Source organism: Rhipicephalus microplus, chromosome 8, assembly GCF_043290135.1.
Source record: "Rhipicephalus microplus isolate Deutch F79 chromosome 8, USDA_Rmic, whole genome shotgun sequence".
Taxonomy (NCBI): Eukaryota; Metazoa; Arthropoda; class Arachnida; order Ixodida; family Ixodidae; genus Rhipicephalus; species Rhipicephalus microplus.
Genome location: NC_134707.1, coordinates 11,523,982 through 11,585,785, shown reverse-complemented (window position 1 = coordinate 11,585,785; position 61,804 = coordinate 11,523,982). Strand labels below are relative to the sequence as shown.

The 61,804-nt window shown below is 45.7% G+C and overlaps 2 protein-coding genes across 4 annotated transcripts; one reads left to right on the top strand and one right to left on the bottom strand.

The window, feature by feature from the left end:
• The first annotated feature begins 1,268 nt into the window (after positions 1–1,268).
• On the top strand, positions 1,269–48,008 carry Unc-76 (fasciculation and elongation protein Unc-76). 3 transcript variants are annotated; one of them, XM_037416242.2, is made up of 10 exons: positions 1,269–1,404; positions 7,298–7,359; positions 8,975–9,397; positions 32,105–32,213; positions 34,800–34,958; positions 36,089–36,194; positions 39,244–39,485; positions 41,843–41,918; positions 46,192–46,257; positions 47,513–48,008. In XM_037416242.2, the coding sequence occupies exons 3-10, from the start codon at positions 9,036–9,038 to the stop codon at positions 47,527–47,529; spliced, it is 1,137 nt and encodes a 378-aa protein (XP_037272139.2). In that variant the 5' UTR covers positions 1,269–1,404; positions 7,298–7,359; positions 8,975–9,035; the 3' UTR covers positions 47,530–48,008. The 3 variants fall into 3 exon arrangements, with proteins under 3 accessions (XP_037272139.2, XP_075727159.1, XP_075727158.1); XM_075871044.1 differs by lacking the exon at positions 1,269–1,404 and adding an exon at positions 6,761–6,904 and having other exon boundaries at positions 34,800–34,928; XM_075871043.1 differs by lacking the exon at positions 1,269–1,404 and adding an exon at positions 6,762–6,904.
• A 7,326-nt stretch (positions 48,009–55,334) lies between these two features.
• LOC142768386 (uncharacterized) lies at positions 55,335–56,125 on the bottom strand. The gene has a single exon (XM_075870356.1). The coding sequence runs from the start codon at positions 55,707–55,709 to the stop codon at positions 55,464–55,466; it is 246 nt and encodes an 81-aa protein (XP_075726471.1). The 5' UTR covers positions 55,710–56,125; the 3' UTR covers positions 55,335–55,463.
• Positions 56,126–61,804: the final 5,679 nt, after the last annotated feature.

Here is a 61,804-nt window from a genome sequence, read left to right as displayed (position 1 = left end):
ATGCGGGACATTGATGTTCAGATTAACGCAGAGGCACGATGCAGAATTATATAAACGCGCATATAGTTCGTAAATACATCATCGCTAACCAACTAAATGCGGCTACTTACGTAGGCTGGGTAACCCATTCTTGTTACAGCATGCTGTACCATGATGCGAATTTTCCATCTACGACATTATGGCGCTAACCGCGATCATCACAGATCTGCAGAGTTGTGATGATCGAGGTTAGCGCCATAATGCCGTAGATAGATAATTCTCAACATCACGAAAGAGGACGTGCTCAGTCACGGCCCAGGCATTCTACTAACCAGAGAAGCTGAAACGTGCCCATCAGCTTTGATCTAACTCCGCCTAATCCGGTTGGTCCGGTTGGGGCCCCCGCTATTCAGGGACTTCGCGAACAGGCCGATGAAGCCGTCTGCGCACTCTCTTCCCGGGCGATCGGCCTGTCTTTAGAAGCCTACTCCCAATCATACGATTTGGGCCTTTCATTCAAATAAATCACTGGTTACTACAAGGAAGAGCACCAGCGCTATTCAGACACTTTTAGGGGACTGGATCGCGCTGTTGAGCGCCTCCTTTTAAAACTATTTACCAACACTGTACTGTGCCTCGAAGTGCTCTGGCGTTCCAATTCATCATTGGACGGCACGTGCCAGTTCTGTGATGAGGTATCTTCCTGCGTGCCAATCAAACCCATCTACCCCATTCCCCCGCCCAACCCTACAAGAGAGGGCTCGGAGGCGGCCCTGCATGCTCTGCTCTCATGACATCAACGCCCAGAGGGTCCTGGTTCAACAGTCGCAGGCAGCGTTGCTTGTCACTGGAGCTCCACCTTATACGTATACTGTGACCGGAGGAGGCCAACAAGGACCCATCCCAATCACCTCTTTGCAACCATTTAACCGGTTAATAAATGTTTTGACTACCACCACCCACCCAGACAGGCTTGCCGCTGAGCTAGTTTTTTCTTCAATGATTTCGACCACTGCTGCCACCTATATAAGCGTTTGCAAGATTGGTGATGGTTGTCGATTAGCGACAAGATAAGCTTCCCCTGTCCCCTCATGATACGGAGTGAAAAGAATGCCTCAGAATATGCGGTCGTTCCCGCTGTGGTATAGCAGGCCTCCGTGACTCCCGACAGAGTGCGCCAGACGTGCTCCGGCACTGACTCCGCGGCGCGCTCGAATATCGATCGCTCTTCCGACGCTTCGATCAATGGCGCTGACTCGGTAACCCGGAGAACGAGGGTGCCGGCGCCGCAGCGGACCCGACAGTGCGGCGCCCGACGGGCTCCGACCGCGTTCGTCGGCGGAGTCAACGAGGAGGAGCCGGGGTTCAGACTCCGGGGAGGCAGCCAGGCCCCATCCGGACTCCCACGCCGGCAAAACATTCGAGGTAAGTGGAGGGAGGAACCGGGAGAACTTCACTAAAAGGGGAGACGTCCGGGATCCTCCGTTTTCGCATTAGAGACCACTCATCCGGCGTCAAAACGCGGCAGTGTCCACGCAGAGCATCGATGCGAACCGCGCTAGGACTGGGGTGTTCCGCGGGCCACCGTGTTAGGCCTAACGGATGTCTCATCTGCCTCCTCATAGCAGACGACGGCTATTCGACAGTGGCTCCCGATGAAGATGACCTTGAAAGTAAGCGACAGCTGCGACGCTCTGTCTAATACGCGAATTGCGTTGCTGACAACACAGCTGCGTATTTCGGATTTGCGCGGTTTTCTCGCGTCTATATAAGCAGCGTGTGCTGTTGTTATGCAAACACGCACAGAGACGCAGTTTAGTATTCAAACGACGTCCCTCTCTGCTAATGCTGCTTCTGAAAGAGTAATGACTCCGTGGGTGCGGTCAATTGTCTGCGCCTGCTGTCCGCAAGGGTAGTGTTGTTAGTGGCCACTCTATGGATACTTACGACAGTGTATACGTTCTAATTCACGAGGCATCCTGTAAGCATCGAATAGGCGTTTTTTTTTTTTACAAGTACATGGCTGATGCCGGAGTGAATCGGGGCATGTACTCGAACCCATTGCAGCTCAGCGATAAATGGACGACCAACCTTCTACCGGCATTATGGTGCTTTGAAAGTTTTTTTTTTATTTTTTTCATAAAACCATGCACTAGCTTTCACCGCTCAGCCTGAAAGGCATATGCATACCGCGAGGTTTTTCATTTTCATTTGAAATAAGTTTATTTGCACATTTTTTTATAAGCATGACGGTGTCACTTCATTTGGTTATGGTGACATTGGGCCAGTACTAGTTCCCGATGTGCTGGTTCGTGGTAACTGTTGAACTTGGAGAATATATCATGCATTGGCAAACGTTATCGTTTCTTTCCATGTCATAACTATATTTTGGAGTACTTACTTCTTTTTTTTGTTCTTGTTGTTATGCAATCGTACCGACAGACTATATCAACGCTTGCACATCTATCAGCGCATTGAAATGGACTAAAATAAATTTTATCACTGATGATAAAACTTTGTGCGCAGACAAACGCACAGGCTTTGTAACCAGCTGCACTTGCTCGCTTATGTAATGCTAACTATTAATCGCACATATGCCTAAGCGTGGACTCATGCCGGCAGACATGGTGCATACGCACTAAGTAAACACGTACAGACGTTTGTACAATAAATTGATATATACCCCATCGCACGAGCTAGCACAACGGAAAAGAAAGATGGCGGAAGATTTTGATGCAGTCTTTATGTACGAAGATTTGGTCAGAGTCATACAGCCGCACGAATGTACCACATTTCTGCATTAATTGCTAGAAATAGCAGATATCCAGTGATTAACCAGTAGCAATCACGTCAGCCTGTGTTCGCAAGTGCCTCTCAACACTAGTTATTCCTGCTAGTAAACGAATAAACACGGTAGGCTTCACACAGCGGTCTTCAGAGGAAGTTCTAGTGTACATTCTGTATCGATTATAGTTTAATATGCTATCCTAGTCTCACTTTTCAAAATTATTTCAAGTTCATAAAAGCTTGTTCATAATTAATGCCACCCCTGTAAACAAAGTACACTTAGATACAATGCCGTTAATACACCAGGGAGCCTCAAAGTTAGGGACAGTTAGGAGGATTGATATACGTGAATTGTTATAAGGAGGAAACTAAGTGAACAAATGGTTGCGGTAATGTCACCGAGAATTTGAAAACTAGAAGCAAGTAACAGGGGAAAAGACTAAAAGTAGAAAGCATTGTAGGAAAAGAAAGCGTAATAAAAAGTATAAACAGGCATTACAAAAACAAAAAGAATAAAAAGAACAGCTTAGTGAAAAGCCTTTCTTTCGAATTTTTTGCTCGATAATAGTACTTGTGTTTTTTTTTTTAATGTTGACTCCGAAAAGGCCGAAACTTATAAAATCCTTTGATGCTTCAGAACGGATGCATGTGGCAAGCGTCGTTGGTGATACATTGCGTACATAGTGAACCGGTTGTGAAAGAATTAACCCGGTAAAGATGATTTCGTGATAGCCGCTGAACCGATATCGCACACATCTATGGGCATCGGCAGGATTATGTCTTGGAGGGGTGCAAACCCGTGATATCGCTGCTGGGACAGTCAGGGCGGGGGGGGCTTTGGTGTAGCTTCCAGAGAAGAGGGAGGGCAAGCATGTGTAGGCAAGAAAAAGGAGAACTCGCTCATCAAATATACATTGTGCTTGGGACTCACACGGACTCAAACCCAATTTCAGTAGTTGGACTCACATTCACGGAAATTTTCTTGAACCAGACTCACTCGGGTTCAACATTTGGGTGAGCTTATATACTCACCAAAACATCACTCTTAGGCTCAGACTGATGGCTCGATCTGAGGCTGAGTGAGTCTATGTGAGTCGACTCAAGAACGCGTTCGCCGAGCTATGGGGGCAAGTGCTGGTGTGACTTGTGGGCGGCTAATGCCTCCCTTTTGCACCTCCTTGACGACGTTCATGCGCACATCATCTCAACTTCAGCAACCTCGTCAGCTATAGCTGACTCAGAGTACTCCGTGGTGACGTGCAAAGGCACGCGCAATTACCACGCGCTGCGCATTCACGCCAAGCAAACAACCAAGCGCATGGTGACGGTGCCTTGGAGGCCACAGATATCACGGCCGCAGGCATAGAACACGCGACGAACAAAGACTTGTTTTGTGCGGTTGGAAGGGAAGAGTTGAGCAGGCGCATATGGCTGAGAGCACATATCGTCATCTCGAGTATGACTGCACGTCGAGGTGTGGCGTATATCCTAAGCACGCGCGCGTGATTACGCGTTCTTAGAATCAGACAAAAGGTGCGAAAACGTGAGTGCTTACCCGGTCTCATAAACGAGACCCGCCCACCCGGCCGTGCTAGGAGACTTGTCGAAAGAATCTGACCGTAGCCTCACTGTTAAAAAGACGTCGAGTATGTGGCACCGATTCATTGGTGGGTATACTGCATTGGGGGGAGGCTGAAGGTTCTTCTGTTGGAGTAACTGTTTAAGAGCGCATCTTACTCGACTCCGCGTTTCATATCTCTAGAAAGGGACTTTGAGCGCAAGTACGTATAGTGTGGAAGTTTCTTTGATTGGGGGGTGTAAGCTACTCTTGTTGTATAGTAATCTTTATACGCATCTTATTTCTCTCCGATTTGCATCTCCGTTGAGTGCGTATATACTTTTACTGAGAACAAAACTACGCATACTGGAACAGTTTCTTGCACTAAGGCAGTGTGGCATACTTTTCTTCTTCTGGCACGAAACACTTGGGACATAAGCTACCCCAGGTGGTCGAAATTTCCGGAGCCCTCCACTACGGCGTCTCTCATAATCATATAGTGGTTTTGGGACGTTAAACCCCACATATCAATCAATCAATGGGACATAAGCTAGTAGTGGGTTGTCTGCTGAGAAAAAAAGAAGTAGTTGGAACAATGGCGGAGATGCATTAATAAACCGCGTTGTGTTTTCGGAGCGGCGTTTCAGAGTGCTATATTTATTGGTGACCCGGACGTGATTCGAACACGCAACCTTCTGATCTGGAGTCACGCGCGGTTTATTAATGCATCTCCGCCATTGTTTCAACTACTTCTTCTTTTTTTCTCAACAGACTACTAGCTTATGTCCCAAGTGTGTCGTGCCAGAAGAAGAAGAAAAGTATGCCACAGCACTATAACCTAGTCATGCTTGCGTACGTCTCATATTTTTCACCCAATTTTCTTATCTCCAATAAGAGAATACTTCTACTCCGAACGCAACAACGCACATCGCAGACGTTTACTCCATAAATGGAGTACAAGTACTCCCTCCCTCCAACAAGCATTCGCAAGTGCACATGCAGCCAACAATTCGCTGCTTTACGGCATCGCATTTACGGTTTACGAATATCACTAGACGTGAATTTGATGTTGCTCCACTTAATTCGTTCACTTCAGTGACGTAGCAAGATGCACCATAGAGAGCACTTCGGTTCTGGAGCATTGTAACTTCATGTGGGCGCACTGAAACCGTCTGCACTGCACACCGCAATAAACCATGCGCACCCAGCAGACATTCACGACGTCATTCGACGCACCCTGTTTCGATCATATCGCCTTCCGTGCGTTGCATACGCGTCGCAATATTGAAATAACTGGGTTAATTCCCGTATCAGCCACCACGCTAAGGCGCGAAATCGCGCATCCGTGTATGTGTGCAGCGCACCAGTTGCAAAACTGAGGGTGTTCTTTCATCGACCTGTCCATCATGATGAGCGCATGTGTGCACGCTTTTGATATGGCCAATATAAGAGTGCCGTTGTTCGCACTATAATATAGAGCGCACAGTCGACAAAACCAGTTCGAACGAGCGTCAGCGAACAAACAAACGTAGAAAACAACAAACTGCGCAGCGCATTGTGTCCGGCTCGCCAAAAGAAGCAACGTGCGTACAACGAGTAAACAAACAATAAATATCAGGATCTCTTCTTTTTTGATGTCACGACCAACAACCACCCCACCGCAGCGCACGATATCCGATTTGTCGCGCTTGACCTTGGCGGCTGACCTCTTGCGGCGAGCCCGGTAAACGTCTTCTTAAAAAGGTCACACCTGGGACTGAGAGATGCGTAGATCGGCACTGACCACGACAGAGAACGGACACATTTCTGCTAGCCACTCGCATACATGTGGTCGTCTTTGTGGTTGGAGCAAGCGTTCTTGACTTTGACTTCGGTTGGCCTTCTGCCCATCCAGCAATCTTCACCTAGACGGGACTGCTGCGTCACCCGTACAGAGGTATTCCGAAGGAGTTTGTTCAGCTTAAAGTGTGTTGTTTTCAAGTTTCTTCAAGTTTGGTCGGCTCACCACTCCTGAGGTAGATTAGACCTTTACATCACGCGGGGGCTCCGAAGAAAACTGCATGCTTTGTCTCAAGACACGGATGTCTAAAGTTTGATGGTTCCAAGTCGCCTTGACTTCGGTGGGCCTTCAGTCTATCCAGCTGTATCTGCGTCTACTGGACCACACCATCACGTCAGTTAAACAAGCCATCCGGAGGTTGCTGGTGTTTGAACTCTGTTGGTTCTAAGCTATTTTGTTTTCGATCGGCGATAGATGCATCGCTACAGCTGGACTGCACATCTACATCATTAGATCGTACGGGTCTTAATTCTGAAGTTGCTGTGTTTTAGGACTTTGAAGCCTGTTGCGTCCAAGTTGCTTGAAGTTCGGTTGTACTACCACTCCGGAAATCTGATATCGGCGTCCATCAGCTGCCGTGGCTGAAGTTGGCTTCAAGCGGCTATAGGATGTTTCTTCGCTATGGTCTGGGGACAGAGCTGAATTGTGACTCACTTTAAAGTTGGGAAGTGACACTACTTAGACCATATATGCTGTCACTCTAAAGGATCATCTGCAAACGCGCTGCAATGCCTGGGAGGGTGAGTAATTTTTCTGGTGTGTAAGTCATTCGCTGGCTGCGTCATGTGGTTGTTGGTTTCTTAAAAGAAATGTTATTACTTGTTTTCAAGTTGGGCCGGAGCAAGACATGCGGAACCAACACGCTCTTTGAGCGATACCGTGTTCCGATGTGACAACATAGTGATTGATAAAGAATCAACACAATCGTGATTATTCTCTGCATTTCTTGGCATCGACCTTTTCTGCCCTTCCTATCTCGGATAGCTTACTGTTGAAAAGGACATAATTGAAATGGGAATACAATTGTAATTCTTGAGGCAGGATCACATTTAACGCGATCTTAATTTATGAACAGTTACATAACAGTTGATCGATGCGCCTTCTTCCTTTCTTTTGAATTCCATTTACTTCAGGTAGACAAGTCCAGGCGCTGGTGCGAGGCCACGGCACTGTCAAGGAAAGGAACCGCTAAGAGGTGAGGTCACATGGTTTACCGGTTGTCTGGATCAAATCCACATTCGCTGTAACAAAGATTACAGTTCAATGAAAAAAAAAAGAGAAACGGAATTACTTCACTCAGCTGATGATGATGGCCTGTATGTGTGGATCACCCGCAATCTGGGGGATACACCAAGAAACAAAACGACCAAGAAATGAAAAATGTTTATGGAGTCTTTTCAGGCAATATTTAACGTGCAACAGCACTGACTGTTGGGCGAGTTTGTGTTGGTTCATAGTTATGAACGGCCCATAAAAAAACACGTGGAACACAGATCAAGAAAAACCACACAGACATTGAGTAACTGTAACGTAACATTGCGCAGTTTCAAATTATATTTGACCACCTCCCCGTAATTTGTTCAGCGGCATCGCTACGGCATAACTCGTAATTATATTTTAGTTTTGGTCTGTTTGGACATTGTAATATTATCTGCGAATCGCAAGGATGCCCCTCGGCACAGAGCAGTTTAAACGCAGTTGCATGCTTTGGGGCCTCATTCGTCCAGTAACGATACCGGACATCTATATGCGGTCGTACCGAACGGCATGCCTGCTTCAGAGTGACATCGCATATTCTTTACATGGCCAGGACCCAATTTTCAAGAATACAAACGCAAGCGAATCAGGCTACAGTTATTGTGACGAATACAAAAAAAACAACAACAACCGGAAGGGTGCGACAAGAGTAGAACGGTTGAACATTATACCACAGAACACTTTAAGTTGTTGGCGCATTGATTTGCTCGGCACATATTTATTTGGAACGGAGAAACGACGCCAAAACAAGACGAAGAGGAGACGACACAAACACGGCGCTGACTAACAGCCACATTGTAATTGCCAGGGCAAAATTTTTCAAGTCTTTTGAAGCTTTTCAAGTCTTTTTCAAGCCTTTCTTTGACGATTTCCTTCAGGTCAAGACTGTTTGCCACCGGGCAGCGCAGACGGTGATTTGGACACGCACTCACGGGTGTGCATAACAAAACTGTGAGCTAGCATTGTATACAGCGATGTCTTGTTCCCTTATTTCCATACTGATGGTGCTTTTCTTGTACATATTGTCGCGCAAACACAATATTATGTGCGGCGAGTAAGTGTGACCTTTGGTTTTGCGGCTCTGATTTTCGGCATCGAAAGTTCGACGGTTGAGTAATATTCATAATATTCATAACAATTGAGTGTTTATAAACGCATCTATTGTGGTTTCATTAGCACTCGGCGTTGCACAAACGTGCGTGTAAACAATCACCTTTTAATAACTTAATGAAAATATTAAAGTGGGGGGTCAGATATCGGGATGGATGGGTGCGTCAAAAATCTATTTTTAGACATCGATTGCAACGGTTGTCTCCTCTCGTCTTTGTGTTGTTTTAGTGCTGTTTCGTCGTTGTAAGTTATTAAATCAATGCACAAACGCACGATTATTAAGTAATGGAGCAACACAAAGACACGAAATAGGGACAATGAAAAAAAAAAAAACACACGACAACGGGTGCCGCAAAAACGCATTTACAATTGCTGTTTTGAAAGCGAAACTGAAACCACGGCGGGCATTTTACTTTTTCTCTCTTTTGTTTCTCTTTCCCCAGAGCGTCGTCTGCTGCCGCATCTCGCGAAGCTCCGTCGCGGCCGAGACGGGACGAGAGCACCATGAGAGATGTCAAGATGGCCGAACTGAAGGTGGAGGCTCCGCTGGCTCGGACCGAAGAGTGGTCCGACTTCAGCGACTTCCAGAGCTCCGAGGACGTGGAGAACTCGAACGCGACCTCAAACAAGTCGACGCCTTCCTCGATCACCGACGGCGGCACAAACAACGGCGTCAATCAGGCGTCCAACAACGACAATTCGTTCGCTGACTGCAACTTCAGCGAGACGTTCTCCAACTCGCTCGAAGATCTGGTGAACACGTTCGACGACAAGATCACAAAGTGCTTCTGCGACTACGACGAGAACGTGGAGAAGCTAGCGCCCGTGCAAATCCGAACGCAGGAGGAAATACTGAACGAGTGCCAGTAAGTAAACAGGCGACGGCCCATCTTTCGAAACTTCGTTTCTTTAAAACTTCTTTCAGTTTCCTCCAACTAAGCGTTTCGATCGAGACGTTGTGAAGTATTAGAACAACGGAATACCTAAAATGGGAAGCGTTAAGCGTTACATCCGGCGCTTTCGTGAGTTCCTGTCGCTTCTTTTGTGTGCGTGTTTTCACGCCTAAGTTTTTTTTTCACGTTACGGAGGATGTAGTGGGAGTACACTCCCACATCCCGACGCCCGGGATGCGCTTCCGAAGTCAGCTGTGTTTCGCGGACGACTGCAAGCGCTTGACGTCGGGGCGCTAAAAAAAAAAAAAAAGAAAGACGTTACCCTGAGTTCCAATTTCAAAGGCAATAAAATGTGCGCGATCAAGGCACAAAGGAAAAAAGAGTATGACAGACTTAGGCTGTGCCGTTGTTTTGCTTTCATTTCCCGTCCCACCACTTTTGAAGGGACTATGAGTGTTTCCAGGATGCCTGTAGTTTTTGATGTGCACGACGCGGCAAATAAGTGTGACCCGTGGTTCTGTGGCCCTACTTTTGGCATCGAAAGTTAGACGCATGGATAATATTGCTACTTGAGAAGATTCATAACCAATGAGTGGTTATAAATACATCTCTCGCCGTTTCATTATTACTCGGTGTTTCACGAACGGGCCTGTAAACAATCACACTTTAGTAACATAATACAAATATTATAGTAGCAGTCAGATATCGGGATGGAGAGGTGCGTCAAAAATCAATTTTGCGTTACACTGCTGATCTGAAACACAGGTGCTTTAATATCTTGTTTTGCGTAGTTGGCATCCGCATTTGCTGACGCGATAACGGCCGTTCTGTTCACCTGCGAAACGGAGTATACCTGTTATCCGAAAGTGTGATATCTTATCCGCTTTCTTCCTCCGGAGGCCCTTGTCTTTTTCTTTTATTTCGCGTCTATTTTCTGCTCGAGATTCCCTTTGACAAGGTAATGGGGCCTTTGCGGTCGCACTGATTGCATTTCGCGTAACGGCGGTTTCGTTTCGCCTGCTTTCAAGAAGGTCGCTACGCCGCAAGACCCCGGCGAAAATGTTATCTCCGTCGTGCACTTGGGTCAGCTCGCGCCAAGACGTTTACAAAACGTCCGCTAACGCCGCTTCTGCACAACACGACGTATACGGAACGCCACTGTGGCTACCAGGACGTCTCAGGGAGGTTTTCGCGAGCAGCTTCGTTATATTGCGCCACGACGTCTGCAAAACGTCTTGTCTGTGAGACGTTTCGTCAACACAACGTCTGCGTATAGCGTTTCGCTTGGTATTCCTTCTTCAAGTGTAACATCCCGATGTGTGTAGTGTGCAAAAGCTTAATTTTAGTCCGCTAGCGTCTGCGACGATACAGTGCAACGACATGCACAGTCGCGCCCAATATCGGTTGCATGTGGCACCCGACATTGAAAATAATCTGTGACGTAAACACCGTTTTTCGCATGCTGGTATTTCCAAAACGAATTTCACGTTAACCGACCAACCGGCTTGAGGCCGCCCTTCAGCCATGGCCATCGTGTTTCAACTCATATTGATCGCCGCTGTTCAGAACTTCTAGACGTCTTCCAGACGTCTGTGAGACGTCCTATTCAATTTTGTCCCCCGATTATTTCTGGACCTGTATGTTTAAGCGAATATTCTCGCATGTTTATGAGGTGTCAGGTTCGTGCAATCAGTGTAAGCTAGGCAGCAGGGGTTGAGTGGGTGAGAGTGGGGGAAGGGGGGGGGGTCAAAACGAGAGATCGCGCCGATGTGATTTCGTGCCTCACGTTCTGACTTCGTGCTCGGCTTGTCTTGAGGTCACTTGCTTGACTTTTTCGTGTATGCCTTAAATCTATAGCCGTTTTTTTTTCTTCTGTCTCTTAGTGTCTCTTTCACTCGATAACGGGGTGGGATGTGTGCATTTAGAGGGGGGTGGGGTATTATGTCGGGGTGTAGAATGTCGGGGCGGTACTATTTGCTACTACAAACCGTTTTCGCAAATCTAGGCCACGATGAGGTCGTATTTGAGAGAGCCCCCCACCGGGCAACGGGGTCTCGCTTAATATAGCACCTTCCAGCTGCTGCCGCTATCCGTCTCGTCGCTTCTCACGCTTTGTATAAGTGGAGGAGGGGGCATTTCCTCATTGAATCGTGTCGCCGCCGGTGTTATCGTCGCAAATCATCGGAGAGTGCACTTCAAACGAACCAGGACAGAAACACAAATTCCAGGCATTCCACGAGAACCAAACAATTAGGGGGTCTCCGAAAGCAGTTTGTGGGTCAGCATCTCATGGGTGCATTCGTATTTCCGCCGTGTAGGGGGTGGTCCCCCCATACATGTTTTCTCGTGCGTGCGTTTGTTTTCGTGAATATATACACATGAAAAATTCAACAAATTCGGGGGGTAAAGGGGCATTCACACGGGGAAGATGTCAAGCATGTGGTGGTTGCTTGCCACGTGACAGTGACGTCACCAGTTAGCGAGTGGGCGTGGCCCTTCGCGCCCACTCGCGGATTGGCGAGTCCGTTACGTCTTTGTCACGTGGTCCGTAATCTGTGTCCCCCCCCCCGAGGATTTCTTCGCCGTGTGAGTAAACCTATACGGAGATGGTTTCGACAGCCCGACCAGCTTCGTTAATGGTCAGCATAAAAAAATAGTAATGAATAATTAAAATAAAAAAAAACAACTGAGCTAAAGTCTGAGAGGAAATCTACAGCGGTATTAAGAACAGCTTACCAACAACTATATTAACTGTAATCTCAACAATATATGTATAAGAATATGAATTTGAAAAGAAGGGTATGACTTCTCGGTAGCCTGCCATATTGGTCCTCTTAATGCCAGGCTATCTGGTCTTACAACCATCTTTTAAAATAATACATATATAGTAATATGTGTCTACCTTATTCTATTTAATGCTTTTGATGCTGCAGTAGTAGCTATTAGTGTTATTCTGTGGAAATATTTTCCCCCCTTTCCCATTTTAGCAAATTTTCACACTTATTTGTAGCCTTGAAGATATATTCCATAGAAAATTGTTCCAGAAAGAATATTTAGTGGCACATTTCTAACATGTATCTAGCAAAATCCTACAAATCATAATTATTCGTCTAGCTATTGCAATAATGTGTACATTCAGCTGGCTTTGAAGGGTTGCATAATATAGTGTCATTGCGCTTAGTTCATGAGATATTGCTCGACAAAATTGGGCAGTGATATACATCCCAATGGCATGATTGTGCATAATTGATTACCTGCATGGCTAACAATAAGAAAAAATAAGATTGTAGAATTATACGCTGGGGATATCAAAGAGTTGATTTGCTAACTTACTGATTGTGCTCTGTTTCAATGCACACGTAGACTGTGAGGACTGTTTTGAACTTCTTGAGTTTGACTTGAGGTTATCTTTGTCATCCTAATTGAAAGCAAACATTACCTTATAAGTTATCTCACTTATCTTAATCAGCAAACAAGCCATGATTATTATCATATGCATTACAAAATCTTCATGTCGCACAATTCGAGAAAATGCTTGTTCAAGTGCTTGAATATTGTGCATGCTATCTTCAGCAAAAAAAAAAGATTATTCAGTTTGAAGTACGTAATTTTGTTCCTGCGATTAGCAGATAAGTACATATGAACCTTTGTTATTGTCTAGTTGTAAGGGTGTATTGATATTCCTCAACAAGGTTTCTAAGAATGGGTCGTGGCTTTTGCACCCTGATAACATGTCATTTCAGTTTTCACTTATAATGCACTACAACCTAGTAGCTTTTACATATTGTACTCCTAAAACCTGAAGACTAAAGGTGTGTGGTGAGATACGTAACAAAATTGTAGCAATTGCAGCTCTTTTATTCTGAGGCAGATTGTGAGAGTACAAGTTAATAAATTAATGTGCGAAACTTCCTATTTGCACAGTAGTATGTTGTAATCATGGTAGTTTCAATCTCTCAAGATTACTTTTTAAGTTTATCATTTATGTAGTCAGCAGCTACTAACTTTTAAAGAGATTGCTGATATATATATAAATATAACATTTATTTACTGTTATATGTAGTGTAGTGCAATGCAAGCCATGAATACCTACATGAAATGGCAATTATAGAAGACCACTGGATTAGGCACATTTCACCTAGATTATTTTGTTTACAGAAGCCTTGTGCACCTATCAAGTGTCATAGAATTGGTGCAGTCTTCAGAATCATTGTAGCCCCGCCGTGGTGGTCTAGTGGCTAAGGTACTCGGCTGCTGACCCGCAGGTCGCGGGTTCCGGCTGCGGCGGCTGCATTTCCGATGGAGGCGGAAATGTTGTAGGCCCGTGTGCTCAGATTTGGGTGCACGTTAAAGAACCCCAGGTGGTCAAAATTTCCGGAGTCCTCCACTACGGCGTCTCTCATAATCATATGGTGGTTTTGGGACGTTAAACCCCACATATCAATCATCAATCAATTCAGAATCATTGTATGATGCCAACACTGGCATACGCATAGTTCGCACACCATAAATAAATCAGTGTTATGACTGTCCCCTAAACAATGCCAATATTGAGGGCTCGGGAAAGTGACCGTCAATTGCATTGTGAAAATGGCAGTTACTTATCGTATGTGTACACACGACATGTTTGCATTTATTTTGTTGCACTTACGTTCCACCTAAAAGGTGTAGCCATCTTGTAAGCTTGGTTTGTAATGTGCAAGGAACACCCCGTACAGCAAAGATGCATGGAGTCCACTGTAGTGGAGGTGTTATGGCAGAGTAAGCATCAAATGAGCAGCGTGGGGATTGAATGTTCGAAATGAAGTTTTGGAGTGCACATTCATTTTTACCTGATGCTTCCTGCCTACTGATTATCGCATTTGCTTGTTATCGTATGTCGTTTTCTTCCAAAATATTCAGCCTTTTCAGTAGCTTCAACAAGCCAACAAGAATCTTCTGTGGCCATTTTGAGCTTGCTTTCGTGCCTTGATGCCTGTGGTGCTTGTCTTGAACCTATATGTGTTGTCTGTTTTGCAGTGATGGACTTGTCAGCTTTTCTCTATTCTCTTTTGTATCTTTTATTAATATTGTTTTCCCTTTGAATGTCTCCAATCTACATTCATCTGTTTGTTTTTGCTTCTTTGGCGGGGGCTTATTTGCCACTGAAATTTTTGTTGCTAATTTCCTGCCCTCAACTGCATGTACTCTTCATTTTGCATTTATGTTGAAAGCTAACAGTTATGCCACAAGGCTGATGACAATTTTATTAGTTTTTTTAAAAGACATATGCATCTGTATGGCATTGCAGTAAAATTTAATGCTTATAAGACACATTCTTAATGACAGTCTTTGGAAGCGTAGTGATGATAGCAGCAGGGAATTTCGAAAGCTTGTTGAATAGCCAGGATAATGCTGAAAACATAAACTTACAAAATATGCAACTAAACTCCTAGGCATAGGTAAATGTAGAACTTTGATGTACTTCAAAACATTTTTTGTGCTGAGGCATAGCTCCTGCCATCGCCATTCACTAAAAGTATTGAACAGCTTAATGAACTGCAAAGCACTCTACGCCACGCTGACATTGTCTAAATCTACAAACTGCATACATGTGACACCATGCAAATGCAATCAAACCATAATGCACTTCACATTTGTCATTTTATTTGCTGTGGTGTGGCACAGGTTTAAGAAATTTGGACATGTGCATGCATGCTTGCTTCGTGCATTTGCCACGTTTTCTTGGGCAAGTAATAGGTATTGTAATCTCCTTTTGTGTTGGCTTTCCAGCCTGCTTTTGTTTGTCTGCATTGAGTGAGACTGATGGTAGTAATAAAGTTGCATTTCATGGAGGCCTGCTTGCTTTTGGTTGTTGCATCTTTCTAGCATGCCACTCTCATCTTGAATGAGTTTCTTACCAACTCAAAACCCTTGTGTGTTGATAAAGTACAGTAAACCTTGTTTGTATACAAACAGGTTCTCTTACAAAAAGAGCACTTCATTCAAGCTTTCTTGCTATAATTACTGATTATTTGGCCATTTCATGAAGTATAACATTTGAAAGAAAGCAGCATCTGGCTCTGATGTCATCGTAAGGATGTTTAACAGTGCTAATACAAACTCGCACATCTCAATTGGAATGCACTTTGCTAGTTTACAGAAGCAGTACTGTCTCCTATGCATGTAAACTGCTTCATTTTTAGTTCCTTGAAGTTTCTGAGAAGAATTGTTGTTAAGTGTGTCCACTTGCATGTCGCGGGGAAGATTAGGAGGACAGCATTGTAGCTAGTACTTCATCCTGCTGCTGTTTAGCCTAGAGCAGTGCAAATGTTTGCTTTGTCCTGTTCTGGTTCCACAAAAAGAAAATCTGCCTGATGTTCATGATTCTTGGGTAACAAAATGTCTTTACCTAGCTGCTTATTATTAGCACATCACCTGCTGGTAAAATCGTACTTTGGTACGTTCTGGTTGAACTTTGGGTCTTAAGACGATGCCACCATTGCAGCTGTCTGTTCAAGTTCACATCTCTAGTATTATGGAAGTGCTACATATGTAGGAGCATGTCGAAAATTCGCATTGTTTCTTGATTGTTTCAATAATGCAGGTTGATATTCAATAAATGATTTAAGCATGGTGTTCTCATGCTCATGATCGGAGAACAATGATGATATTTTTGTAAATTGACTAGTGGAATGTTGCGTAGCATAGCTGTGCACGCACGCTTTTTATGCTGGATTGTTGTGCCCCATGTGTAGTTTATAAATTTATACCATCTAATTCGTCTTTAAGATAGTCTTTTGTCTCTTTTGGTCATTGAGAGCAGCCATAAGAAACGTCCACAAGTTTAAAAGTGGAATTGGAGACTGCTGCAGCTGCGCAGTCGAGACCTGATCGAGGTTCCAGCTGTTTAACGCCAACTGGGCGGTCAAGTTTTATTATTATTTTTTGTTACTTCTGGTCGAATGTGCACCTCCTTAAAGGAAACTCAGATAGACGTGTTGAGGCCTTTATCAGATGGTCATCTCGCAGACAGCAGGTGCGCCGCAGGTGGAACGTACGAGCGGGTATACTTATCGGGTCTGCCGGCCCACTTTCGCGTGTCCAGGCGAAAGTCGCTAAGGGGGTGGCTTTTATCAGATCGAGGGGGACGCACGTGGCGGCGGACGTTTTGGTTGTCTGTGCACATTTGCACTGCCCCAGTAGCGTCGGCACAGGTGAATCGCTTGGAGCTGCTGTTTTTTTTTTTAAAGACGATAGTCTTTCTTGGGGACCTTCGACGGAAAAATTTTGGTCTGTACATTTGTCTGTCTGTCTGTCTGTCTGTCTGTCTGTTTGTCTGTACATTTGTCTGCAAGTCGCCCTAACGATACCTCAAACTGCACCGAACGGTCCACCCCATACGCAGCGCCCACCAATATTGCTCAAGGTTTAGCGTTCATAGTTGTGCGATTGTCAGTTAAGAAAGCAAATATTGCGCATATATCAGGCGCCATAAAAAACACGTCTATGTTTTGTATGTCTGTCTTTATACTAGAAGAGGCACACACAAGTGACTCTAATGACTGTAGCGTTTATAGCGCTGCGCTGACAGTGCAACGCGATGCCCCAGAAGGTGTTTCCAACGCTCTGCTACGACCACACGGTGGTGGCACCTGCCCGTCGCTTTGCATTTTACACCTGATCACCTCCGAGACTGGCGCGCATCTTTCTCCGCGGTCGCGCACGCCTTCGTTTTCGAAGATAACTGCCAGATGGCGCTCGTGTCTAACGTGTCGTAGAGTTACTGTATATGCTACCTTTAGGTATATGCTACCTAAAGGTAACGCACACAGTAACTCTAACGTGCCTAGATGCGCTTGTTCGCCCTCGCTCCACGCTCGAGGCACTCAAACGCAGCGCCTTCAGAATACCATTAACCGATTTTCTTGCGCAGAACATCAAATAAATGTTTTGTTCACTCTCTCCAGACGCAAGACTATCGTCTTTCGACTACATTTGCGGTGTAACGCGTAGATTAGGGCCTATTTTTTTTCTTTCTCTGTATCATTTTTTTTTTGCTTTGCCTTTTAAGTTCTTGCGTCGCCTCGGCTTGTTAGATCGTTCGTTGTGCCTTTGTGCAAACGACCTTGGGTGTCGTCTGCACGCGTTGGAGCGAGCAGACGACAAGGCGTAGGCCGGGGAGGAGAGACGACATCTTCCGCCGCGCTTAAAACGGTGCAGCAGCGCTTGCAAGAGCCAACGTCCCCTACGAGGAGCACTCGGGAATGGAATTGCTGGAGTGGAAGTTATGCCTGTAAAGCGAAGTCAAGAATCCGCCAACTTAACTGTGGCAAGATATAATGGTGGCGTGTAGCGAAAAAAAAAAAGCAGCTTTCTCATCACACGTTTCACGAATTTAATTAGGAGAGAGAGAAACAACTTTTATTGAAACGGCAAGTGTTAGAGGAGTTGACTCCCCTCCCTTAGATGGCAGCTAGGAGTCCTTGGGCCCTAGCGGCATCTTCGGCTTGCCTGATGACCTGTAGTTGGTCCTCGATGCTTGAGCTTAGCAGCGCGGTCTCCCACTGCTCCGTATTCATGTATGTGTTTGGCCCCTTCACGATGTTGGGGCAAGCCCAGATAATGTGTGTGAGGTCCGCCCGCTGATTGCAGTGTTTACATCTGTCTGAGTAGAGGTCCGGGTAACAATGATTATAAGTGATTGGGTTTGGGAACGTGTTTGTTTGTAATAGGCGCCACGCTGTCGCCTGCTACTTATTTAATGAGGAGTGTGGTGGCGGGTAATGCTGCCTCCCTAATCTGTAGTGTAATTAGGAAGTTTTTTTTTTCGGGGGGGGGGGGGCATACATTGATCGGTATGTGCCTTTATCGTACAGTCTTTGCAAGCTTCATGGAACATTACGTCGTCAACGCTGATACTTGCTTACCCCCTTGGAGATATTTCTATTCTCAGCTGGATTATAAAACCTGTAAAGTTATCCAGGCTAGAAATTTTTTTTTCATTCCCAGCTGGAATTTCCAGTTACATAATCCAGCTGGAAATGAAAATCATTTTCGCCTGGAAAACTTCGTCGGGACCAACGATCTGTTATCTCATAATTAGTCGAGCGTTCATAATAACAGAGTCAAATCTGTTTAACTCCGAGTGGGCATTACCCAAAAGAGCATGTTGGCGAGACAAACCAAGGGCAAACCGTGGCTTCACCTTTGCTAGCAGTGCGTTTGTTCGCAAAATTAAACTATGGTAGCGCTGCTTGGCATGCATCGGACTTCTCGCTGGCAACTGGAGCTTTTTTGTGAAAATTGACCACCAGACTTACACCTGCAATAGATTCTGAAGAAACTATGGTAAAATCATTCGAGAGTCGACTCGGTCAGTCACTGAGACTGAATTAGCCGCGAGTCTGAGTTAGTCTCGCTGAGTAATATTCTGGCAATTCAGAGCGAGTGCTGCCGAGTTAAATATTTTTTTTTTTTTTTTGGTGAGTCTGAGTCTGAACGCCCACTTGAGGAAAGTTTCTGCGAGGCTGGTCCGAGCGAGTCCGGTTGACGAAGATATTCGCGAGTCCGCGTTAGTGCGAGGAAAGTTCTTGCCAGTCTTAAATCCGAGTGAAACCGGTTGAGGAAAAAAGTTTCGTGAGCCTGAGTCCGGATGAGTCCCAAGCGATAAAAACGCGTTTGTCGAGTCATTCTGGTTGAGCCCCGCCTAATTATTTTGCCGGCCTATACGGAAGACACTGTGCTGCACCGTATTTTTTTTTCTGAGGGTGTGAATGAAGCTAGCCGCGTCTTGCTCGCTTCCGGAAGACCCAGCAGACCGCGGGCACCCTGCCAGCAACCAGGGTCGCCATTTGTGTCGCCTGCGCTGCTATAAGAGCGGACCTTTTTTTTTTTCATTCCTATCTAGTTCACTTTCCGAAAGCGAAGCGCCTGCAACTCTTGTGGTTTTTGTTTGGTTCTTCGTTTGGGGATGTGACATTTAGAACGTCTCTTGCTGTGATGAATCGCCGCAACGCGCGCTCGTATGAAGGTCTGCGGGGACGGAATGCTCTAGTTCTCCGGTGTTGTCTGCTAAAAATAAGTAAATAAACTAAACACAGAAATAAAAACAAAAAACCCCAAAGAGGATAAAGACGACTGTGAAACTTCAGTTTTTACCTAATTTCGTCTATGCCCCGCCGCAGTGGTCTAATGGCTAAGGTACTCGGCTGCTGACCCGCAGGTCGCGGGATCGAATCCCGGCTGCGGCGGCTGCATTTCTGATGGAGTCGGAAGTGTTGCAGCCCCGTTCGCTCAGATTAGGGTGCACGTTAAAGAACCCCAGGTGGTCGAAATTTCTCGAGCCCTCCACTATACGGCGTCTCTCATAATCATATGGTGATAAAACCCCACAATGATTGATTTGTGGGGTTTAACGTCCCAAAACCACCATATGATTATGAGAGACGCCGTAGTGGAGGGCTCCGGAAATTTCGACCACCTGGGGTTCTTTAACGTGCACCCAAATCTGAGCACACGGGCCTACAACATTTCCGCCTCCATCGGAAATGCAGCCGCTGCAGCCGGGATTCGAACCCGCGACCAGCGGGTCAGCAGCCGAGTACCTTAGCCACTAGACCACCGCGGCGGGGTATAAAACCCCACAAATTAATCAATAAATACCTAATTCCTTCTATTCGTTGCAGGATCGATTATCTAGCGCTTCCTTTTAAAAAAAATGAAAATACTTATCGTCGTGTGCTTTTGAGCATGGCTGTAGCACCCAGTCTCTAGACGTGCCAAAAGTGGTAAAAATAACTGTCGGCGCGTTTCGAACGTTTCGGAGTTACTTCCGGGATACGGTGGCTGTCGGAAAATTTCGCCGTTTAGCTGCTTCCGTCGCTTTTATAATCTATGACGCCAGTTCCGGTTCTTGTGTCCCCAATTTTTTTTCCCGTGTTAAGAACTTCGAGGGTTTATACTACGATATTTACGGGAGTAAATCGTTTCTTAAGTCCGATTTTTTCTTTATAGATTTGTTTATAAAGGAGAGCTGTCTGCGTGATTGCGTTTATCGTGCGTGTATATTTTTTTTACGAAGATAAATTACTCACACCCCTTGTCCTTGACTTTCGTGGTGAATGCGCAGTCACTCGAAATCTGCAACCAAGTTTATAACGCCTAGTTTTTTTAGAGAGAATATGGGCGGCATTGCGTTTGACGTCGATTTCGCTAGCGAAGTGTGTCAGCCTGCGCTCCATAGTAACCGCCGCGTGTTTAGACTCGAATATCAGTTGTGCTTGAATATTAGGAATGCAGATCATCATCATTATCATCATCACCACCACCACCCGGCCCCTCGCACGTTTGCCTTCTCATCTTGGTGACATATCCAGTCAGTTACCCTTAATGGTTCCTATTTAGGAGGCGAGGGGGATGCGTGTGTCACCGTAGCTCCCCCCCCCCCCCCCCGACGCCCTGTTGGTCGAGTCAGAAATAAAACAAGTTCCACCATTGATGCTAAAATTAAACGGACCTGATGGAATGTTTTTCATAGTGGCCTAGCGGTCCCCGGCTTTTTCAGGGTGAATGTGGCAACTAAACAGTTCTTTTAATTAAAAGTGAGTGTTTGAGAGACTTCTATCTGGTAGTAAAACAGAGAACATTGTAAAAGGGACACAAAGCAACGTGTTCATTCGAAGTAGAAACTTACTTTTACTTTAAAATGCATGTATGCAAAATCAAGGGTCTTCGGTGGACATTATCGTCAGAAAGCTTACTTATTCGTAACCTTACGCATTTAAGAATGGCGGGAATGGTCCGACTCAGTAAAGATACACCGTAACATGAATATGGGCGAAGGGGTGAAAAATGTCACTTTGCCCCCCCGCCCTCCCCCACCTTCGTGTAACCCTACGACGAAGAGTCGTTCATCTAAGCGTCGACCTTGTAATGCCGCTCTTCTGAGAACAAAGGACGGAAACGAAACCTTGGAAGAGTGTCTGCCGCACTTGGGAATGCAAAGCGTTGAAAATGGCCTCGGTGGCTGACGGACGGGGCGTGACGTCATCTAGTGTTTACTTTTTTTTTCTGTTTGCACAGTGGATTGCGTTATAGCTGGTATATGCTACACTTTTCAGACGTCGTTGGCGGGAACTGCGTAGGTCGCTCTATAGTCGGCTTCAGATTTTTTTTTTGTCTGTTTTGGGTGTGGGACAGTATAAGGGAAGATCTGAGAGTGACGTCACCTTTTATGGATACAGGGTCACTCTTGTAAGAAGAAAGGAACAACGCGAACAGTGCAGACAGCACATGGACGCTATACCCGTCAGCCTCGTGATATATGGTGCCTATATGGGCGATGTACTCGTGCTACTCATACGAAAGTCCTCCAAACAGCCGCAAGCGGGGATCAGACGGCGTGGTGTCGCGTATTTAAGGGGCTGTGTTGAACAGTGGGTGACATTAAAAAAAAAACGCCGAAAGTCATAATTCCTTGTAGAAAATTGAAAAAACGTATAGACATCGTACCGGTTGCTGAGAGAAGACGCCAAACGATTTCCTCGTGTAACCCTTGGCTCCTGCTGTGTGAACGGCCAGGTTGGTTTCTAATTGCTCCCTCGACGTTGTCTTCCAGCCTAGTTTTATTCTTTGTCAAGGAGGTGGTGATTGATTGATATGTGGGGTTTAACGTCCCAAAACCACTATATGATTATGAGAGACGCCGTAGTGGAGGGCTCCGGAAATTTAGACCACCTGGGGTTCTTTAACGTGCACCCAAATCTGAGCACACGGGCCTCAACATTTCCGCCTCCATCGGAAATGCAGCCGCCGCAGCCGGGATTCGAACCCGCGCCCTGCGGGTCAGCAGCCGAGTACCTTAGCCACTAGACCACCGCGGCGGGGCAAGGAGGTGGTTATGCGATACAGCATGCATTGCGTGAATCACTGTCTTCGAGATTACTATTGCAGTATTCTACAGGAAGGTCGGTAATCACTCTGCCGTTGCTTTCTTCTCGCTTCCCAGGCCTCCAGTAGTGTCTAGGACCTGTACTTTCTTGTGAAACACATAACATAACCGTCTCAGTACAAAGGTCAGCTTTTTTTTTTTTAGAAGCACACCACACTGCGTCTTCGTCGATTTGCCTCCAAATAGATAAAATTTCACGTGGTTTTCGGAACGGTTGAGGTGGTTTTCGGCGTTATGTCTATTCGGCAGTTCGTTTTTTTTTTTTTAGGCGCTTCACTTTTTCGGCGTTCTGACGTTCGGCCTTTTCATGATTCGGCCTCTTTTATTTCCGGCGTTTTGATGGGGACCCGTTGAAAGGAACCGCGCTCGTGGACTGCTCACCTTGGTAATGGAACGAACGGTATTCGGAAGCACTTGTCTATTACTTAGCTAGTTGTCCTACTGCAGCTTGCAGCTGACATCAGTTTCAGTTTTGGTTTGGCACGCTTGCAGCGGGAATGTGTTTGGAGAATCGTATACGTGAAAAGTGTGAACGGGAGAGAAGCATTTTCGTTATCCAGCGTAGATTTGATATCAAGTCGTGCTGGATATCGAGCATATGTCTTTCAAGAAATAAACGGCCGAGCTTGCGGCCGGACACTGACCAACACACGTCACGGACGCCATGTTCATATTAGAAAACAAGCGTGAAGGAAAACATGTTGATCTCTAAGAAATGGCAAAATCAGAAAAGAAAAAAATGCTCTTAACTGAATAACTTTGTTTAATTACAGCTTTCAGTGTCTGTTTCAGCGACCCCGTCTACTCTGTATTCAGTTGAGCACGATTTATTTGAGCAAGGCAGATGAGGATATCAGTAAAATTAGGTACTATTTTGTGGCACGGTAGCAGGCATTATTTTTTTTATTCTTCAGTTCTCACAGCACTACCTATAGAAAAAGTCCTGCGCTTAAGCCGTCTGACTGGTGCTAAGTAGACGAAACTCGTCTAAACAGATGCATGCGCAGACGGCAACTATAGACAAATTACACCGGACTTACGTCACAAGAATGCGGTGGCGCTGTCTTAGTAAGCAAAAGACGCTCTGCCTACCGCAGTTTTTGCCGGGTTTTCAATGGTGCATGTGGTGTCAGTCAAGCAACGAGGAAAAAAAAAAACGGTACGCCGATCAGCTGCGTCGTGGTTGGATGTGAGTCGCGTCTCACAACTTGGATTTCTTTGTTGGCGCACATCGCAACCCTCTCCGCTTATGGCGGAAGTTACGTGAGGACGTCGCTATAATTTTACCCGTAATGTCGACGTCGGCCTGCCTGTGTTTACAAACATGCAATGGGTCTATAGATGGCGTCGTGTCACGCATAGAAAGGGATGTGTGTGCCACTTGGCAGACAAATTTTGAGTCATCTTATACGACAGATACAACATTCTCAGGTACTTGGGTATACCGTACAAAAGATCCATCCGGGCACGAGGCTACTGAAGGAGTCTTACAAAAAAAAAAAAAAGAGCCGGTGTCGTAATTACACTTCCTATTGTCTGCAACCACAGTAGCGGCGTGGCTGACGCCCAAGACCGTGAGCTGCATACGAAACCTGCTAGCTCAGAGAAACGTTCCCCCTGGCTACGACTGCATGTACGCATAGTACGATAGCGCGCGTGGTGTTGGGTTACGAAAAGATCGTGATGCGCGTTCTTTTCCGCGAAGTGCTGAGAGATGGCTTTTTTTTCGTTCTGGGAAGCGTCGGCAAAGAACAGCATGAGGAGGCGTGGAATCTTTCCGCTCCGAATAAGCGGCCGTACGGATCGAGGAAATATACATGCGGATGGATGGATGGAGGGAAGAAAAAAAAAAGCATCTCATCCGCTAGTGGTGACGTCACTTCGAGTTTATATCGATCCGCGAAATGAAATCAAGAGGCTGCGGAGGAAGCCTTCGCAGCGGCATTTGCAAGAACTTGGGGCGTATATGTAGGACGCGGTCGCGGTTCATGAAGTTTCTATTTGCACGCTGCAGCGCATCTTAGGCGCCCGAGTTACACTTGTCTGTGAGCACTCAATAATGATGCCGTCTACACTGCTCGCCGGCCTAAACGTGTCAGCTTGGCGTTAAGTGTAACGCGTGAATTTCGGTTTGCACCGTCCGATATCGGGAACACATATACGGGCGTAAAAATTGGCTGCGAGCCAATATCGGCTGCGTGCCAGTGTTTGTCACTAATCAACATCGTAGCCAACGTCGGCTCGTTGGCTACGTCGCGGCGGGTAAGGGTAAGGGGGAGGGGAGGGCGCTAAAGTCGGCCCCATATACGTTCACGTATAAGTGAAGGAGGGCTCTTCGACAGACCTTCGCCCCCCTACTGTAGGGGAGCCCTTAATGGCGCACGCCTGTGCTGTTATGAGGAGTATGGGTTTTGACTAAGCGCGCTTACCGGTAGTCATAATTGACATCTGGAGTCTCCACATCTTGTCAGAACTTAACACGTGACTACGAAGTGGACGACAGTGCTACCTAGGGAACACATCACGCGCGACTGATATAGGTCTTGCAGCGCTGCTCGCAACTCGCACTTACTGCGGTGCACATGCGATACGAGGCGTTGGCCGAGCGGAGGCAAGAAGGGGGGGGGGGGGGGGGGGTGGAACTATTTCGGAACGCGGAGGTCTGGGTCGCTTACGTCACGTGTCGTCAGAAGAGGCAAGGGCGGGGGGAGAAAAGGAGAGCAACGGAACGATGAATAATAAGTTAGGCAAGCGGACGCAGACGGACGGCGCGCGATGGAGGCGAGCTCCTCTGCTTGGCGGATTTCTTTTGGCCGCGATAGATGCAAGTGCCGTCCTTGAGCGCTCGTCCGCTCCGTTGATGAGTACCGGTAGCCATTCAGGGGAGAGGGGAAAGGGAATACAGCGGTACTTGTAATAGGTGTATCCATGTGTAGTGGGGAAGTAAATCACCCTTCCCCAATAAAACTTTTTCAGTTCTGCGTACGGAAGTGTAGGCATGCTTTTGCACCCATGCATGCACACAATGCAAACACATGCACGAAAGTACATAAAGTATGTTCGAACACCCCCCCCCCCCCCTCCCCGATTCTGTGCTCTTCTGAGCTTTCTAAGCATAAATATTTGTAATAGATGCATGTGCTCGGTCAAGTTGCAGATGCCGACCCTCCAGCTAGAATTAAATAAAATGAACAATCAATTACCCGATGAGTCACTCGGTTATCAAGTTAAAGCGTCATTCATGATTAGTTTTATTTGTTTATTTTATTTAGGCATTCTTACGAAAATGCCCACGAAGGGGGCAAAAGGAGAGAGCGTCTCCTGATTGAGTTTAGTCAGTCAATTAACTAATTAATTAATGCGTCGCATGCGTACATCAGGTATTGTACAACATTCATTTCATGTACGTGCAGTTTTACGGTCCCGCGTGCGAGACGTGTTTGGCAACATTGAATTCAAATTTCGCGCCAAAACGTGACTTTGCCGAAAACTGTGCTAACGTATGGGAAAGCTAGTGCGACATGTTTTAAGGAACTTGGAATTAGTTTAGTTATCGGTGTGCCCGTGTAGGTTTACCGCTTGCGGTACTTATGGAAAGTGTTCGGCAACATTGAATTCAAAATTGGCGCCAAAACGTGGTTTTGGCGGGAACTGTCTAGAAGTACGTGAATGCCGGCGTGCAGCGGTGCACAGAACGCGGGGATCATATTGGCGATCCGAAGCAACTGCAGAAAGTGTGAAACAACTGAAGCAACTGCCGTGGCTTATAAGCCCGGTTAGTTATAGCTCCTTCTCAATTACCGTTCCTGGCTTAGTCGTCTAACGCCGCCAGTCAAATTCGATCATGAGGTACCGGGTTCGAATCCCGTCCCGGTCTGATGTCTTTGAAGTTTTCTTATTTGCGGCATCGGTCAAACTCGGTGTCCACAATACGATTCACGGTCTGTCCGATGATTAGTAAAACTGTAATATTGCTGTTCACATTCTGAACTTGCCTTGATGACCCAATCCAACTATGAGGAAAGACCAGTGTTTTTTTTTTCTTTTGCTGTGCTAGCATTTCATAGCGAACTTTAGCGAGTGCAAATATCAGTGGTTGCTTTGTCTTTTCTGCGCAAAGCTCGTTAAAGTCGTAAAAAATATAAATTAAACATACCTTGGAACATAGCGCTAACGATTACAGCGAGGCATCACACAACGATATTACAATACTAAAATTTTCACCTGATAATTAATATAAATTGGAAGAAATTTATACGATAATCGCGCTCTCGAATATGCTAACACTATACCACTAATTCGTGAGTACTTTTCATATTGACTTCAATTTGTTCCCGTACTTTGTGAAATGAATCCCCCTCTATCGTCGGCCTGAGTATCAATAAAATGAGTTTTGTACAGTCGAACAAAACTTATTTTCTTGGATAGAGATCGTTTAGAAACAGGATCATCATTTTCGGAGTTAATAGAGGGCATCCAGGTTTTTCTTACCCAAGACATTAGCGTTAGCGATAGCGGGCGCGAAGCTTAAGGCGTAGCCAAAGGTTGGGGGGGGGGGGGGGGGAGGGTTCTAATTTTCTCAAAATATATACATGCACGCGCACATACAGACGCACGAACATACAAAAAGTATAATTCCACCCCCCCCCCCTTCCCCGAAAAAAATTCTGGCTATACCCTATTTGAAATTGCCTATTGACAAATGATGTGCTAATGTATATTTGCTTTGCTGTTTAAATATTAGTGACATCTAAATACCATTATTTACGGCCCCGAAGCGTCCCACTATGTATTTGTTTTGATGGCAGGCGCCTCAGCTACACGCAAACAATAACAACAATAAAAAATGCTATAGGTTGCATGTTCGGTGCCTGCTAGTGGCAAGCTATCTTTTCGTCCACTTTTTGTTTCTTTGTATATACATTAAAATTGCTACTTATAACATCTTCTTCATTATTGTCACTTAGTTCTCACGAATATTGTGTTTGACAAAGAAAAAGGAGCTCTTAAATTTTCACTGCTTAAGTCAGGTTAAAGGAACACTGCAAAGGAGAAAAAAAAATTCTCTTGTAGCAAAATACTCTTTCACGGTGCCAAGAACACCACTAGGCTTGCTTCAAAAGGATGCTCGGTAAGAAGACACGTAGTGAAAGAGTGCGGGTAGTGACGCTATCATGACGTCCCTGAACCAGCCTCCTGACGTCAGAGGTTTTGCAGGCGTCTACTAGAGACCACGTGGTTCCTGATTTGTAAATGTGAAGTACGTTGTGTTCCGAGATAGCGAGATGCGTAACGTACCAAGGGCCAGGAAATTTAGTTGAGTTAACGTGGTCCAAAATGCGAAAAAGGAAACGAAATTCATGACGTCACCATCGGAAATTTTGGCGGGAGATTTAAAAGTGGGACTTTGTGACATTTTATCGTTCGTTAACTAACCTGGCATTGTCAAATGTACAACACCGGAGTGCATTTAGAGTAAAAATTGTCAGTTTTCAGGTTAATCTATTGTTTGACTTGCGTGTCCCTTTAAATTCAATCTCAAGGAATGGTGAGCAAGCTTTGCAGCTTTTGGAAGTATGGAGTTTCGTTACTTTCTACTCCCTCTCAAATACTAACTATCGGCTAGTATTTTTCTATTTTTAATTTATTGCTTGCATTTGTTAGTTCTGTTAGTCTATCTGACGCTGCAATATTTGATTTGAATATGTCCTCATATTCATGTTTGACGAGCAGGTTTGTATTAGTCGTTATATGACCGCGCTTAACTGCTTTAACGAGCACGTTTCCTTATTGAACAAAAGTAACCCTCCCCTTAGTCGGCCGGAGACTGACGGTGCGTCGTCATTAACTTGTCGCTGCGTTAATTGATGATTGGCGTGATGCCGCGGTGCTTCCCGCTTTTTTTGTATACATGCTTGCTTGCATGATGCCAAAAAGAAGTTCATGTCACTTTATGCATTTAGTCAGTGTCCACATTGCCATGAACGTGGGCTTGAGCGGGGTTCTCTTTTATGGGTGAGGGGACAAATTTCACCGCAGCGCCCCTCCCCCGCCCCCTTCCGATTGGTCGTGTGACGTGCATCTCACGATGGACTGCCATTGGTCCACAGCTTTCACTGGCGTAAAGGTGGTAGATACAGTTTTTCGAATGAAACATGAGAAGCCATCGGCAGCCATGCAGACAAGGTGCGCGCGCCTGCGGTAATAAATAAGTGACAAGGAAATGTGGGAATGCTACAAACACTATGAAGCGTCTACAAAGTGAGAGAGAAATGGGCTGAGAGCTTTCGTTGCCTTCTGTACGTAAGTGTCACAGCTTTGTTGCAAATGCGAACGTAATATCAACAAATTGGAAAGTCACGCGCAGAATGGGAACCAGATCGAAACAAATGCCGCACTAAGGCCGCGTTCACACTGAGCATTCCGGCCGCCGAAAGTGCTCCGAATCCGGTTCGGCGGCGGCGAGATCCACCGAAAGGGCCCTCTCCGCGCCGATCGCTCTCGGACCGATTTTTGCGGCGTCTGCCGCCGAATCGGTCACCGCGGACCAATAGGAGCGCTAGTCAAGGAATTTCGAAAAATGGCGGCCAAGCCCTACTCACTTGTTATGCCGCAGTGCACGTAACTGAATGTTGAAACCAACGGAAGTTTAACCTACTCTGTGCCTACTTCGCTTCTGTATTTCGTGAAAGAGGTGACCGAGCTTGCTGTTGGCGTGACCGAGTTTGTGGTCTTGCAGAGCAAAACGAACCCACCAACGCCGCTGGCGTCGGTGGTTTTTCTGCTCTTCGTGCATTACAAGACAGCCACTTGCCAGCAAAGTAAACAGTACTGTCTTTTCTTGCGTACGATAATCGTCGAAGTATACACCACTGGATAGCGTAGTGGCATTTGCGAGCCGCGACAACAACCGGGTGACAGCGCATCCATCCCGCGTTCGCCCCGTAGTAGATGGCATATTCGGCGGCGCGGGGCACGTCCAGTCCGAACGACGCTGCGTTTCGGCGGCAGGGGAATTTCGGTCGCTGTAGAAAGCGGATGTTTCAGTGTGAACTAGGCATAAAAGTACTCACAGGTACAGATGCACGCGAATAAGCGTCTCAGTCGTTATTTCGCTGTGTCTGAAAAGCGCGCGCTTTTTACGAACGGAGACTGTAATGATTGCAGTTACCTTTGTGCGCCCGGTAACTACAACAAAATCGTTCGAGGCAAAACCCGAGGCCAGTCGAGACGTATGATCCTCCCCCTCCTCCCCACCGCGATATAAAGGGCGCGCGAGGGAGCGTCGCTCTCCTCCTCTAAGCGGGGCAAAGTACGTGTGGTGTGGCTACGCGCGCTCATCGCGCCATCTTGCTGGTAATGCTGAAAACACAGTAATCCCCCCCCCCCCCCCCCCCCGAGTTGCTCGTCAGCAGCGGTAAGTGGTAGATACAAATAGCTTGCTGTTTGAACGGTGAAAGACGTAATCCTCGGTGGCTCAGTGGTTAACTCCCCGCACTCGCGATTCAGAGGACTCAAGTGAAATTCCGCGCGCCGGAGTCTTTTTTTATTTTCTTGTATTTTCATATATATATACGCATACATATACGGTGAGGTACGGCGACGCCGGCGGCATAATCCAGCTGAGAGTGTCCGTGTAATTGCTATCGCAGTAAAAGCTGGGCCTCTGATGCAGACGCGCCAGGCTGCAGGGCACCATAGCTGACGCCATGTTCTGTGCACAACGTCGATCGATTGGCCTGTTGCGTGCCCAAGTGCCATATGTTTCGGCATGCTATAGCGCCACCATCAACAACTACAACCAGCAACGCAGAGAAAGATAAAAAAGGAATAAAGGAAAGGCCATGTCGATTTAGTGCTGCTGCCTGTGAAAAACAACGTCGCGCCGCAAGCTTGGACCAAGGCCCCTGAACTAGCTTGGAGTGGGCTGATTTGTCTGGCGGGGGGGGGGGAGGGGTCGGAGTGACCTTTTCGCAAACACGGCCGGAAACTCCTTGGTGAGACCCCTTCCGCCACTTTTTAAAGTCTCTTTTTTTTCGTTTTCGTTTTACACGTTCGTCGTTTACGTATTGTATGTAGACACGTTAGAAAAGTACCGTGAGTGACGAATCAGGTGCGGCGGCTGTTTTATACACGCGTGTCGCGTATTCGCTGGTGCTACGTGCAACAGAGTTCGCGTCTGCACGTGTTATGTGATTACAGCCGAGCTTATCCTTACGTGCGACGACGCGATAGCTATTATGATAAGGCCAATGAGATGCATGCAGCGTGCTTCAATTGCGCCCTGAGGTAACATCGTAACATTTTTGAAAGGATGAAACATGGCCGATAAAAAAACCGCATGCTTCCATGCGTGATATCGGGAATGAGAACACGTTTGGGATTCCTCATGTGTCTTAAATGTTCATTACGTCCGTTCGTGACGGGTCGCTATAAATATTAAGAGGATGCTTTATTTTTTTGTTGTATTTTTTTGTGGGCCTGAAATAAACGCTGTCCGAAAGCTGGGCCAACACTTCGGCAGTTCTTGGTTTGTAATAACTTACGCGGTGCTGCACGCAATTATAGCGTGACGACGTACACGTTTCTTTCTTTTTTTTTTTTTGCGACGTATCCGCGTAGTTCCGCGCAGACGACGCAGATCGCCAGATTGCGATGGTAACGCCATCTGGCAGTGGCGCCGCGTAGCTTCTTGATACATTGGCGTCGAGTCGGGTGTCGGCCCCGCGCGCGTTGGTGGGTCAATCAATACTGGGCACACTGCGCGCGCGATCCCCCTAGCTTATGCGGTTTGCTTTTTTTCGGCGCCAACTGTTTTTTTTAAGTTCCTTCTGATTTCTAGACGGTTGTACGGTAAGCCGCGTTTGTTTTCGTGACTGGCGTTGCGGCGGCGCTACGCCCGAGTCGATCATTTCTACGGCGCCCCGCTAACGATCGCTCCGCCACCTTGCGGAAGCGAGCGTACTGAAACGTGTCGTTTGTCAATTATGCCCCGTTTCTTTTTTTTTTTCTTCAGTCAACTCCAGCTTTTTTCCTCTGGAACGAATCGTTGAAATAGAAAGCATGCTACCTCATTGATCTGGATCTATAGCGTTATAGCAGCGGTGCTGTGTAGTTGTATGAGGCCCGACAGTGTCTAGTCAATAAAGTGTTCGTGGCACTATTGTCAGCTTGTGAAAGGTACTGACTTGAAGCATCTTTTGGCTACATGTGCTTGCTTTTGTCCGCTTTATGCCCTTAGCAGGTGCTGTGCACAGAGCTTATTCTGTGGACAATTTCGAAAGCCTTTTCAGGAACATTTAACTTGAAAGTAACATGGAACATAAAATCTATTAGCACACTAAATAGACTTCAGTCAGTTATTTCACACACTGAGAGTGGAACAAACAGCGCTCCATGTGGGACGGTGATTGAGTGACAGACTGACTGTTCATTCTATCACCATTTCGTGTCTTGTGCTGTCCCCATCTTGGTGACGCACCAATAAGTTCAGTGCTCCTGTATTTTATGCCAAACTGACTATGTATATGGTGACTAATAACTGTCCATCACTGATAATCGTACTGTGAATGACATTTCTTCTGCAGGTCACAAGTTTGCCCGATAAAGAGTTTGCTGTTTAACTTATAGTTGTGGGTTGCTGTATTGTTCGCTATCAGGACAATGTTACAGTATTTGCAGAGAGTAGAAGATCAGATCGCCTTTGTTTATTCAGCCAATACTGTTTGCTCTATTCATTATTTTACCAGGACTTGGTGGACGATCACTGGCAACTTTGGCAACATCCTGCCCATCGACTGGTCCAAGTCTTACGCCAGAAAACTGCAGCTGCCAGCGCTCAACCTCAATGAACGAGTGGTGAGATGACTCATTAACATCTTTTTATGGGACGCCAACCCCATTGCCACACCTTTTGGAGTACACACTCCAAAGGCCATTGTGCATGTTCAATGATCGTGATTTTGTTTGGTGTCGACCATTTGGTGGAGGAAACTGTACTTGACTGAAATCTATAATTTCACTCAAAGGAGTACTGACACAATTTAGAGGCTCACTAAAACGGATAATTTATAATTTCATGATATGCACAATCAACACTTCTATCACTGGAGCCACACAACACACATAAAGTATTTGGCTTTGCTTTTAAAGCTTTGCCGCCGAGCATCTACAGTGTAGCACCACTGCAACGGGAACGAGGAGTCGACACAGTTGACTGGGTTTGCAGAGTTTGCGTGATGCACGCAGCCTCAATTGCAGAAATTGCCGTTAGAGTTGCTGGACAATGATTCACGCATCATTGTTTACGTGAACCACGTTCGACTGGTAGCAAATGATAGCTTGTGCTAGTATATTGAGAGTTGCAGTCTTTTCATGAAGTCATGCTTGTATTGACGCATCACGTCGAAGCTGCCCTTTCTGTACCAAAGATAAAAGTTGCTTTTTAAGGTAGCAGTAGTGAAAATACTATATTCAATGCAATCCCAAGCACTGGCACCATTTTTCAGGTTCTCGATGCCATGTTTTTATTTAGTGCAGCTAGCCAAAAATATTTAAGTTTTGCATCAGCACTTCTTTTAAAAGATAGGTCAGTTTCAACTGTGTAACTCTGCCTACAACTTGTTACGCTTGCTGAATAAGAATAGAATGTAATATTTTATTTCAGACATAGTTACATACAACATGAAATATGTTCACAAGGCAAGGCAATAGGAAACTCGTACGCCTCCTGACGAGGCCTTCACCCCGGACTCCCACATCCGGGGTGAAGGCCTTATTATGTTAAGCAAATCTCATTATGTAATAAGATTTGCTTTTCACTGGCAATACTGACATACTAGAACTGACTGTACACTGGGTCTGGGTACTGCACTAAAATGTATGTACATGTGTGCATTCATGTGAATGGCCTATATACATCGTCACAGGGACAAAGAGCAACATAAAACATAGGGAGTTAAGTGGACAGTTAGTCAAGTGGCCAAAAGACGGTTGTCAGCTCATAAAGTCAAGATTTTTTCTAAGTTATCTACTGTCATTGTCCTCTTTTTTAGTGTATTAATAAATGTATACAGTTAAACCCCTTAATAAGAGGCAGCCCCGCCGCGGTGGTCTAGTGGCTAAGGTGCTCGGCTGCTGACCCGCAGGTCGCGGGATCGAATCCCGGCTGCGGCGGCTGCTTTTCCGATGGAGGCGGAAATGTTGTAGGCCCGTGTGCTCAGATTTGGGTGCACGTTAAAGAACCTCAGGTGGTCAAAATTTCTGGAGCCCTCCACTACGGCGTCTCTCATCATATGGTGGTTTTGGGATGTTAAACCCCACATATCAATCATCATAAGAGGCATGCTCTGGGCAGCAGTTCTTGTCTCTTATATGAGATGTCTCTTATAAGCAGCGTACCTCGTATGCATTTTCTTATCAACCCGTATCTTACTGTAGGCATAATGGTGTCTCATATACAAGTTTGTCTCAATTATGTGTCTGTTATGTGTACAAGTTTGTCTCATTTATGTGGACATTTTAGTATGGCTCTGTCTATATCAAGATAAAGCCCTACCCAGCCAGCTGTAACACTGAAATAAACTTGTATTTTTTTCACACGAATTTTCCCGAAGTTTGCATACACTAGGTGCTCACGAACACAGATTCTGAGCTTATGATCGCCCCGTCCCGGTGGTCTAGTGGCTGCTGACCCGCAAGTCACGGGATCGAATCCTGGCTGTGGCGGCTGCATTTTCGAAGGCGAGAATGCTGTAGGCCCGTGTGCTTAGATTTGGGTGCATGTTAAAGAACCCCAGGTGGTCGAAATCTCCGGAGTCCTCCACTACGGCGTCTCTCATAATCATATGGTGGTTTTGGGACGTTAAACCCCACACATCAATCATCAATCGTGCTTCTGACAGGGGTTGCTTTCATAGTGTCATGGCCTGAAATGATGCAGTAAATCGTTCTGGGTGAAGTCTGATGATCTGATTTTAGGGTTAGACTTCGATATTGCCACTGAAATGGCCTCTGTATAGCTAGTAAATATAGTGATGGGCAAGGAATGATGCTGTACAAATAATCACGGCCTACTCAAGAAGGACTATGGGTTGTTCGAACTTAGATGCACGACCCTTGACATTTGCATGTTACCAGGAGGATGTGCTTCTGTGCGTGACCAGGCTCATAGAGGCTTTTTGACTTTCTTAAAGAAAACGGACTTGGTGCCGCGTTTATAGACATTTTTCATGTGACTATTTTTTCGCGGGTGTGTTTTCTCCCCCTTTTTTACTTTCCTCTTCTCTCTTCTTCTTTTCTCCCTCCTTTCCTGTATGCCTCCCCTTCTCGAAGGAGCAGGCAGGTGTCAGCCTGGTTCCTCCCTATTTCCTCAGTCTTCGTGTTTTCTATATAGTACACAAACCAAATAACAACAATCACGGCCTGCTTGGTTGCACATTGCAGAAATCTGAACGTCTGGATGGCGGTCTCGACAATGGCTCGGACGACGAAGAGGAGCTGGCCAAGGATCTGGACCTTCACGCGCTCATCCTCTCCAGCCTACAGCAGGAGCCCATCTTCACAGCTGAGCAGGTGCTTGAGGAGATTGACGAGATCATGCAGGTAGGGAGGGAACCAATGGTGTGCGACAGTCACCTTGACAGAACCACCTAACCTCACGAAAACAAAGCAGAGGCAAAAGAAAGAAACTACAGTGGATGAACTTGGTGTACGCGCCGAACCGGTGCTAATCTTCCACCATACCCGATAATCTCTTTCTCTCTCTCTCTTTTGACATCTGTCAGTACAGACATCCTTATTTCCCTCACTGCCAATGGAAACTTAGAAGTGTGGCAGCTTGGGCTAGTTGGTATGGCATGACGATAGTTATAGCGCGAGAACAAAACGACGACACAGAGACAAGAAGGACACATGTCTTTCGTGTCCTTCTTGTCTCTGTGTCGTCGTTTTGTTCTCGCGCTATAACTATCGTCATGCCAATAGAAAGGTTCATGTACATTCATATTCTGGGTTGGTCGGTCCTTTCATTCGTTAATTTTGTCTAACTACATGTCAGTTGAGCATCACGCGCATAGTGCAGAAAGCATACATATTTGGCTGCCTCCAACTGCATTGGTTCTTTTTTATTTCGTGCTTTCATTTTGCTTTTGCTTATTTTTGTATTTAAGTTAAGTTAAAACTAATTCAGTGGTCTTTTTCATAGTTTCTTTCTGGTCTAATTATTCATTGACTTTGTACGTAGTGGTATTTTGAAGCAGACAGAATGGACTTTGCAAGCACTTACACTTTGCTGCCAAGAATAAGCTTAGACAAAAAAATAAGTAATTAGAAATTTGTGATGCGATGTAGACATATGGGCACTGAGGTTCCACTGCAAAATTCAAAAAGTAGAAATTTGAGCTTTGTCTTTTTTTGTCTTCCCTAACAAATATTCTCTTACTGCATAATTAGTTCAAATAAATTTAATAAAGAATACTTTACCAGTTAAATATAGTATTGCTCTTTGATGACTCTTCACAATATGCTTACATAAGTTGTGAAGTGGCTGCTTGAATTCTGCAAACTCCGTCATGTTTGTGCTGGCATAGCCCTGAAACAATTCCAAAAATAATCTCCGAGGAGAACGTCTGCTAAGCCCTGTCACTGGCGACCAAAGTAAATATTTCCTCTTACTGAAGACTTCTGCATCTTTCTTTTTCTCTCTTTTTGCCTTCTTTCCTTTTCTCCTTTAGGAGACCGCCCCCTCCGAAGGGGTTCCATCACCCGACGGCTCCCCGGAGAAGACGGCCAACGATGCCATGACCAAAAATGCTATCTCGTCACTCGTCTATGGAGAAAGTGAGTTGATTATGCCTTGTGTGTAGACGTCTCCTGTGTAGGTGTCCTTGTCTTTTGTGTAGTTGAGTGTGTCTAGCAAAGGGGCATGCTGATAAAAAAAAGTGTTTATCACGTTTTCACCCTTGGTGTTAACATAAGGGATTTTAAAAAAGATACTTATATATGTGTCTGTTGTTGTGGTTGAAAGGCTAGCAGAAAGAGAAAAAAAAAAGAATAAACAAACAGAACCAGTTCCAATTCTCTTTAAAGAAGCACTGACATCAAACTTGCTTATGTCAAGATTTTTGCGTCAACGAGTAGCTATCGACCCCCTAGTAGGGATTCGTGACCTAAAATGCATCTGAGGGACGAATGGGTATCTGTAATATTGATTAATATATTCGCTATCGAACGCACTTCAAAATGGGTGGAGAGCCCGCCAAATTTTAGTGCTGGCAGCACTACCTCGCGGCCACGCTGTGGCCGCTGCACAGCTGATGCCGCTTTCACAAAAAATGGTGACGTCACACTGGCATTTCGTCTGCTAGGCACGCACATACAGTGAGTCCAGCTGTGTCTCTGAAGGCGTAGACATGTTTCTGTGGGCAACATCGTCGTTCTCGTCATCATCGCGATCAACAACGGTAAGTGATGATGACAGCAACCTCGAATTGGGTATCGCCGCGATTCGCGACGATCCTTGCTTGACAAGCTCCGCGTTAAATGCAATGTATTTGTCAGTCCCGGCCGTACTGTCGTAGCTCAGGAACACCAACTACGCGCCTCATGTCACGGGCGTTTGGCGAGTGAATCACTGCTTTCAGCTGCAGCAGGGCACACGGTAGGAATAGCCACGGCCTCGAGAAGAGGCCTCGTACTGCCAGTGAAACCTACCGTATTTACTCGATTCTACCGCGCCCTCGATTGTAACGCGCACCCGATTTCCACCGCGAAAAAAAAAACAAACTTAAGACATCGATTGCAACGCGCACCCATTTTTCTCGCTGGCCAGCACGATCACACCACTCGAAAAAACGACTCCTTTCGGGAGCGTTTTCCATTTAAATATGAGGTAAGGGCAAAGCTTGTGCCCATCTGACGTGTAACAGAGCATTGCCGTCACTGTAGTTTTACCGTGGACCGATGTCAGCACGCGAACTTGCTTCGCCCCCTTCTTCTCGACGGTTGTGGTGCCAGGCATGTCGAAGTAAAGAGGCGTCTGATCGGCATTCTCGATTTGCCCAAGCAGGTAGCCGTTGTTGCGCCGCAAGTTTAGGACGAACCTCTGAAAACTGTGAAGCTTTTCATCGTACTTCTCCGCAAAACTTTTCGCATATGCATGTTCCCCTTCGGAGGGAAAAGCCTTTCCTCTTCATAAAGTTAGTTAGCCAACACCTGCTCGCTTTAAACTGGCTCCGCATTAGACCTTTTTCTAAGACTAATTGCATAGCCCGCACTTGGTGCAGTTCTGTCTTCACGGGCCGCTGTGCCGCTCGCTGCTCAAGCACATACTCGCCGAGCAGCTCTTAAATTTGCGGAAACCGACCCTGCTGTGGTCCACTGAAACCTTCGCGTGAAGCTTTGCTGTCGACAATCTTCTGCTTTTGTTTCCGCCGGTCCCGCACGCACGTTTCGGGAACTCCGAACGACCGCGATGCGGCCCGATTTTCGTCCGTTTCTGCACACGCGATGACTTTTCTTTTAAAAGCGGCATCGTGGTGCACTCGAGTTTTTGGAGTCGGCCCTTCCACGCCGTCGATGCTAATGCACTACTAGATGACGAACTCCTCAGCACACGTACGAAGTGCCGCACATGGGAAACACATAGGCAGAAATGGCTGACGCTCCATGCCGACGCACGTAGGGGGCGGCCATTTTGGATTTGCCGATGGCAATAGAGTGACCGTAATTTTTTTGTTCATACTCGATTCTAACGCGCATGCGATTTATGAACTCGCTTAACCGGAAAAAAGGTGCGCGTTAGATTCGAGTAATTACGGTAACTGGTTCGCCAACACAGGATTTATCCTGTTGCAGCTAGCCACAAAGTGAAGGGAGCAAACGCGGCTGTTCTTCACAGGGGTCCAGTCCCTCTGTCCAACGGCGCGTATGAAGTCAACCCACTGACTGCGTTGAGGTTTGTGGCTTTGAAAGACGTGAAACGCCACGCACTTTCCGCTTTTCCTGCGCCTCGACGTGCAGGTTCTCACTAAGCGGCGGTTCTCCGGCATTCTGGCATGTATTGTCACTCTGAATGATCGTGCTCACACGCAGTTGAGCACAATGCAAATCAGTCGATGCGACACGATGAATCGCACGCACGCCTCAACACAGCAAGGAGAGCCACTAGTGAGAGCATGGTTGAGAGTCGGCTCCAAACACACTCAAAGATCGCCGACGTCATCATTACTAGCGTATCGTCACTCAAGATGGTATTTGTGGAATGTATCACACCGAACACGTAGCACTAGTGTCGATGTCGCAGGGTAGTCTATTTTTCGTTTTTCTCCTTAGCTTTTCTACGCTGTTTGACGTCGAAATAAAATAACTTCGACGCGACGGACGCCATTCAGATTCGGCCAAGAAGACCTATGCATACCAAGTGATCGAATGACGGGCACATCTCGATCTTGAAATTTGATGTCAGTGCTCCTTTAAAGATTTGCAAATCGAACGCATTGTTCCGAGGTTGCAGTTTTGGTTCCTGACAGCGGCGAGTTGTCCTTTGGTCCACTTGAATTTGTTCATGTGCTAATTACCACAATAAATGCACCCGTACTTTCCTTAGCTTGATTTTTTGTTGCATCTCATTAAAGAAGCATAAAGGGCACTTCACTCACTGCATCAAGTGCATTTCCACATGCCTGCATTTCGTTGAGTCATGCTAGCTGGGATGCTAAATAAGTTCACCGGCTGGCCTTACTTCATATAACATTCCAGTTTGATGCTGTTGCATTCACTGCTGTGGGTGCCGTGGGTTTCCATAGAACTGGCTCGCTTCTCACAATTTCCTATAGAAAGCAGTGCCAATGCCTTAGAAATCCGTCATATATTTGTCGCCGCCGCGCAGGGCTCAAGACGCTGTCGACAGCCGAGCTGAACGAGGTGCTGGTGGAGCTGGAGCGGCTGATCCGTGATCACTCCGAGACGCTCATCCAGGAGCTGGCCCTGAGGGACGAGCTCGAGTACGAGAAGGAACTCAAGAACACCTTCATCTCTCTGCTGCTCAGCGTGCAGAACAAGCGCCGGCACTTCCACATTGACCGGCGCAAGGGGCGCCCCGCCAACTATCACAGTGTACCCGAACCCAAGGTGCGTGGCATCTCTTTAAATTGCACTTAAACCTTGATATAATCAATCCTGATATAACGAAATATTGGTTATGATGAAATAAACTAATAATAGGTTTGCAATAGATATAATGATTAAATGATAACCTTATAACGAGTTTTCAGATATAACGAATTTATTTGTGTAAGATGCACCTTCATTAATGAGGTGCGAGTATGAAAAAGTGGTAGGGGAAGAATTGACTTTTATGTGGCACGAAATTTTCACTGAGTCTCGTTAAATATACATTTATTAGAATTCACTATTGCTTAGCGAAATGTGACACATAGATCAGATGGTGGTGTTCCTATCTGCATAGCGTGAAACTGCTCGGTGGCACAGATATGTCTTGTTGGTGGTCGGTTTACGGTGTCTAACCCTGGTGCCACTTTCGATGGGTGTAGTTGTCGTCAGATTTTATAGCAGAACAACAGATGATGACCACATGCACTCGTCAGCAACGAAAATTGGTCCCACATGTTATCAATGGCGACTATGTCTGTCATAGTTGTGTTTCTTGACGCTGGATGGCCGCACTTGTTCATGTTGTGCTATTTGTGCCTCGGCTTTAGTTTTATTCACATCTTTCATTGTAGTATTGCTATGCAGTGAAGCCATTTACGAGTTATCTTTTTGACGCAGTTAGGAACCCCGACGGATTGAAAGAATTGCACCTTTACCTTTACATACACAAAGAAAGCTCTGCACATTGAGGGATTTAGTCTTGCAGTAATGTTGGCAGAATTTTCTTCTTTGTTCACGACAGCGAAAAGGCATATGTCCCAAAGCTTCGTATAATTTTGGCTTCGTATAAGAGGGCTTCATATAAATTTGGCCGCCTGGAGTTCCTTGATGTGCACGAAAATTGCACAGTGCGTGAGCCTTGATCATTTCTCCTCACACGAGTCGCATGGAGAAAGCCAGGGAGGGCTGTTCGTGTTCATATGGTGGATTAGTTGCAGATGTTGTACTATTAGCCGATGTAGAATAGTAGAAAGAGGCCATACAGTGTGAGTAACGTAGCAGCTCACTACTCGTTAGACCGTAGCACTGAATGCCTGCACTACGTGCAATGTCTGTCTACATTGTGTGTGCAACATTTGTGCTCTATGCCAGGCAATTACTCAATATGTTGGTTGTCCCGAAAAATGTGCTCTACAGGCTGTGTTGGCCAGGTCATTCCAGTATTCAAAAATCATTGCTGCACAAGGTTTTTTACTTTTACAGTCGCACCCCTCTACAATGAAACTGATGTGGCGCAATAAAAGTTTTGTTGAAGCGAAAGTTTGTTTCTAGTGAAATCGAAAAAATATAGTTGATCTGAGCTAGAAAAACAAAAAAACGTTAATTCTCAAAATTAAAAAAGTGTCTGCTGCTTCCTATTCTTTTCCAGCAGCGTCGCGAGGCGATTCTCACCCATGCATAGCGAGGTCATGGTGAAAAGCACGCTGGAACAACGCCTACAACCGCTTTCGTCAATGAACCAAATAGTTGCATTAACACATTAACACTAGCAGCTGCCCACCGTCAAAGTGTATCTCACAACGCCGAGACTGAGGCAGGGTATCGTAGAGCAGTGACTTTTGCCTTATTCTATGCCATTCTTATCATACACCACTCGTAGATAGCTGATTTTGTTGATAATGCCGATGAACATCCGCTCTGACTAGTTACCGCACTGGCCAAGCGCGAACAAAACGATAAGTTTTGGCATTGGAAAAGGCATCGTTGCGCAGTTGCACCCACCAGCTGCTTGAAGGAAACCATGAACTAAGCGGCTGAGCTGCAGCTTCAGATCGTCTGCGGCTTAAAAGCAAGCCAGTGGAAAAACAAGACAGTCTCATTGTTATTGCTATGGAGCAATGGCGGGGCCCATGCTTGCTGAACAGTGGCGGATTCTGGTGGTGCCAACGCGTGTTTTAGACTTTGTCGACATATTTTCAGGTTCTGAAAATGCATCAAAATGTTAAAGATTGTGTTTACTGTATTGCAATAAATAATAAGCCTGGAATTGTATCGTGAAATTTCTTTGAAGCGGGACGGCAGAAGAAAAAGTGTTCGTTGTAGCGACAATATTTATGCATTGACTTTTATGGTCTGCCGACGGGGAACCGTGAATTTTTTATTGTAGCGGAAATTTAGTTGAAGTGGCGTTCGTTGTTGCAGGGTTCTACTGTATATAGGTCTTTTTCATTATAGTCTGATCTTTTTTCTTTTGTATTTTTTGACAATCTCCATAATATGTTTGAATTTTCATGTGTGCGCTGAATTTGTGATCACCCCTCTATATGGGTCGTCTTTATGTATTTCCTGCTTTGTTTTCATTCTCCTCTGTGCAGTATCTCACTACGGTGATCCCCTACAATGTCGACAAGGGTTCTCCAAACAACGCCTCTTTACAAATCCTCATCAAAAGTGAGTCAATTGATCAAGCTGCATGCACGCCGTGCTAAGTGCTGTGCAGAGGGATTAGTGCTGTGCAGCCAAAGATTACTCCCACAGAACTTGCCATTTCTTCGAAGATAATTCCTGTCAAATAAGCTCTTTACAAATGCTTCTTATCAGTCTATAAAGTTTTCAGAAGGCTTGACGGCTGACATGTGTGCACACAGTAATGTGTACGTACACACTTAACTGCAAAAGTTTATCAGACGTTTACTTCTCTAAAGATGTGAACTTCTGCTCTATTGGTGTGTAATCGTTCTGATCTATCTGGTGACTGTATAGGTCACAAGGCCAACTACAGGCTGGAACATTTAATTGTGCACTATCTTCCCAGACTAAACATGAATGTGGATTCCTAGAACATTTTGCACCCAACAAGCTTTTGCTGTTGGGTTTACATGATTATATATTGTTCCGTAAAAGTGCTAGTGGGTGTCACTAAAGAAGGGAGGTACACATGTTGCATTCGCACTGACCTAGCATCTCCTCACTACCTGATAAAGCATGTTTGATCATGACATTCTTACGTCGGTGCATACATAAAACGACCACACACCCGATACATACAGGGAGGACTTCAACAGTAGCATGCGCGTTTTGGTTTGTGCCTCTTTCGGACGCCCAATTTTCTGGACACCTGAAATTCCAGACATGTCCGATTTCCCGTACTCATCTGTGGCACTGTCAAGTTTTCCATAGAGTCAATGTATGAAAAAGTCCTCAATTCCTGACACTAGTAGCCTTTGGCATCCGATTTCTCAGACTTTTTACTGTTAACGGCCGACAAAAAGTCACCACCGACACCGCCATTTCGGTTGTTTTCACATCCTCGAACTCTCCATACTCGCATTGCAGGTATGGCCAGCAGCACCGCCGCCAACCTCCGCACCACTCCATGGCTGCTGTAACCTCGAAACTGCACATGTCAATCCGTTGCCAGCTGTAGCTTAGTGACTTAGCCAAGCCAAACCTCACCGTGTACGTTCACGTGTTGCTTTGTCAGCTCTGTGGTCGCCTCTGTGGTTGATCGTTTGCTGCTGCGGGCTATCTTCTGTGATCACGTTTCCCGGCCTTCAGCATCCACCGAGTTCCTAGCTGTTTCATGCTGCGCTTTTCGTCGAACGGATTCACCGTTTACAGCGATGACACCGACTGCTCCTTCGTCTTCGTCCGCGCCTTCATTGGGCACAAAGCCCCCTCGTAGGCTCACGATGGAGAAGAAAGCCGCCATCATTGAACAGGTCGAACGCGGTCGATCGCAGGCATAGGTTGGGAGGGAGTTCGTAATTTTGAAACAAACTGTTTCGGACTTCATCAGAAACAAGGCGAAGATCTTGGAAGTGGCTGGCGAATCAACCGGGGCTGGAAAGTAGAATGCGAGCCAGGGTGCTTACCAAAGCTTGAGGAAGCACTCGTCGTGTGGCTCAATGCCATGATCGCTAAGAAAAGCCCGGTGGCGGGCGACATCCTGAAGCAGAAGGCGGAGGTTTTTGCGCTTCAGAGGGACATGAAGGACTTCAAGTTCAGCGATGGTTGGCTTCGCAATTTCAAGAGCCGCAGTGACTTAAAGTGTAGGGGGAAAGCGTTGTCGTCGGTGATTTCGTTGTTGCCGAATATTGGGATGGAAAGCTGCAGTCTTTGCTTCAGCAGTTTCCACCTAATGATATTTTCAACTGCAAGGAAACTGGACTGTTCTACAAGCTGCTGCCAGAGAAAACGCTTGCATTTGCTGGCGACCCCTGCCACGAGGGCAAGCACAACAACGAGCGGCTTACTGTCCTCATTGGCAAAAACATGTCAGGCAGCGAGAAGCTTCCGTTAGTAGTATTAGGCAATTCGAAGCATCCAAATTAGTATTAGGCAATTCGAAGCATCCGAGATGTTTCAAGAGGGCAGTGACTTTGCCTGTTCTCTATGAAGCTAACAAGAAGGCGTGGTTAAAGCAGCAGTTATTCGAAGCGTACGTGCGCAAGCTGGACAGAAAGTTCGAGCATAAATCGAAGAGTTCTGCTGTTTGTGAATAACTTCACTGCGAATGGCCACATCAAGGACCTAAAGGCTATTCAGATTGAATTTCTGCCGTCGAACACCATAGAAATCCTGCAGCTGATGGACCAAGGTGTGGTTTGGAACTTGAAGCATCATTACAAATCATGCGTGTTCAGCTGCATGGTGCTCTGCCCCGACAACAGGAAAAGCTACCCTGTTGACCTCAGGTGTGCCGTCGGCATGCCAGCGGAATCGTGGAACACGGTTGTGGAAGGCTGAGTCAGTTCTGTGTTAGACCTATTTGTGCGACTATGTGCGGTGGATCACGGTGTTATTTCAGCCAGGTGGAAAGGAAGCGGCCGCACAATGCACTCTCGCTTAAAAAAAAGCTGCGAATTCTCCAGGAGCTCAATCGAAATGGCCTGCTCAAGACGGACGTGGCAAAAAAAATATGACCTCCCTAAATCGACACTGTTGCAGCTTTGCAAAGACAGAGAAAATATTGAAGGCGCTGTAAAGAATGGGACCTTTACATCTAAACGAATACGGATGCGAACGACGCCTTATGAACAACTAGAAAAAGTTCTTTTTCTCTGGTTCAAGCGTGCACGGAGTTCCAATTTGCCCACAAGCGGACCATTTCTCGAGCAGAAAGTTCGAGAGATCGCCATGCAAATGGATATTGAGAAGTTTGTCCTAAGCGACGGATGTCTCAGCTGCTTCAAAACACGCCATGGCCTAGTCTTCAAAGCAATCTCAGGTGAAAGTGCTCAGTCAACATGGACATTTGCATCGACTGGCAACAGGGGCAGCGCGAAAAATTTTGATGAGCTTTGAGCCACCAGACGTCTTTAACCTCGACATGATGGGTCTTTTTTATAAGGTGCTTTCATCAAAGACTCTCACCTTCAAAGGCGAAGCCTGTAGTGGAAGAAAACGCAGTAAAGATCGCATCACTGTGCTGGTGGGTGCAAACATAGGAGATGAGAAATAGAAGCTGTTTGTAATAGGAAAATCAAGGGAGATGAGAAATTGAAGCTGTTGGTTATAGGAAAATCAAGGCAACCACGTTGTTTCAAAGGTGTTGGACACTTCCTGTTGTGTACCATGCGAACAGAAGAGGGTGGATGACCAAGGGCATTTTCGAAAACTGGCTATGGGGGGAACACGCAAGATTTACGAGGCAAGGCAGGAAGGTCTTCATAGTGGATAATTGTCCAGCCCACGGTCAGGTTGAGACTCCAAGCCATCACTCGGGAATTCTTGCCAGTCAATGCAATGGCAGTGATCCAGCCGATGGATCAAGGGGTTATTCTGAACACTAAAGTTCATTATTGCACACAATCGCTTCATCGAATGCTGCTTTGTGCAGACAGCGGGAAATGCTACATCATAGATTTATTGGCAGCCATCCACATTTTGGCTCATGCCTTGGAGGCCTTGAAGCAAGTGAAGGCAATGAGAATACACAGATGCTTGATGCTTTCATCATGCTGGCTTTCAAGTGCAAGAAGCAGTACCCGATTAAAAAGAAAGCCCTGTTGATGCCGACATTGAGGCAGTATTCAGTGAGGTCGTGCCCTCTGCCACTTTCACGTTGCAGGACTACGAATCGATTGATGAAAATGTTTGTACCTGTCATGAGGAGACTCTTGAAGAAATGATAGCCAAAGTGCAAGATAAGGATCAACCTTCCAGCGATGAATGTGATGGCAATATTGCCAGTGCAGTGGTGCCACCAGACCGATCAGCTAAAGAGGCTGTTGAACTTTTGCAGCGCTATTTTTAGCATAAGGCTTGTCCAAAATTTCTGGCTAGTTTGTCAGGCATGGGCGCGTACCTTGTGAAAAAACAATTCAAGCTTGCCAAACAAACCACCTTTCACTTCTTTTTTCTCCTACTCATCCTCATGAGTAAGGTGAGGGTCGTGCAATTTGAGTAAAGGTTTTTATTCACTAAAAAAGTGTACTTTGCTTAAATGAAACTTCTGATAATTGGAACAGTTTTATGGATCCCTTTCGAGTTCTGCTTAAGAGGAGTCGACTGTATTAAGTTATAGATGACCATCGTGAGATGAATATGGCTATAATTTTTATTTTGAAGTTACTTCTCTAATGGAACTAATTTGATGCAGGCTTCATTGACCCTTACCTAAAGTTACACAGCAGCCTTTATCAAGTGTTCTACATTATTGAACGAAGCTTTCACTGCCTGGAGGCATGACATTCTTCATTTTGCTTGTTCTCAATTGCAGTTCTCCACGCCATCAATGATGACAGCCCCACAGTGCCGACGCTCTTGACAGATTACATCCTGAAAAGTACGTGGCCAGCCATGTTGATTAGAGCATTGGTAAACATAGAGCTCATGCTAAACATGGCATGTTAGAGAACATTTCCAATGATAGGCACTTGTTTCTACAACTGTGTGAGCGTACAACCAAACTTGAATGTGCAACAGTTATGTTTGTGTTCGTTGTATTATTAAAATAACTATAAAAAGCTTGTTTCACTAACACTTCAGTGTCAGCGGCGCTGCTTGTATGCGAATTATCTGTGAGTCAACCCTTAGCAATGTTTATGAGCAAATCATTGTGATTGCTGCAAATAATGAAGATTGGGCGCAACGACTGGCATCCGACCCAGGCTTTCTGCATGACACTCGGGTGTTCCAGTGCTTGAAACTGCTTTGAAAGAAGGATCCTAAACGACATAAGTTAGTGCGTGGAGTCACGTTGAAAAAAAAAAAAGAAATCTAACATATGTGGCAGAAGCGTAGAATTGCACCAGCTGTAATGCCATGCAAACTGTGCAACAGGTGGGAAGTGTGGTGGTCCTCCCATAATTATCGTCGTCAACCACAGCATAAACGAAATGTGAAGTGAGCACGCATTCCCTTGCAGGCTTGTAGTTTCGTCATTAAATGATGAAATATTAAGTAGCAGGCACTTCACGACTGTATCTGTAGCAGGCATTCCAGTATAGTTTAATGTGGCTAGTATCTGTAGCAGGCATTCTAGGATAGTGGCCAGTGTTATGCACACAATCATTCCTTTTCCTTCAAGCATGATGAGTGTCTGTTGATAAGGGAATCGTGGCAAGCAAATAAAGAGACGATGCGAACTGTGCCTGACTACGCTGTTGCATTAGACTCTCGAGGGCAAAGCTCGACAGTCCTCATGATTGCTGTGGCTCATTTTTTGAACATTAGTTCAATCGATTGAGTATGTGAAAGTTTCAACCACCTGCACTTATACAGTGCATAATAAGAGAACATAAGATTAACCTATCTAGTAAATTGCCAATAGAACTCAACTTAGTGCTGTCACACCTGCCTATTTTTTATGCCTGAATTGTAATTTATTTTTTTTAACCCTGTTGTGAAACTTGTACGAATTTCCGCTTCGAGGTTGCAATCAATTAGCTGTATACCTTTTTGCTGTTTTGTGTAACAGGGAGTCAGTGCAATTCAAGCTGTTCTTATGTCTTTTAGCTGTCTTTCTCATCACATGCTCTTGTTGAATGAAATTTCAATTTCTATTACGATAACGGGGCTTCCTGCGTTACGTTTTGCAGTTTTATGTCCGACGTAAAGCAAGGTGATGCTGAGAAGCAAACAACTTTGCCAGATCATTCTTGCGGCCCACTCCGGTGCCAACCTCGGCCCTCGGCTTTCGTCACTCTGCACGAGGCTGGCGTCCATCGATGGCAGCTGAAGGCTGAAGTCCGCAAAAACGCTTGTGGCCCGCGTCATCCCAGGAAGACTGGTTGCTAGGATTTTACGATGTCATCGTTCTCTTTGTTTCCGCTTCATGTCTTACGAGATTTATTTATTATTAGAAGGAAACGGGGAGGGGGGGGAGGAGTCACTGGCGAAAAAAATTTTCGTCCTTGCGGTTTTTATTTTTTTATTTTTTAGAACAAACCTTAAAGTAGGAAGACTGCTTGGGGACCCTTTGCTGTCGGCAACTATCAAGGCTATGTAGACGGCATGAGGCTGTAATGTTAACTGAGCATTTCATAGTCAAGTTTTTATTTTTATGTGTTTTTACCGCGTCTTTAGCAGCGACTGCAGCTGAAAAATCAAAAAAGGGGTACAGGCTTTTATACTGGCAACAACTGGTGACTATTCAACAGAGACACTGGCCAGCCAGCTTCCATTTTTTATTGTCAGAACAAATTTTATAAAAAATATTTGGCGACAGACATTGCATTCAGGCTTTCCAAGTGTATTGCCTCAGTAAGGCGACATCAAAATATACAGTAATGGCCTAAGTGTGTGCTACTAATTGAAGATGTTTCAAGTCGAGCATTTGTAAAGTAGCATCCATGTGAGGAGGAGGAATCTGAAGACTTGCACGTCTACACACGCCCCTCGTTACTCTATTAGGTGCAGTGTCTGGGCTTGGCGGCCATGGCCTCCTTGTTTCGTCATGCCAGAGACGGAGCTTCACGAACGCTATGGCAAAGGGTCTCGAGTTAGTCGGGACTATCACCATTACCACTCACGCGATGGCTTTATTTGTTGAAGCATCATTTCAGACCTTGAGCAAGGCAGTAAAAGGTCGCTCGCCAGTAGTCGGCCGGCTTTTCGCGCGGGCCCGATTCTCAACGTATGGCACTGCGTGGCAACGCACCTCTCGCCCACGTCATAGTCAAACTCGAGCCAATGGACTTAGGTTTCGCGGTTACTTGCAAGGCGTCTTTCATGCTTGGAGCTTGTTTTAGAGCTTGCACTTGTTTTTTTATTGTGCGCTGAAAGACAGCTATATGAAGTTTATGTATAGTTTATTTAGAGTGTACAAATGTGGGAGCTGCACTGTGGAACGATCACTTCTGGAAGCGTCGTCATCGGTCAGTGTCGATTGAAGCGCTGGCAGCTCTGGCTTTACGTTTTATGTGAGCCTGTGTGCCTCGGTTGCATGCCAGAATGTGTCCTTGTTGTTGAGACGTTCACTGCATTAGCGAGAGCCAGAGAAACTAGGGATGTTTCATTTGCCAAACGATGTTTCTCTGAGCCTTGTAAACAAGCAGTCAAATTTCGGGTTGGTCGGTGCAACATAATGTTAAAACTTCAAACGGGGTGCACACACAGAGACAATTACACGACCTTTTTTTGTGTGCTTTTGTTGTCTTAACTGTGTTTTCACCATTGAGGCTTGCCTTAGCCGCACTCCAGCTGCGGGCCACCTTCACATAACTGCCGCACTAGTACAGTGAGCCATTTGACATATTTACGGAGATATTGTGGCACTGTGCTAGAAGCTGAGATCTGAACTTTACGCCTTTGCTTTGAATGCCTAGTGTCTGCACTGCATCTCGAAGAACATACCTTGGTGTAACCACAGTGTCGTTCCTAAATCAATGCACCGAGCTCACAGTTGAGTGTTGTAGTGCACGAAAGACATTATTATTATGTTTTCAATGACAACCTTAAAGAGTACGTACATAAGTGATCGTTGCACAGTGTGGGCCCGGCTGTTTTATTGAATCAGTGTTGTTCTTTATCAGGGTCTTTTTTTTCTATTCATGTTTTTTGCACGTGTACAACTTTATTTTTTTTGTGGCCTGTTTTTCTTGGCTTTTACCCCTTGTTGTATCTGTTTTATTCCCAGCCATGGAACATTTTATACCTGATTTTGTGAGGGACAAAAACTGAACTTCTCTTTACACAAATTTTTTAATGCTAACACTCTTCGTGATGGTTTTCGTCTTTCTTTCCCTCTAGGGCGTTGAGTAAACTGCTTGAAAATGCCAGTAAAGCTGCTTGTAGATTTTGGAAATTTTTACATCCATGCTGATTAATCAAATTACTGCAGCTTTTGATGAGGATTACAAGATTGGAAGAGTAGGTCTTTAAGCAATGTTCTTTCGGTAGCTACGGCTGGCTAAGGCTGTGGACTTACTTAATTGGATGAAATGCCCTAGGTTGAGTCTGATTCATAGGCAGTGAAGCTTTATGTGCAGCTTAAAATCTGACATTGCTGCATTTGTACAATTTCCACTATTCAGGGTTTCAGCAGGAAACTCGGTGAAATTGTGCAGCTGTAGCCACGTGATTGTGAAGCAAGCAAAGTGCAATGGTTTTGAAATTCTTTACAGGGTACGAAATCTCAAGAATTTTTAGACGTTGCTTTTTGTGTCAACAGGTGGTTGTAATCTTCAGTTGGCATTCAGTGAAAGATTCTGGGAACATAGACATTTAAAATATATGCTGAAAAGGTGGCTTGGGTACCCAAATCATCACAATATTATTGCACTCATCAGCACTTAGTGTGCTTCGATTTTAGTGTAAGTTTTAAACCACGAACTTGCAAGACCATAGTAGCATGCACAAAATAGTAATGTGTAAGGGTTTCGTGGGCTCTCTCTCTCTTTGCATATGTCCATCGAACTGACAGTACATTGAGATGATAAAATTACAGTTCGGAATCTACTATTTGAATGCATTCCTGTTAGATCTGCATGTGTTAATTGAACTCACAGTACGTCGTGATGATAAAATTACAGTTTGGATTGAATGCATTCCTGTTAGTAATGCTTCGTTAGACTTTGAGGTGTGAATGTATACTTTCAAATCTTGCGCTTTTGAGTGTCTCTAAACCATGACACGTGGAAGCAAACTTTTGCCGACACATATGCTTTCGCAGCTGTCATTCAGGTCTTCACACTTCTTGCAACAAAACTGACGCGCAGTTCCTAGGTCATTGGACATTGTTCATATCGGCTTTGGCACGATGTTGTCAGTCATTTACTCACGTGCCATGTACTGATCCTTGAATCTTGAGTGTAGCAGAAGTGTCTACTTCTTGTTACAATGTGCATGAACAAATTAGCATTGTGCAAAGATTGTGAAAGCAATATTGTCTTTTGTGTCTTAGTTATCAGTGCTCCTCCTTTCTTCTTTGAAAGCTTGTTTAAAGTGACAAATGGATTCTCATGAATTACTTAAGAAGTTCAGGTTGCAATCAAGTATGCTACTCAGATTTATGAATTTTGCATAAATGCGCTATAAGAAAGAACTGCACAACATGATGACAGACATGAGGAATAACAAAAAAAAAAATGAAGGGGGATGCTTCTCGACAGCATTCTGAAGCCACACATATTCCACACATATAAGCCACACATATAATAGCCACATTCTGAAGCCACACATATAATAGATATTGAAAAGTGTATTCAATATCTATTTTATAGTAATGCCACTTTTGCATGTCACGAAATGATGTCAATGACAAATGTGCGTTCTAGCTTGGGGTAGCGCTTTACATTGAAAACTGCTTCCTGAAACCAGCCTAGCGAACATAGATAGCGACGTATCTGCACTTCCGTGCCAGCGTTTCTTGGCATTTTATCTCGACCTCGAAAACGTGGCAGGAAAACCCGAGCATCTTTCTCGTAAAGGCCATACATGAAAATGCATCTCTCCATGCGAATGAATTGGAGCAGAAAAGTGATGTTGCGATGTTCTTGTGTTCTGCTGTTCATTGCCAGGTGTTTTTGCTTCCAGAATTGTGCTTACTGGACAAACAAGACACACTGAAGATTGTGTGAAGGAAAAAGGAAAATCGATCATGCAGTTACAGATTGAGTGCAGAAAGCGTCAAGCTTTTGACAATGGCATATTCACGTTGGGATCATTTGGGAGCGTGCTGTAGCAGTTGACGATACAGTATGCTGTTATTTATGTCCATTATTGTAGTTTGACATTAATACTTGCAATAAAAGCTTGAACTAAACATCAAGGCAGGTGTGCATTGATGCAGTGTCCTGGCATATGTGTGTTCAAACCCACTTTTTTTTTTAACAATCAGAAGTTCAGTTTTTTTTTCACACTCTAAAATGCACTTTTGAGGTGTAACCACATTGAGAAATTTTAAAAGCAACCACACTCCTGCTCTTGCTAATAATTTCACAACACAATCATTGTACACTTCTTTCTAAACAAATGGTGTGTTCCTGTTAGTTAAATCAATCTCTTGACGCTTTCTGTATTCAGGCCGACCGAACGTTCCTGTAAGCTTTCGATGCTAGCAAAACAGAAAATGGATTGATTTGCGAATCCAAGTTGCTATGGACATGCAAATCACTGAAGTACTTCTTCACGTCTATTCGAAGCAGGTCGGTGCTGCCGTTGCTGCTTTGCGATCGTGTTGGCGAAGACGTATTTCTTTCTTCCCAATGCTATTTGTCTCAGCTGACGACGCGATCATGGCGCGCGACACTTGAGCCTGTACAGCATAATGCCACATGCAATCGCTTAGGGAGTTTTCTTAAGCACATTCTTTCATTGTTAAACTGTCAACATTTCCTCCGCAACCACACGTTGATTGTATCATCAATGTTCTCTCATTTCTCGCTGCTTGCGGAGTTTGTCTGCTTATCTGTGCAACTATTTTTCAAAGCCTTTTGAAGCATGATGTTGAACTCTATATCACCTTCCTCCAAGTCCGCAAAACAATGCAGTGTTCTCTGCATGGCACGTGCGCTTCATAAAATATGTGTTGTTTTGTGATATGTTATGGCATATCTATTTTTTGTACATAAGTTTCTACCCTCGCCAGTTACAAATATCTAGAAGTGTGCATGTCGATATAAATGTGCGGGCCTGACCCATTTCCTGGCATTGCAGTTCCATGATACATCTGAAAAAAAATGCGTGCAGACTTATCGTTTCTTTGTGCAGCTTATCGTTTGATAAATCAGGGTAAGCACGATTTGCTCTAGAAAGATAGAGGCGTATAGCTGACATAATAAGATATTGGTTTTGTTTAGATAGAGCTGTCATTTTACAGACGAATGCTAATTTTAAAGCTTTTTTGGTGCAAGCTTCACAAAATCTTGTAGACAGGCAAATCGCTTTTGCATAAAGACACGGTGTCAAATTTCAGCTTATTTGAAAGTTTGGATTCGATGCAAGTTACTTGACATGTTATTTGTTGTACGTCTGATAACTTTACATCTGACATCTCATTTTTTATAAAACACATATTGGATAATTTCACTGTGCAATATTTGTGAACTTGTGCAGCCATTTTATTGTTTCACCTGGCTGTCTCCCACGATGTTGGATTCGTGGAAACTATATCATTGAGTCCTATGAAAAAGGTCAAAATATCAATCAAGCTTACCAGACACTTGTTGACACAGAAACATATAACATGAGGTTCAGGAATTGTCTTGCGTGTTTTACATTACCTTCTGGACATTTAGGATTTACTAAGTAGCCCAGACTTCCACGTTTTTGGTCCCTATGTTGAGATCAGGGCTGTGTTGACATGCATCTGCACACAGCGGGGATCGAGCAACACAGTGTATGCGTTGTTCATAACCCAACAACATTCGCAGTTCATTTCAAACCCAGCTTAACTATAGACTGAAGGGCCTACACAATTTCCACCATCCCTTCGTTGCCAACTTAGCGTTCTTCTTGTTTATGGCTAGTAACAATGAGTTCTGTTGAAAAACTCAAGCACAGTGTCTTCTTTCAGATTCTTTCAATGCACTGATGAGTGTGCTCTTCTCAGGTTCCTGCAGTTTCGTTCGTTTGCTTCCAGTGCAGCTGCCAAAATATAATCTTGTCAAGGTGTTTACGATGAGTGAATGAGTGAGTGAGTGCGAACGACTGTGAATGGGACTGCTGTACAGCGACAGGTTTACTATATCAGCTCCTGTTAGTCGTCAATGTGCCGCTGTCTCGTGCAATCCTCAAGCACCGTTTGCAGCAAAGAAACAAAAGGCTGAACCCATAACCGGTGTGATCATAGCAGGTCACAGTGGAAACCTTCAGAGGCAGCAATTAAACCAAACATAGTTGTAGGCACGTGTGTGCGCACTCCCTTCCCATTTGCCGTTGTGTTGGACCCTCCACAGAACGCCACTAAATTGTGTCATCTAGTTTATTTGAGCTAAATAGTATGGTTTGTGTAAAATTTGGCACTGTAAGAGTTTGCAGTTTGTTGTAATACTGAATATTTGTTTGCGTTTTTCAATGTCGGGCTGGTACAATTTATCCTACCTTCCATCAAAAGAAAGGACTTGCAGCGCACGGTTTTTACGCGTCCAAGATGTTTAGTCTCTTGTAAGATCTTTCGAGATAATGTAACAGAGCGAGCTTTAATGATAACCGATGCTGTCTGGGAGCTGTACAGTCTGGCAGTGCTTGTACTTTGTGAAGAAGTGCTGGAAAAATATGGGTGGCCACATCTGGATGTTCAGATGACTTGTACATTAGTTATTGCTCTGCAAAACTTCCTCCTAAGCACCACTTTTAAAACTGTGTGTACAGCACCTTACTGTGAAGTGCACGCGACTCTGTGTAGTAGTAGTTAAATCCGTTTTTTCCGTTTCATTTCTTCTGATCATCGTGTCTGTCGGGTCGTTTGTGTGACGCACAGAAAGCTCATTCGAAGGTCACAAACTTGTAACAATATACGAAGCGTGCATGGTCTGTTCCTGCAGCTTGTTCTAATTGCAATGCATTTGCGTTGAAATGTAGCTGTGTGGTGTGCCATTGATTGCATTACACCGCTAGACATAGAGTTGTGAACTGTGGCAACTCGCATTGTGCTTGCAATGCCAGGTTCCTCTAGCCCGAAATGTTGCTCTGTAGTGTTGCACGGACTGCAGTGGCTGTGGTTTGTTGAGAGTGAGTGCAGCGAGTGATTGAGTCATGCCGAGATTTTTTTTTCTGCACTATACAACTGTGCTACAGCATAGCACCACTATGGAACTATTAGACGACTTGGACACCCTTTTGAGGTACTTGTGTGTGCTGGCAGCTTCTTGCGTTGGAAGAGATAAATAAAAGATGGACTCTATCTTGAGTTGTGTGCGTTGTCTCATCTTTTGTCTTCGTATTGCATATGTGCTTACCATTTCCGAAACCTTAGTAGGACAAATTGTTGTTGCTTCGTGGCCATAATGTTGCAAACAATTCGGATACTTTCATTGAAACTTTATACTCTGCTCCTGAGAATACACAAACACAGTCAGAACATTTTACATACTATAGTTGAAGCACCAGCACAATTCCTAACAAAAGTGTGTGTCACTGAAATTTAGCTTTTATGGTGTGGTCATGTTTCACCAGATGTTGACAAGGACAGTGGTAGTGGGGGGGGGGGGGGCTGGAGCGCCCCAAAATTATCCTTTGCCCCCCCCCCTCCCTCCAAGAGCGAATGCAGTCAAAAGAAAACTCTCAAGTTATTCGCCCACCTGCACTCCTGGGTGAACTCGCTTAATATTGAATGTTAAATGTCCGGGATGCTTATGCACGCTACAGATGTTTGCTTGTGCTGAATATAATGTTGCAAACGGCAATGGTTATGTACATACCTCAAGCTGCCTGGGGCAACTCTTCTTCTAGGGGAGCTGAATCATATTGCCACATACATTCGAGGCATTCCTATTTATTTTGTACTCGATATGTATTCGTATATTTTCTTTTCTACAAGGAACTAAATAGTGTCGCGCCGATGGCGCACATTATTGCCGCGCGACCGCCTAACGCGCGGCGTGGCTGCTACGGAGCGCTGGGGTCGCTGGGTCTGGCGTCCTCGGCGCGGAAGACGACGGCTTCCATGCCGATGAGACGGCCGGGCAGCGCGCCCCACGGCTCCCAGCACAGATCGGCGTCGTCGTGGTGGTGGTCCCTGCAGCCTCCGCGCATGACCATCATGTTCGTGCGGACGCCGTCGCCTTCCTGGCGGTCCGTGCATCCGCCTATGGCGTACGCGTCCTGGCCTGCGAGTCGACCAAGGGACCACATGTTCTCGGCCACTGGGGAGCGCTGTCTACAGTTTATCAGCGCGATTGGGCTGAGTCGGAGCAATTTCGGATTACGAACCGACTCTAACGACCGGTTCCTGCGTTCCTATTTAGGTTTCTTTCACGCGTACGTACAAGACAGAAACGTACAGAATATGTGCTGCCAACAACATGCCCACATCGCACATCATGCACTCCGCCAAAATTTGACAGCTGTGGCTGGGAATGAAACCGGCTTCCTCGAGCTTACATTTCACTGCTGAGAGCGGGGTCGTCCCTTAAGCAGTGCCTACACAACACATTATTAAGAACCTTCAACGTGTTCTTAGTGACCGTACACTGACCGGAAGTAGATATGTTGCTCGCACTGGCCCTTTCGATGACACTGGGTGTAGGGGCACGCAGAACAGATGAGCGCACGTGTAGAGCCAGTAGCCCGGCCACAATCCGCCCACTCAAGTAGGGAGGGAGACGGCACGGACGGCGTTTTATTTCGAGCGACCCCATCTCAATTTTGCTTATTTTTTTTATCCACTAGGCTGTGCGTTCTGGCGCTGCAATCACACTGATAACGAACGACTGCACAGTGCCTATGGCGGGGGAAACATATTTGCGAATTTTGTCATCAGCGAGACTGGGGCCGTATTTCTGAGACGATCATTTTACGTGACGCTGTCACTTGTGTGATATTTGCGTCCGGGAGCGAGAATGTTTCATGTCTCGCATGCGCTTCCATCAATTGTACCGCCACCTTTAAAGCACGTTTACACAGCACGCGCAGCACGTGTTGTGGCACAATGACAAACTGCTTTAAACCCGGCCGTTGATTGATATGTGGGGTTTAACGTCCCAAAACCACCATATGATTATGAGAGAAGCCGTAGTGGAGGGCTCCGGAAATTTCGACTACCTGGGGTTCTTTAACGTGCGCCCAAATCTGAGCACACGGGCCAACAACATTTCCGCCTCCATCGAAAATGCAGCCGCCGCAGCCGGGATTCGAACCCGTGCCCTGCGGGTCAGCAGCCGAGTACCTTAGCCACTAGACCACCGCGGCGGGGCCCGCGCAATATGTGTCGTGGCACAATGACAAACTGCTTTAAACCCGGCGTTAAATTCCTGCTACTGCACCCGTAAGCAACAGTACACGTCCAGCGTTCTATTCGCGGGAAATCTCTCAAAAATGACAGCGTCGGCGAGAATAATTAATGGTATCCGTATTGTGATCAGTAATGTGGCGCCAACAGCATCCTTCTCGACGATATGCTTGACAACGGGAACGCATGCCATAACTCCAATGCATTGCTGCAAAGCGACCTGCGTTGCTCATTTCCTTTCGTTACGAAATGTCTGCGTGGTAAACCAACGAAGCGAGCGCCTTAAGAAGGCTCTGGAGAAACACAAAGAAGCGTTGTTTTTGACTTATTGCGTGGTTATTCAAAAGGGCTGCACGGCAATGTATACCACGCTTGCGTATCAACAGACTACAAAAGGGGCACGCCATTCCAGGGGTTGTGGGTCGGTGGACTGAACGACGCCGGGCAGGGTCCGGCGTCCTGATCGCATACTTTTGTTTCGCAGTTGTCGCTCGCCATCATCTTTCACATAAATCGTGCTGGAGGCGCGCACCAGTGATAACTGGAATCAAGATTACGCGTACCTACTCTGCACGTCAGTAGGTATACTTTGCACGTGAGCAGATAAAATAATCTGGCACGAAAAAAAGTGACGACGAGAAAGTGAGAAAGATACAGAAAGGCACGTGTCACCAATCTTTCAACTGTTTGTCTACTGACGATAAGCCTTATAAATACGTCGAATCAGCCGCCCATGTTCAGTGTATTCACAATGATTCGAGCACGAATTGAAGAAATATCACCGATGGGCGACAAGTTGAATACTCATATATTTTCGATGTCAGCAACATATTTTTTTTCGCCCGGCATATTTCCTACTGACAATGTGAGTGGGCCTTAAAGGTGATTGGCATATCGCAATACCTTCGATCACTGTACCCATATATCTCCCGTATCCAATAAGGCGTAATTAAGATGAGTGAGGGTGGAGAGGGTATAGTCGCTAGAAATAGGTCCGCTGTCTGAAAAAACAACAACAACAACAACAAAAAAAAACCGACCGAGCCGGTCTGAAACCGGACCGGTGGCAACCCTACTCTGAACACGCAGTGTTGAAAATACTCACGACGCAACTAGTAAGGCACGGTCTGTTGTACCGAAGCACGGTACATAAACGACTACGTCACATGATAGTGCGCGAAAAAAAAGGACAACTATAAAGAGGGCGTCAAAAGCAGACGAACAGAGCATGACGAACAGAACATGCATGACAACAGGAAGTGAAACAGAGCAAGTTAGCGGTGCTCATGATATCATCAACTGTACCAATCGCCAACTTTGATTAGTTGCACCTCAGACTCGTGCCTCAGCAGGTGGAATAAGACGCCTTTAGTATAGCCACCATTCAGTCGAGTTTTCCAGTCTGACTGCAGCACCAGAATACATAGCCTAGCGGATAAAAACAGCAACTTTGAGCAGGCGTCGGTGAAAATGGAACGCGACGCGCGCATCTCGCGCCCTGCATCTGCCGGCGGATTGTGGCCGGGATACATGCGGGACGCGCATCATTTTCTGCGCGCCGCCTAACGGTGAATGCCAAAGACTTCGGGACGGTGCAGTGTGAGCAACGAAGCTCTTTGTGGTCAGTGTGCGGCGCCTATTTCAACGCACGCGTGTTCGTGCGCTCGGTACGTTTCACACAAGGCCGACGCCATTCTGGAGGAAACTTCCTTCGTGCGAGAAACTTGCCCAAGAAGCTAAATACGTGTGCCACTCTTCGCCTCCGGCGAGAAGAAGAAACTGGCAGTAAGTTTTAGCTCGAATACCTTGAGTTACAATTGGGCATGGTAACTGCTGCCCCTTACGTCGCAACTATATGAATAACGCGTTAATTCACCCGACTAAGAATGCGTCAACAACGTGTCAGACCAATGTACTCAACTGATAGCAGTCAGTTTCTGCCGCAGTCTTTTTCACAACCCCTACCTATCTTCTTTTTTCTTCGTGCACGGCGTATATTACGCCAAGACGTACACTACGGTCATACTGATGTATTGCGGCAGCGCGGTAACGAATTTTTACAAAGACTGAGATGAAGACGAGACATTGTTCCTGCATGATCCACGACGGTCCAGTGGTCGTGGCGCTGAACGGCTGTCCCGAAAATCAAGCAATTAAAAGCCCCTCATTTTTGATAGAGGCGAAAACGCTTGATGCTCGTGTGCTTAGATTAAGGTTCACGTAAAATAACCCCCCAGTGGGCGAACTTTCCGGAGCCCTCCATTATTGCGTCTTTCATAATCTTATCGTCGGTTTGCGACGATAAGCCGCGAAAATTGGTGCATGACAACATTGTTTATCCAAATGAGTCACAACTGTCAACCACCCGTAACGTTATGCAAATGTAAGCTACTATGATTTGTAAGAGGCCAAAATCTGGACATGCCCTGCCCAAATCTGTTCACTAAGTTTAACAATGAACCCGTCTGTACCACTAGATATCCGGCCGCTGTGGCATAGCTTAGCGCGTAGGGTGTCGCGCTGCCATAAGCTCAAGTGTGCGGGTTCGACTTCCGGTCACGGTCACTGAATTGCGACGCGGACGAACTTCAGGCTAACACTCGTGTGTTTTTAGATGGCTTGCATTGACGCTGCTAAAGCCGCTATGTTAGATTGTGCCGCATAAGTAATAATAACGTAGTGCATAAAAACTGAGACACAGGACAAGAGAAGGGGCAAATAGGTGCCCCTTCCATACTCTTTGCCCCTTCCATTGTCCTGTGTCTCAGTTTTTGCGTGCTGTGTTATTATTAATTATGTATTACCAACACACCCAACTACCACGTGTTAGGACGCGGAGTTTGTGTGTTGTTGCGCTAATGTTATCAGCACATCGCGTGCAGTTTTCGTAATCATTGATACACCGGGGCCAGCAACGCTCCGGTCGAGTGGTCGCAACGTGACTATGCTGTATTGACGTCATCACAGCCCCATGTTGGAGAACCATTACTTTAATGACCACGCCCATGACATCACCTGCAAGCTATCTATGGAGGAAGATGAAAGAAGGGATCATTAGGTCCCACGAGGTGAAGCCCGCCCTGTCGGCCCAACACGTGGTCAAAAACGTCAGAGCGTGCGTAGGTGTTAGTACTCTCGGTGGTGTTCCGCTTCTAAACCTCTTGCGCGAGCCAGCCAGTCTGCGCAGAACAAAGTGCGTTTCAGATAGAAGCTACCAGGTGCCGCATTCTGAAGTCTCAGCGCGTCTCATCGCTTGCGTGATCTTGATGGTCACGTGGTGGGCCGACACTGCTGACTTCAATATGGGTTGGCTTGCAAAGGCTGGTGGCATGACGTCATGCTCCATCCTCTCTTTTTCCTCCTTCATAAAGCTATCCACTACACTTCCGGAGCCCTCCACTACGGCGTCTCTCAATCATATGGTGGTTTTGGGACGTTAAACCCCACATATCTATCGATCTAAAGCTTTCCACTACAGGTCGTCGACATTATTCCGGCGTCACTGACTGCGGTGTGCCTCATTGTCGTATTTTAGTTTTGGCACGTAAAACTCCACCAATTATAAGATTTTTAGCGGCACGAATAATTGAAATGATGTAGAGGTCGCGGTGTCAAATTCCACCCGCGTCGGCCGCACTTAGTTGGAAATGAAATGATAGAGGTTCGTGATTTAGTTGCAAACAGCTCCATGTGGTCGAGATTTCTGGAGCCGTCCACTACGGCGTCCGTCGTAATATTATCGCAGTTTTGGTACGTAAACATCGGAAATTAATAATAGTAATATAAGTTATATCGAACGAAGTCACGGCAATAGATTTGGACTACGCAAACCATGGTGCTCTATTGGTTATGGAGCTCGAGTGCTGACCCGCAGGTCTCGGGATGAATTCCGGTCGCGTCGGCCTCGTTTCTGATGGAGGCGAAATCGCCCCAGGCTCATGCGCTACCATTTAGGTGCGCGTTAAAAAGATCCCCAGGTGTCCGAAACTTCCGGAGCCCTCCACTACAGCATCTACCACAATCGTACCTTTGTCTTGGAACGTTAAACACCAACAGCTATAATCATTAGATCTGGACTACGTTCGCACACGTCGCATTTGAATCCAAAGTGGTTGCAGATGCACGCTGTCGCGAACTGTGTCGGAGCTTCCGGGACCGCCGTACGCCACGCATGTGACGCCGCCTCTGGCTGCGACGTCGGCAATGTAGGCAACGCCGCCGACGCCCCCTCGCGTGTCGCTTCGCCCTGCGACGACGCTTCCGCTGTTTCGATTGTCTCGGTAGCCGGTAGTCGGCGCCACTTGACCGTCCCTGCTCGGTCGATGCTGCATCTCTGTCGTCGCCTGCGTTGTGCACCCGTCGCTCGAGACGACGCTTATTGGGCGTCCTCTCCTCTTTCACACTCGTCAGCCAATCGCGTGTTACACGCACCTCATCTTCTCGCACGCCTTAAACGTACCTTAAACGAACGCAGAATAGCTGCACATGCTCTTTGCAAGAAACAGCCCAAACAAAAGGAACAAGATAGACTAAACGGATGCTGCAAAGCTCAAGTTTAAATTATTTCAAATCACATCATTTCATCTACATCGAGTGACATAGTCAGCTGAAAACCACGACGCATTCATTTATTCATTTCTCATTGATGTACCAAAGTTCGGGAATCGTCCTAGAGGTTCGCTCTATTACTCAACACTAGTGAAACAGACAGGTAATTGCTACAGAAAGCACAGAGGGCACTACTTGTTGTTTCTTAACTGTATTGTAACGCTTCTAACCTAAATTGAAAGAAATTAAAGTGGACGAACAATCTCCATTTCCATCGGTGGGATCCAAATTCACAGCCTTCAAGTTATACACCTCATGCTCTAGTGTTTGAGCTACAGTGAAAGATGCTCCAACGTACACATTTTTTGTGTAGTATAATATGCGTGCCTTATACAGGGGATAATACATAAAATTATGTGCCTAAAAGAGGGTACAATGTAGGACATAATAT

Coding starts and splice junctions, on each gene's coding strand:
- Unc-76 (XM_075871043.1), top strand. Junction 7,360..8,974: donor AGGAAAGGAACCGCTAAGAG/GTGAGGTCACAT, acceptor CTCTTTCCCCAG/AGCGTCGTCTGCTGCCGCAT. Junction 41,919..46,191: donor TTTACAAATCCTCATCAAAA/GTGAGTCAATTG, acceptor TCTCAATTGCAG/TTCTCCACGCCATCAATGAT.
- LOC142768386 (XM_075870356.1), bottom strand. CDS start 55,709: ATGTGGTCCCTTGGTCGACTCGCAGGCCAGGACGCGTACGCCATAGGC.